The 72,089-nt window shown below is 36.0% G+C and overlaps 2 protein-coding genes, 2 non-coding genes and 1 pseudogene across 4 annotated transcripts; 3 read left to right on the forward strand and 2 right to left on the reverse strand.

The window, feature by feature from the left end:
* Positions 1 to 2,502: 2,502 nt before the first annotated feature.
* Positions 2,503 to 2,609, reverse strand: LOC125581139. Its single transcript, XR_007318850.1, has one exon. It is a non-coding gene; the product is annotated as a small nucleolar RNA R71 (small nucleolar RNA).
* A 1,159-nt stretch (positions 2,610 to 3,768) lies between these two features.
* LOC125579861 lies at positions 3,769 to 4,215 on the forward strand. Its single transcript, XM_048743745.1, has one exon. The coding sequence runs from the start codon at positions 3,769 to 3,771 to the stop codon at positions 4,213 to 4,215; it is 447 nt and encodes a 148-aa protein (XP_048599702.1).
* Positions 4,216 to 18,276: 14,061 nt separating this feature from the next.
* LOC125581071 lies at positions 18,277 to 18,383 on the forward strand. The gene has a single exon (XR_007318782.1). It is a non-coding gene; the product is annotated as a small nucleolar RNA R71 (small nucleolar RNA).
* A 17,265-nt stretch (positions 18,384 to 35,648) lies between these two features.
* Positions 35,649 to 37,181, forward strand: LOC106377117 (BAHD acyltransferase At5g47980). Its single transcript, XM_013817289.3, has one exon. The coding sequence runs from the start codon at positions 35,752 to 35,754 to the stop codon at positions 37,051 to 37,053; it is 1,302 nt and encodes a 433-aa protein (XP_013672743.1). The 5' UTR covers positions 35,649 to 35,751; the 3' UTR covers positions 37,054 to 37,181.
* A 23,298-nt stretch (positions 37,182 to 60,479) lies between these two features.
* Positions 60,480 to 64,955, reverse strand: LOC125580289 (annotated as a pseudogene).
* Positions 64,956 to 72,089: the final 7,134 nt, after the last annotated feature.

Consider the following 72,089-nt stretch of genomic DNA (forward strand, 5'->3'; position numbering starts at 1 on the left):
TACATATTTTCAATACAAATCAAAATCGTATATCCTACACCATATATCATATACATATTTGAATATCATTTTTCAGTGTATAATGTCATTTTATACATAATATTAATATGGCAATTACGAGTGTTCAAGAATATTTTAAAAACTATCTTAAAATAAATTTTTAAATCTAAAATACAAACACAAACTTATAATAGGTTATTAATAACGAAAATAAACTAATATTGTCATATCAATAAGCTATTTTATATTATCATTTTTTATTTGGATAACATGATAAAATTTTATCAAATTCTAAGGAATTACTAATTTATGTAATATTAATAAATATATGAGTAATTTAATCAATTTTTTAAAAAAGTACTATCAGATATTTTGTTATCGGATCAATAGTATCAGATCGTGGGTTAATAGTGAGCTTTTAGGTTTTTACCGGGTTATATCGGATTTTTAATTAACAAATTTTTCATTAAATCCGAACAGGATTATATACAATGTATCGGGTCTATAGGTTCAAACATGAATCTAGGTCAGATATGAAAACACATTTTAAAACTCAAACATTATTATAGAACAGCTACCATATTTCGAACAAATACCATATTTTGAAGAGAAAAAAAAAACAAATGATAAAAACCTAAAAACTCAATTGTTATGGTTCGAAATGAAAAATAATGGTAATTTGTAAATCAGTTTTCGATTAATAAATGAAAAACAAACAAACCCGCGCTTTCTAAACACGGGTCAAAATCTAGTTTATGTTTAAATAGATTTCTTTGTTTGATTATAACAGATGATTCACCTCAGCATAGCGACTAAACTACTACTCTTACTAAACCTGAAAGTCACACATGCCCTCCGCGTTCGATTACCGACGGAGTCCGCATCTTATGCTTTTTTAGTTGAATAAAATTTTTTTGGTTATATTGTTTTAATTACATCGACAAAGAGGTATAATTCCATTGGCCTAGTGGCTGCACACTATGATGCATTTTCCTAGAGTTCTCGAGTTCGACTAGTGGGAGATGCAAATTTTTTATTTTATCTTTTTCTTCTTCAAAAATTCTACATCACAATTCAAATCTTTAGTTTTTGATACCATTTCATTTCTAGTTTAAATTTTGCTAGATAGAAACACAATTATATATTATTTCTGGAAGCCCATCAAGAAATTACCAAATGCTTTCCAAATTTAATATATAATTTAGGTTTAAATAAATTTCTGTGTTTGATTATAATATATGATTCTCCTCAGCCTAGAGGTTAAACCACTACTCTTACTAAAACTGAAAGTCACATGCCCCCGCGTTCGATTCACCGTAGAATACTATCGTTTTATGTTTTTTCTAAAATTGAATAAAAAGTTGTTGGTTATTTTTTTTACGTACATCAACAAAATTTTTTAATTCCCTTGGCCTAGTGGCTACACACTTTAATGCCCTTTTCTAGAGTTCTCGGGTCCGAGCGATCCGAGTTCTATACTGCATATCATCGCATTTGAATAGTCGTTTGGTTTAAGCTCTGACACCCGATGAATAACCCTAAGCTTGCTTTCATTAAATCGAATTCTATATCTAAGTGTTCTTGTTACTCGTGTCACCATTAATCTTTAAAACTCACTTGTTCTCAGCTTAACGTTGAACTCAAAAGAGTAAAGAGTAAATTGGTCCTCTGGATTGAATCTAAAATTACTACAATTACCACTGTTAACTTGACAGTAGCAAGGATTCATTTTTAGTATATCAAGTTTTGGCGCCGTTGCCGGGGGCCAAGCTTTTACCTTTATTTTTCAGTTTAACATTAAGTCTGAGATATCTAACTTGCTTTTAATTCTTTGTAGGAACAGATGATCCAAGTGTATGACCAGTAGACATACTCGAAGCAACACACAAGGACCACTACATCAACTGACCAACGACGAACTCGCAAGATTAGAAAGACAGAACCGTCAACAGCCGAGACCAGCCGACACCAACATGGGTGATCACGACAATCAAGATGACCTCACTGCTGCAATGGCAATCATTCAACAACAAATGCACAATCAGCAACAACAGATGTTGCAGATGCAGCAGACCATCCAAAATCAGCAACAAGCTGCTCAAGAAGCAGCTGAGAACGCCGCGAGAGGAACAAGGTGCTCCTATTGGAGAGCAGAACCTTCCGCGGAACTTCGCTACTAACCGTTCCCCCATCAACCCTCCTTCTTGCACGCGGAAAGATTATGAGATCAAACCAGCACTGATAAGTCTGGTACAGAAGAGCACGTTCAGCGGTCTCACTACTGATATCCCGATGGACCACATCGAATCCTTTGAGAGAATCTGCAATTTCTCTCGATCTAATGGAGTGCCACCCGACTATGTGAAATGCACACTGGTCCCATTCTCTCTTGAGGGGAAAGCTTCTCGCTGGCTCCAATCTTTACTGACTGGTTCTCTCACTACATGGGATCAGGTCCGATCAGCATTCCTGAGCCACTTCTATACGAAGTCTAAAACCGCGGCTCTACGGCATAGGATCTCCAATTTCAAGCAGGAATCTGATGAGCCTTTTCATGAGGCCTGGGAGAGATATAAGGAATTACAGAGAGAGTGCCCGCACCATGGGTTTGACGATGACTATATATTGGAAGTGTTCTATGATGGAGTGAGCTACGAGTTTCGGAACACCCTAGATTCTTCGAGTAATGGGGATTTCATGACTCAGACCACGCCTGGCGCATTCGCCCTCACTGAGAACATGGCTTCAAGTTCACTCAACAAGAACAAGGAGCACGATCGCTGCAAAAGTGTGAACAGTATAGATGATCTCGCGGCAAAGGTGGGCCAACCGCTAAAGGGAAACCAGAGCCAAGTTTTCATAATGGAGGACACAACTCCCGAGAAGAGTGCATGCGACAAAGCTTTTGAAGCTGAACTAGCAGGAGATGATCAGCAGGAAGTGAGCTACGTAAATGGGCAAGGGTGGCAGCTAAAGAACTACCACCCAAACCCTAACGTAAGGAACAATCCACAGCTTTTCTGGACTAAGCAGGACAAACCAGTTGATCCGGCACAGAGCAACCAAGGTCAGTATGCGGGGTATCAGAATAACTACCAACCCCGAACCTATGTTCTAAGCCAACCACAGAACAATCAACCTCAGATGCAGAACCACCAGAACACTTAGCCTGCTACTTCCGCCCCTGTCGCTGTTCCGCAAGATGAAACAAAAACTAAATTGCAGCAGCTACTCCAAGGACAACAACTACAAGGGAAGGCTCTAAACCAGGTCACCACCGAGATCAATACCAGAAGGAACCATATGTTCAGCGATTTGAGCACCAAATACGAAAATGTTGCAAGCCATATGAGACAAATGGACATTCAAATTGCTCAGACTGCCGAGAGTGTCAAGAGGCAACAAGGTACTCTACCTGGAAAAACTGGTAAAAACCCTAAGGAGTGCAACACGGTTGAGTTGAGGAGTGGAAAGCAATTGTCGGAGCAGGTTAAGAAAAGGTTTACTGCGGCTGAGAAAGGGAAGCAGAAAGAGTTGGAACAACCCACTGAGACCCCGGTAGCTGCTGAAAAGGAACCAACAGAGAGGATCAATCAACCAGATCCAGAACGACTAACTGAGGTCGTTCGCCCTATTCCAGAGCATGTTCCTGCTCGCGAATTTACCCCTAAAGTTCCTTACCCTGTTCCAGCAAAGGTTACTCGCAAGGACCGAGAAGAGATGAAGTGTAGGAAGATGCAGGAAGACCTAACCGTCTGACTTCCCTTGATGGATGCGATCCAGATGATGCCCTCTATGCGCAGCTTTATGAAAGGATTGATCTCAGGAAAAATATCAGAGGAGAACGAATTCATGACAGTCTCTAAGGAGTGCAGTGCAGTCCTTCAAAACAGGCAGATTAAGAAGTGCGGAGACCCTGGCAAGTTCGTTCTCTCTATCCAGATTGGGAAGACAGTTTTCTCATGTTCCTTGGTTGATCTGGGATCCAGCGTAAACCTCATGCCCTACTCTGTAGCACGACGTCTGGGATACACGCATTTCAAACTGACAAGGATGTCCTTGGTATTCGCGGATAGATCAGTTAAGTCCCTTGTTGGCATTCTAGAGGATCTTCAAGTACGAGTCGGGAACACTTTTGTCCCAGCAGACTTCGTAGTTCTAGAACTGGAAGAAGAATCCAAAGATCCTCTTATCTTAGGAAGTCCGTTTCTTTGAACTGTTGGAGCAATCATTGACGTGCGACAAGGGAAGATTGATCTCCCTCTGGGAGACATAGTCATGCAGTTTGAGATGGATGAGCTGCTGAAGAAGCCGATGCTGGATGGACAGACATTAGAAGTGGATGAAGGGATTGATCCGTTACAACCTAGCGAAGGGATGATTGAGGAGATTCTTAAGGAAGATCCCCTCGAGATCGCACTTGTAAGAGCTGAGGCCGAGCAGAGTGTCGAAAACATTGACGCAGATGGGTATGCTAAGATGATGGACTCCGCAAGGAGTATGGGAAGAATGGCGGCGAGTCTAAGTCTGGGGGAAGAGAGCAGCAAAGACGAGAACACTCCAACTGGAGCAACCTCTTCACGGAACTCACCTGTTCCGCCGAACCTACCTGATGACCCCTGGAGCGAGCTAAGGGCTCCTGAGGTTGAGCTAAAACCCCTTCCCAAGGGGCTCATGTACGCTTTCTTAGGCCCAAATTCCACTTATCCTGTCATTGTGAACGCTGAACTCAATAATGTAGAAACTGCATTGCTCTTGTGTGAACTTAGGAAGTATCGTAAGGCAATAGGATATTCACTAGCTGACATACCTGGCATCTCAGCTGACTTATGCATGCATAGAATACACCTAGAAGACAAATCAATGACTTCTGTTGAACATCAGAGGAGGTTAAACCCGAATCTAAAAGATGTTGTTAAGAAAGAGATAATGAAACTTCTAGAAGCAGGTGTAATCTATGTCATCTCTGATAGTAAATGGGTTAGCCCTGTTCATTTAGTACCTAAGAAAGGTGGAATCACTGTTATCACAAATGAAAAAAATGAATTGATCCCTACTAGAACAGTGACAGGGCATCGTATGTGCATTGATTTCAGGAAATTAAATGCGCCCACTAGAAAGGATCACTTTCCGCTTCCTTTCATTGATCAAATGCTTGAAAGATTAGCTAACCACCCATATTACTGTTTTTTAGATGGTTATTCAGGTTGCTTTCAGATTCCCATCCACCCAGACGATCAGGAGAAGACGACGTTCACATGCCCATACGGAACATACGCGTACAGGAGAATGCCATTCGGCCTGTGCAACGCGCCATCAACATTTCAGCGCTGCGTGATGTCGATCTTTACTGACTTGATTAAAGACATTATGGAGGTTTTCATGGACAATTTCAGCGTCTATGGAAGCTCTTTTAATGTCTGTTTATCAAACTTATGCAGGGTACTAAAAAGGTGTGAGGATAAGCATCTGGTCCTCAATTGGGAGAAGTGCCACTTCATGGTCAGAGATGTGATTGTTCTAGGACATAAGATCTCCGAGAAAGGCATTGAGGTTGATAAGGCAAAGATCGAGGTGATGATGAGCTTGCAGCCCCCAACAACTGTGAAAGCAATCCGGAGCTTCTTGGGTCACGCAGGATTCTACAGGAGGTTCATCCAGGATTTCTCAAAGATCGCGAGACCACTCACCAGACTGCTCTGCATGGAGATCAAGTTTAATTTTGACAGCGAATGCTTAACTGCGTTCCACACGATCAAGGGAGCTCTAGTCAGCGCGCCTGTTGTGCAACCGCCAGATTGGGATCTTCCCTTTGAAATCATGACCGATGCAAGCGATTTTGAAGTTGGAGCAGTCCTTGGGCAGCGCAAAGAAAAGAAGCTTCATGTGATATATTACGCAAGCAAAACCATAGACAAAGCTCAATGCAGATACGTTACTACTGAGAAGGAACTTCTGGCAATTGTTTTCGCATTCGAGAAGTTCAGATCCTACCTGGTGGGCTCGAAGGTGATTGTGCACACAGACCATGCTGCTCTTAAATATTTGCTTACAAAGAAGGATGCAAAACCAAGGTTGCTGAGGTGGATCCTTCTTCTCCAAGAGTTTGATCTGGAGATTAAAGACAAAAAAGGAGTCGAGAATGGGGTTACAGACCACTTGTCCAGAATGAAGATTGAGGATGATACAGCTCTCGATTCAGAACACACGGTGGAACACGTCAACGTAATTGGTCTGCGCTTCGCGGAACAACGCAGAAGTATCATATCTGATTGTTCTCGCGTACCGGAACAACCCCTGAGCATAATATCCGATTGTTCTCGCGTATCGGAACAACCACTAGCAGCGATCCAGAAGCAATATTCTCACCTTCCCTAGTTTGCTGAGATTGCGAATTTCCTAGCTGCTGAAAAGGAACCACTGAAATTCACTGGAAACGAGAAGAGAAAAATTTTAAGAGAGGCTAGACAGTATGTTTGGGATGAACCGTACTTGTACAAACATTGCAGGGATGGCATATTCAGAAGGTGTGTTCCAGAGGCAGACATTCCAGGAATTCTACATCACTGCCATGGTTCCTCTTATGCAGGGCACTTCGCTACATTCAAAACAGTTTCCAAAATTCTCCAAGCAGGCTTCTGGTGGCCGACTATGTTCAGGGATGCTCACGCCTATATAGCCCGATGCGATTCATGTCAGCGACTTGGGAACATCAGCAAGAGGAATGAAATGCCTCAGAGTTATATTTTAGAGGTTGAGGTGTTCGACTGTTGGGGAGTTGACTTCATGGGACCATTCCCTCCCTCTTTCAAGAACGAATACATCTTGGTGGCCGTTGACTATGTCTCCAAGCGGGTAGAAGCAGTAGAAAGTCCTACCAATGATGCAAGAGTGATGACTAAGATGTTCAGCTCCATCATCTTTCCGGGATTTGGAGTACCTAGAGTGGTCATTAGCGATGGCGGAACACACTTCATCAACAAGGCATTTCAGGGTCTGCTAAAGAAGAATGGGGTGAAACACAAGGTAGCTACTGCTTATCATCCCCAGACGAGTGGTCAGGTTGAAGTTTCCAACAGGGAGGTCAAGAACATTCTCCAGAAAACTGTCAATACCTCGCGCAAAGACTGGTCCCTTAAACTGGACGATGCTCTCTGGGCCTACAGAACAGCCTACAAAATGCCGCTGGGAACAACCCCTTATCACCTGGTCTACAGTAAGGCCTGCCATCTCTCAGTGGAGCTCGAATACAAGGCTGCATGGGTGGTTAAGTTGCTCAATTTCGACATCAAGCCAGCAACTGTGAGGCGCATGATCCAAGTCCACGAGCTTGAAGAGATACGACACCTTGCCTATGAGAGTTCTAAAATTTATAAGGAGAAGACCAAGGCCTACCATGACAAGCGATCATTGCTAGTTTCGAACCAAACGACAAGGTCCTGCTTTTCAACTCCAGACTTAGGCAGTTCCCAGGCAAACTGAAATCTAGATGGTCCGGACCATTCACCGTTAAGGAAGTCCGACCTTACCGAGCTGTTGTCTTGTTGCACAGAAAGGGAGACGAGTTCGTCGTCAATGGTCAGCGCATCAAGCATTACCTTGCTGACTCCACAATCGTAGAGGGTGAAGAGATTCCCCTAAGCGATCCCACATCAGCCTGATCAGCTGAACCAAGTCAAGCTAATGACTTTAACTAAGTGCTTGGTGGGAGGCAACCCACTGGTGAGTGTATATATTGTTTTCTATGATCTATTGTGTTTTTATTTAAATTAGATTGCAGGTTAAAACCGAACGCTTCTACGGAACAACCGAAGGCCTGTTCTCCTGGTGGAGCAACCTCTGGCCTGTTCCAAGTAAGTGTTCTGGACCCAAAAAAAAATCCCATTGAATGGGGGTAGTTAGGGTTTTGCCTATTTAAGGCTCCACCCTTCCACTTTTCCCTTTCACTCCGCCGTACACTGTTCCCCAACCCTTGCGATTTTTAAGCAACCACCAAAGTTTAGAACTTCTTCCATTTTAAGTGATTTTTGCTTCTCATTCGCTTGGATTTTCGAGTTCTCTCTGTTTTTGCAGTCCATTTCACCATTTTCATCAGGTAAGAGGCTCGACAATCCCCATCCAAACCGTAAAACTCGGTTTGCAAAGTTCATCATTCTAACCGCTTGAAAGATCGATTCTTGTTGAGAGCTACTTGATTTTGATTTTCCCTTCTGCTGTTAGGGTCGATTTAGAAGATGAACTCATGATTCATTTCACATTTGTGATTTGCGATTGATAGGACTGTTCGGATTCGATTTGTGAATAGTAGAATGGAGTTATTGGGTTGAGTTTTCGATATGTTGATTGTCGTTTCAAGACATTTGCGGTTTACATAAGGAGAGATGGAAATTATTCAATTCCATTTCTTCTATGCGACATAATAGATCTAAAGCTTTATTTTGTTTGCCTTGCAGATGGCACGAACTAGACAATCAACTAAGAGAACGAGAGAGACCTTCACAAGCAGTACGATACCCCCGCAGGCACAACAACAAACCTCTGCGACCTACCCATGGCCCCGTGAAGAAGAAGGTGAACCGATTGATCTCAAGAGCCCATTGCTCTTGGACTTCAACTGCGAGGGATGGGATAAGGAAACAGCAGCGCGTTACAATACCCTCCTCCGGGTTGACATGTTACCCACTCGTTTCTGCCACGCGGAGACTCTGGCTGATCTTGGGATCGACGAGGATGTGTTCGAGACGCTACATGCCATAGGGATAGTTCCTCTATGCTATTCAGCACATGAGCTCTACCCAGACCTTGCTCGCCAAGTGCTCGCCACCGCCACGATCACGTAGGAGGATTCCAATGCACCCTCCTACGCCAACTGCTCATTCTCTTTCATGGCCGATGGAGAGTATTGGTCCTTATCCCTCGACAAGCTCAACGAGATCTATGAGATAGCCAATGAACCGAAAGGAGTAGCGGTGGCGAAAAAGTTCTCTCCTTCTAACGCCTTTTGGGATTGCATTGCGAATGGGAACTTCACACTCGGAAAGGCTTACCAGTCGCAGATCAGGAACTCAGCGCTTCGGGTCATTGCAAAGATCATCTCAAACCTCTTGTTCGCTAAGGATCTGACCTCAAAGGTCACCAACGGGGAGCTGCAAACCCTGTAGACTGGTATTGAGGATGAAATCCGAGCTTCTGGGTCCGGCATTCCAATTCAGAAGGTCAAGACAAACCCCAGTTTCAACTTCATAACCATGATCTGCGAGAGGCGGCAGTGTCTTATGCACAGTTCGAACAAGAAGGACAGAAGTGGTAGCTTGCTCACACCGCTCTTCAAGCATTTCGGCATTGATCTCAGCAAGTACAGCGTCAACAAAGAGGTTCAGTACCTTGACATCAAGTACCTTATGGCATGCCACATCATGCGTGATGAAGAGACCTACAGTTTCTTTGACAAGGAGGGTACCCAGCTGTTCACCAAGTTGCCAAACCACGACATCACCAAGCTCAGCGAGTTCGACAACATACGGTTCCTTCCATCACCAGTGCTCCTATGCACTGATCCTCGCGCCGCTGCGCCTGACGCGGACATGGACGATGTCGAGGACATCACCCCGGATGCTGACCCATCTTATGACCTCGGGGAGCTTGCAGATGTGACGGATGATCAAGCTTACCGCCGCTGGATGGTTGACTCACAGCGCAAGAACAACATTCTCATGCGACGGATCCTACACCTCATCACCGGTGGCTGCATCGGCAAACGCAACCAGCGAAGATCACCGGAAGCGCAAACCCCAGGAACACACCGTCCCGGCAAGGAGCCAATGGGAACAGAAACCTCAACTGAAGCGGTCCATCGCTCGCGCAACAGGCGTTCGTTTGATCCGGCCGAGAGCGGAGAATCCGACTAAGTCCGCAAGGATCTTTCTATTCCATTGTTCTATCCACCTGAACTCTTTATTTTCTTATGTTTCTGATTTGTGTTGTTCTTTGGCCGACCTCGATTTGGTTTCACACCAAGGATGGTGTGAACTAAGTTTGGGGGAAGCACTTGTGTGCTGATACTTTTCTCTATGTTTTTATTTCCATGTTTGTTTTATTGTGTCAGTTTAGGATCGAGTCAGCTAAAACTCTTGTGGGAATTAGGACCTTGTGATATATTCTTTTAACCACCTCGTGCTCTAATATTCTTGTCCAGTGACCTTAGCAGTGATGAAAGACCCACACTTGGACCTGGAACACCCTCTGACTTATCTCATTTGATTCTCTAGAAGCTCTTATCCGATCAGGTTACACTGGGTAGACTCAACTCCACCTAACTTGAACCTAATCTTGACTGAAATTCTTCTTGTTATGGGCATTAGATCAGGGAAACGAGACCAACGCTCAGGGCTTCTTACTCTTTTTTACCATTCTTGCTGATCCTGAGTGGCTAGCTCATTTTTAGCTAGTTCCAACCTTGCACATAAGCCTTTATTTTCACCCTCATGCACTCTGTTTTTCAATGTCATATGTTCAGATATGTGCAAAAAGGTCGGAGAGGATAGGATTGACGCAGCCCCTTACTCGTTAATGTCTTACATTCAGAGAAGAGAGAGCTAGCATAATGAGAACAGATGACAAGATCAAGCCCCAATAAGAAGAACAGTCAAGGGTGCATGATCTAACCAGAGGAACAATGGCGAACCGTGAGAAACAAAAGGATAGATCACCAGTGGCCGTAAATATTCACCCCAATACCTTTCCCTCGAAACCCCATCCATTTTGTCAGCCAAAAAAAAAATTATATATATATATATATATATACAGTATCTTTTATTTATTTTATGATGGAGATGGGGAAGGTAACTTCGGAAGATACACGCCACTGGGAAGGGTTGAGCAAGGAGTTGGTACCGATTTTTGAGGAATAAGAAAAGAAGTCAAGAGCTGGAGAACAGTCATATGATTGACCCGAAGTGGAGAACAACCACATCCGTGAAGCAGAAACGAGTAAGGGTTGTGGACATCAATAGATCCGTCCTCTCTTGCTATTTTGCGCGATACCCTGCATACACTCAAATACGGTAGCCCCTAAACACTCTCAGCTCCACCATAAAACAGCATGTTCCTTATTAACCCGTCTACCCTGAATAGTGCCTGTAATGAGAAGCTCACGCTGTTCTTAATTGATATTTAAGGAGTTTTGTCTCGATAGTGTGACCTTTTCAGGTATGAGATAGAGAGTATGGAGCTGATTCTCGAACAGCGATTGTGGGTGTTCTGGTAAGGGTGTGCGGTCTAAGTCTACAGCTTGTATGGTTCAGAGATGTGTGGTAAGAGTATGGTTATTGAGAACAAGCGAGTTCCCACTCCTTCAAACCTTTCTCCCTAATCTTGAGGCTTGACCTTGTTCGAAGACAAACAAGGATCTAAGTCTGGGGGAATTGATATATGATGTTTCTAACACCATTATATGTGTGCTTTGAGCTAAATCTCGGTCCTAATTCGTGCCTATTTGATATCATTCCAGGTTTGGTACAGCTGAAAGATCAAAGGAGAGAGATCCATGAAGAAGGATGCTATTTTGGGATACCCGATGCGGAACAGCCGATCAGACCAATCCGAAGGGCGTTCCCAAAGAGAACAAGCGGCTGACTGTTCCCGATCATTAAGGAAACTTCCAATTTCGGGAGTTTGCCCTAAATTCTATATCTCCTCACTTCTCCACCAGCGCCTCCATATAAAAAGCCTACCCTATCACTTCTATGAGACACACTAGTTTTTCGGCAAACGAAACCTAGAACTACTTTGGCGATTTAGCAACTTGTAAGGGAGAAGGCTTCATCTCTCATTTTCACGAAAAGATCATCCTGAACCCTTGTTCTTCCTACTCTATTTTATATGCAATATTATTCAGCCATCATGTATGTGTCATCCTGCATTATGATTGAGTAGTCAGCTAGCTTGCTTAGGGTTTTAGGGTGTCTATCGCATTGAACTAAACGCAAATAAGTGATATTAACTATTCTTCATTCATATTGATCTTATTGCTTGCATTGAATTGATCACTTAATGTTCGATCTTAAGTTTAATCACCTAGCTATCCGCTTAGGAGATGAATTGACATATATTGAATGAGCTTCATATCCCTAATCAGCGAGAGTAGATATTAGGGTATTAAGTGAACTAATCGGACCTATCCTCTAAGGCTCGCGATCGGATCTTGTCCAAGCGATAGCCTAGGAATCGAGACTAATCAGCGAAGGGGCCAGTTCCACGATAGTGGACTGTCCTAGCCGAGCGATCCGAGTTTTAGACTGCATATCATCGCATTTGAATAGTCGTTTGGATTAAGCTCTGACACCCGATGAATAACCCTAAGCTGGCTTTCATTAAATCGAATTCTATATCTAACTGTTCTTGTTACTCGTGTCACCATTAATCTTTAAAACTCACTTGTTCTCAGCTTAACGTTGAACTCAAAAGAGTAAAGAGTAAATTGGTCCTCTGGATTGAATCTAAAATTACTACAATTACCACTGTTAACTTGACAGTAGCAAGGATTCATTTTTAGTATATCATCCTGTGTAACCAAGCCAAAAATAATTCAAATTTTCTAGTATCAGATTTTCTGGAAGCTATCCTGAAAGTTTGAAACACCTTCCTGAAACTAAAAAAAAAACCACAAATTTTCACAAACAAAATCATCTCATTCACACTCAGGAACACTGGGATTGCAGATAAAATACCACAAATAATCAACAGAATCAACATTGTCTAGAAAAGAACATAATACAAGGTACATTACCTGAAAACCTTGTGTTCCCAAAATTTAGTAGCCTCAAAACCTTGAGCTCCAACAACTTCCGGGGACCTTTCCAACGCTGAACAACAAACGTAACAGAACTTTGTCTTAAAAAAAACAAGTTCTCAGGTAATGGTGTTTCTCTTCAGCTACAAATAGTACAGAACAATCATATGAGGTACTGAAGCTCCCATCTTGTTTACTGTCCTGTGTAACCAAGCCAAAAAAAAATTCAAATTTGTTAGTATCAGACTTTCTGGAAAGCTATCCTGAAACTTAAAAAACTCTTCCAGAGATCAAAAAAAAAACTACAAAGTTTCAGAAGCACAAGCAATCGAGTAGAAATGTCATAAGCAAAATCATCTCAATCACACTCTAGAACAATGGGATTGCTGATAAAGTACCACACAGCTGGTTCTCGAGAATAGCAATGTCGTCCACACTTGATTCATTACTTGGAAGAGATACTGTGACAGCTGAAGTTTGAACTAAAGAAGTGCAGATTGGGCAGATTTCAGTAGTTTGTTGGTCTCGACGACCACAGTGCTACAATTGGAGGGATTTTCATAAACATCAGTGGCAACTGATGTTAGGAGTTTTCAAGCTCCTAAGACAAATGTTGTAGTATAGTGATTGTCGAACCTGTTCTGAGGGATATCAAAGCACTAAGAATGCAAGTACTCACTTAATCTAAGTGCAACCAATGATTTAGATGAGTTTTAAGCTATGACTAAAACTAGAAAGCAATAACAGAATGATACTTTTTTGACTAAAGGAAAAGAGAACTCATGGGCATAGGGATTAGACCTTGGGTGATCAAGTATCGAACTAAGGATGGAAAATGATCAATCAAACTATCAACCTTAATCCTAGACACAATTCTAAGCAAGCTCTATGTCTAGATGAATGCTCATTTGCTAACATATCTCAAACATCAAATGTCTTGGTTGAATAATATGAAAGCAATCATTACTAACAAGTCTATTAGCTATCTTAGCATCCTTAACAACAAATGTCTTTGGCAAAGTATACTAAAACCCTAGGAGAGTTGTCTCAGGCATTTCATCAAACACCTTTTGGGTGGGAAATGTCTATTGATCAACTTTTGAGTGGCCAACTCAGAAGATGCATTATCAATACTCTACTAGCAAGGGACAAGAATGATCTACACTAAAACATCCTAGAACTAACCTAATCACCCTTGATCTCCCTAACCCATGAATTCAAAAGGTGATTACTCACTAATCTCCATGATTCCTCTTAAACACATATTGGATTTCAGATTAATCATGTAGAGAAATAGATAAGAAATCAACAATAACACAAGAACATAACAATCAAAATCCAAGAGATGAACTTCTCAAGAGAGTTTTTTTTGTATTTCTCAATAGATCAAAAGATAATCTGCCTGGTGGCTCCTAAGAGTACTTAACTTAGGTTTTTGCAATCTAAAAACAATAAAACAAATGACCAAAAGGCCCCTGAAATAACATAAAAATCGTCCAATCAAACACGCGGAGCGACCTAGCATAGTCGCTCCCAGGAGGTCGCTCCCGACGCTTTCTTCGTGTCTCGCACCGTCAAAACGCGAGCGACTTGAGCTGGTCGCTCTGGCTGGGAGCGACCTTGGTAGGTCGCTCTGAGGGGTCGCTCCAGGATGCTCTACTTTGGTGTCTCCGGACGAGAGGACGCGAGCGACCTTGGTGTGTCGCTTCAACAAGTCGCTCCGGACTTCGGGAGCGACCTCAGTGGGTCGCTCTGAGAGGTCGCTCTGGGCTTCGTTTTGCGTCGTCTCACCATGGAAACGCGAGCGACCTCGAAGCGTCGCTCTGGCAAGTCGCTCTGAGAGGGGTGTCTCACGATAGAAACGCGAGCGACCTCTCCATGTCGCTCTGGCTGGATCGCTACGGGATGTGTGTCACAGCGACTTCACGGCGTCGCTCCGGTGAGGTCGCTCTGGTGCGCTGCTCGTCCGTTGATCGCTTTAAACACTTCTTTTGAGCTCCAAATGCACCCAAATGCCTCCAAGAACTCCATGTGGTACTCCAATACCTGATAAAGACTCATGTATGCAAAATGGAACCTAAACATGGCTAAATCCTAGTCTATATGATCAAAATGCACATGGGTGAATGGATAAAACAATGTAAATATGCAAGATATCAACTCCCCCAAAGTTATTCTTTTACTTGTCCTCAAGTGAACTTTCTAGAACTCATAGGGAGAGAGGTTTGAAGGTGGGAACTCATAGCCAAAAGAAACACACAAAGCACTCAAATCAACATCTAAATTCAGCATTAGTACACCCTCTCTTATTATACTCTAGCTTCTCTAGGCCTATCTCAACTCTTTTTGCCCTTACACTCATCATCAAGCTTCCACACGTTCAAATCAACCAACTCTCACATTCATTAAGCACAAAACATCAGGTGAATTCTTGCAAATGGTTAGTTGGTCCAAGTCATTTGGTTGAGTGAGGGAAGGCTTTTATTCAAGTGATTCAAGAGGTTCGAAACATAAAATCTTTAAGGTGGTTTACTCTCGAAACAAGTAGCCTTGACATTGCACATAATATATCTAAGAAAGGGATCAACTCATGCATACAATGCTCAATCTCCATTGTTCTACCCTTTTCCCAAACATACAATTACACAATCATTCCCAAATGTCAAACTCAACTCACATCTCTCACCAAAAGATCCTAAGAACATTAACTCCTTCTCTTTGAAATCTACAAGAGATTTTTCACAACCTCAAAACATTACTTAGCTCCTAACAACTTTGCTAGCCCCCTTTTTCTTTCTTTTTCTTTTCTTTTCATATAATTTTTTTTTATTTTTTATTTTTAAATGGGGGCCAAAACTTTTCATAACTTGAGCTAGATGGTTTTCTACTTATCCCAGTAAGACAATTCACTTAAACACAAAGAGTTATTTCTTTTCCTTTTTCATTGCTCCCAAATCATAATCACAACTCTCACCCCCCACCTATAGCTAGACAATAGAGTGCCCAATCTAGCAAGAATGAAGATCAAGCATTGTCGTTCCCGATATTCTCAACATTATGCACATGTAAGACTTTCCGAAGAAGGCCTCACTCATCAAACAATAAAAGCTTAAAAGGAGGGAAAAGTTTTGGGAGTGGTCTATCACTAGAGTTTGTCAGAATAAGATTGGCATAAAGGATGTGACAACTCAGGTGTGTATAGCCATGACTCAGTACACAAGGGACCATGAGCAAGAAGCATTAAGTTCGTTTAGTTCAAATAAGGTTGTAGTTGGCTTCAAAGACTGAGTTTCAGCAATCAACAAGTTTCAGGAAGAGTTTTCAAGGCTCGAAGCATACAAGTGTTTTTTGAGAGGTGCATATGCTATTCAGGTGCAAAGTAATGTTCTTTACAAGGCATTTCAAATCATTGCTCCCAATGCAACCTATATGCTCTAGACTCTCCTAGAAATGCCAATGATGCAAACTAAATGAATTTTTTTTTTTTATGCAAATATATATGTATAATGCAATGCATGAGACTCAAAATCATCAAAGCAAACGTGATCAAATACTTGGTACCTCCCCCAAACTTAAATGACACAGTCTCTGTGTTGTCAAGGAGAGAGAGATACCCAAAAAGAGAAAACTAATATGCAAAAAACGAAATGGTATATACAAGGGAAAGTAGTGGGTTACCTTCTATGGAGAATGAGTAGAGGGAGATGCTCCCTCCTCGTCGTCCTAAGGTGGTAACTATTCAAGGTGCTCATCAGTAAGAGTGCACATCTCTTCAATGTAGAAGGCTTGCCCGAACACAGTTGGTTTCTTCATTTTCTCCTTGATGTCAAAGTGGAGAACATGCCCTTTACCCAAATGGAGATCAATCGTGCCCTCTTTCACCTTAACAATTGCTCCTGCTGTAGCTAAGAATGGCCTTCCAAGAATCAATGGGTCCTGAGCCTCCTCACCCATCTGAAGCACCACAAAATCTGTAGGTATCTCATACCTTCCAATCTTCACAGGTAGGTCCTCTAAGATGCCCACAGGGTACTTTACTGAACGATCAGCTAACACCAGAGAGAGTTGACACTTCTTGTACTGAGTGAATCCAAGCTTCTTGGCAACAGACAAAGGCATCACGCTGACACTAGCTCCCAAATCGCAGAGACATTTCTCAAATATCATAGGTCCAAGAGCACAAGGTAGTGTGAAGCATCCTGGATCCTCTAACTTCTCTGGAACATCAAGCCTTTGGATGATGGCACTGCACTCATGGGTAAGATTCATCATGCTTTCCATTTCCTTCTTCTTTGCAGCTACAACATCTTTCTGAACTTGTTGTATTGAGGAATCAACATGAAAGCATCGATGATGGGCATTGCAACCTGAGCTTCACTCATTTGCTTGTCAAACAAAGCCTTGTACTTCTCTAGCAGCTGCCTCTTGAATCTACCAGGGAATGGTAGTTTGGGTTCATAGGGAGGAGGAACAAAAGAATTCTCACTTGCTGGAGCAAGAACTTCACCATCTTTCACTGTTTTCTTCTCTTCCCCAACCTTTCCTTTACCCTTGGCTTCCACAATCTTCTCCAAGATTTCATCATTGATTTTCTCATCAACAATCACCACTTCATCATCTAAGTTGATGGCCACCTCCTCACCTAATTTCTCAGCATCCTTGGTGAGGGTTGTAGGAGGTAACTGCTTACCACTCCTAAGGGTGATAGCTTTGGCCTCCTTGGGTTTTTGGTCAGATTTTCCAGGTAGGGGGATCCTTGCTGGCGAGTCTGGTGAGTGTTCATGGAAGCAAACTGATTCTCTAAATTCTTGACTTTAGAAGCAATATGTGAGAACTTGTTGTTGAGCTCATTGTAGCTCCCATCAATCTTGGAATGAAGGTTCTTCAACTCATAACCAACATGCTTCTCACTTATAGTCCGAGACTCCAAGATTTTTTTCAGCAGGGTGTCAGTGCTGCTCTCTTGAGGAGCAGAGGAACCAGATGAGGGGTTTTGCTGAGGTTGATAGCTGCCTTGCTGGTTGTGTCGAGGCGGATAACCACTCTATTGGTTGTTGGGATAGGATTTCTGTTGGTAGTTGTTGTACTGAAAGTTGGGCTCTTTTTTGTACCAGCTACCATTGTTGTTGATGAAACACAACTCTTCCTGACCTTCCAAACCCTCAACCTCATGGACAACAGGTGGATCGTCCTGCTTGGAGTTACCAACAAACTTCAGCTGCTCTTGTGTGGCTTTATCAGCAAGGAGGATGTCAATCTTATCCTGTAGAGCTTTCAACTCCTTCCTCGTCTGCTTATCATCTGTTCGACTGCTTCTGTCGTGGTCTCCACTGTAGACTGCATCACTCTTTACCATGTTGTCAACCAGCTCCTCTGCATCTTCCTCAGTTCTCCCCAAGAAGAACCCATTGCTAGCTGTATCCAGTCTGGCCCTGTACTTAGGAAGAGTGCCACGGTAGAATGTGCTCAGCAAGCTCTCCTTAGAGAAACCATGGTGCGGGCATTGAGCTTGGTAGCCCTTGAATCTCTACCAGGCTTCACTGAATCCTTCCAAGTTCTTCTGTTGGAAACTGGAGATCTCATTTCTCAGCTTAGCAGTTCTTGAGGATGAGAAGAATTTCTCCAAGAATGCGCTCTTGCAGTCATCCCAAGTGGTGATAGAATCGCTGGGTAGAGACTTCTCCCACTGACGTGCCTTATCCCCCAAAGAGAAAGGGAATAACTTCAGCTTTAAGGCATCCTCTGACACACCATTGGTTTTTGACAACCCACAGTAGCTGTCGAACCTGTCCAAGTGATCGAATGGGTCCTCTAAAGCCAAGCCATGATATTTGTTGTCCTCGATCACGTTGAGGAGTCCTGACTTGACCTCAAAGTTGTTGGCTGCGACAGCCGGTGCTCGGATTCCTAGTCTATGACCAAGAATGTTGGGCCGGTCATAAGTACCAATGGGTCGAGCTGCCCGCGGTTGGTGTTCTGCCCCTTGCGGTTGATCTTCCATATCAATATCAAATCTCTGCAAGTGGGTTTGTTGTTCTTCTTCTCTTCTAGCTCTAGCACACTCCCTCTCAAAAGCTCTGATGTCTGCTACTATTGGAACTAGGTTTGATGGACCCCTGCTCCTCAAGTTCATACACCTGAAAGTGAAAGGTAGGTGAAGAAGAAGAATCAGTAACAAAACAAAATTAAAATGACTTAGTCTCAAGCAAGTGCCTAAATCTCAATGTTTAAATCTACTCAGAATTTGGCAACGGCGCCAATTTGATGTTAGGAGTTTTCAAGATCCTAACACAAATGTTGTAGTATAGTGATTGTCGAACCAGTTCTGAGGGATATCAAAGCACTGAGAATGCAAGTACTCACTTAGTCTAAGTGCAACCAATGATTTAGATGGGTTTTAAGCTATGACTAAAACTAGAAAGCAATAACAGAATGATACTTTCTTGACTAAAGGAAAAGAGAACTCATGGGCGTAGGGATTAGACCTTGGGTGATCAAGTATCGAACTAAGGATGGCAAATGATCAATCAAACTATCAACCTTAAGCCTAGACACAATTCTAAGCAAGCTCTATGTCTAGATGAATGCTCATTTGCTAACATATCTCAAACATCAAATGTCTTTGGTTGAATAATATGAAAGCAATCATTACTAACAAGTCTATTAGCTATCTTAGCATCTTTAACAACAAATGTCTTTGGCAAAGTATACTAAAAGCCTAGGAGAGTTGTCTCAGGCATTTCATCAAACACCTTTTGGGTGGGAAATGTCTATTGATCAACTTTTGAGTGGCCAACTCAGAAGATGCATTATCAATACTCTACTAGCAAGGAACAAGAATGATCTACACTAAAACATCCTAGAACTAACCTAATCACCCTTGATCTCCCTAACCCATGAATTCAAAAGGTGATTACTCACTAATCTCCATGATTCCTCTTAAACCCATATTGGATTTCAGATTAATCATGTAGAGAAATAGATAAGAAATCAACAATAACACAAGAACATAACAATCAAAATCCAAGAGATGAACTTCTCAAGTGAGTTTTTTTGTATTTCTCAATAGATCAAAAGATAATCTGTCTGGTGGCTCCTAAGAGTACTTAACTTAGGTTTTTGCAATCTAAAAACAATAAAACAAATGAGCAAAAGGCCCCTAAAATAACATAAAAATCGTCCAATCAAACACGCGGAGCGACCTAGCATAGTCGCTCCCAGGAGGTCGCTCCCGACGCTTTCTTCGTGTCTCGCACCGTCAAAACGCGAGCGACTTGAGCTGGTCGCTCTGGCAGGGAGCGACCTTGGTAGGTCGCTCTGAGGGGTCGCTCCAGGATGCTCGACTTTGGTGTCTCTGGACGGGAGGACGCGAGCGACCTTGGTGTGTCGCTCCAACAAGTCGCTCCGGACTTCGGGAGCGACCTCAGTGGGTCGCTCTGAGAGGTCGCTCCGGGCTTCGTTTTGTGTCGTCTCGCCATGGAAACGCAAGCGACCTCGGAGCGTCGCTCTGGCAAGTCGCTCTGAGAGGGGTGTCTCATGATAGAAACGCGAGCGACCTCTCCATGTCGCTCTGGCTGGATCGCTACGGGATGTGTGTCACAGCGACTTCACGGCGTCACTCCGGTGAGGTTGCTCTGGTGCGCTGCTCGTCCGTTGATCGCTTTAAACACTTCTTTTGAGCTCCAAATGCACCCAAATGCCTCCAAGAACTCCATGTGGTACTCCAATACCTGATAAAGACTCATGTATGCAAAATGCAACCTAAACATGGCTAAATCCTAGTCTATATGATCAAAATGCACATGGGTGAATGGATAAAACAATGTAAATATGCAAGATATCAGCAACTATATGAGACTTAGTAACAGATTCCAAGCAGTGTTTAATTTTGTAACCGAGCTGGCCACATCTTTCACATTTAGAAGGCAACCAGGCATAATCAACATCAACCATAGAAATAAATCCATTTTCATCATTAGCAGCAATTCTTGAAGGGAAACCCTTACTCAACTCAACTTCAACCAAAATCTTAGCTGCCTGTTGTGGTTGAAATCCAGTGGCATGCAAGAACTCACCATAAGAAATAATAATGTTTCCTAAGCAGATCTCATGGATCTCAAGTATTCAAAAACAAAGATTTAGCTGCACACAAATAGACAAAAAAGGTTTTCGAACCAATCTATTCATAAAAGTAAAGAAAAAATGTGGAATAAAACGACACATAATAAAAGTAAAGTTGAGATGCTTTTCTCTACCGGATTCGATACTTCCTTTCACAAGCTCAACAATGTCACGAGACTGGTAGAAAAACACCGATTCACAACTCAAAGAAGAGAAAACCCCAAATTTTACATCAAAATCCGTAATTTCTATTTTCAATCTGAAAACTTACATCAGCCAGTTTTGATTTTGCCAGATCGAAACACACTAATATATTATTTCTGGAAGCCCATCCAGAAATTACCAAATGCTTTCCAACTTTAATATATAATTTAGGTTTAAGTAAATTTATGTGTTTGATTATAATATATGATTCTCCTCAGCCTAGAGGTTAAACCAGTACTCTTATTAAACCTGAAAGTCACATGCCCCCGCGTTCGATTTCCCACAGAATCCTATCGTTTTATGTTTTTAAAAAATTGAATAAAAAGTTGTCGGTTATTTTTTTTTTACTTACATCAACAAACAATTATAATTCCCTTGGCCTAGTGGCTGCACACTTTATTGCCCTTTTCTAGAGTTCTCGGGTTTGACTAGTGGTAGATGCAAATTATTTTCCTTATCTTTTTTTCTCTCAAAATTATACATCACAAATTGAAATCCTTAGTTTTTGATATCATTTCATTTATAGTTTAAACTTTTCTAGATAGAAACACACTAATATATTATTTTTGAAAGCCCATTCAGAAATTGCCAAATGTTTTCCAACTTTATAATATATAATTTAGATTTAACTAAATTTTTGTGTTTGATTATAACAGATGATTCTCGTCAGCCTAGCAGCTAAACTGCTACTCTTACTAAACTTGAAAGTCACATGTCTTCTGCGTTCGATTCCCCACGGAGTCCAATCATTTTATGTTTTTTTAGTTGAATAAAAAGCTTTTGGTTATATTGTTTTACTTACATCAACAGACAGTTATAATTCCATTGGCTTAGTAGCTGCACACTATGATGCCCTTTCCTAGAGTTCTCGTGGTCGATTAGTGGGAGTTTTTTTTTTCATTTCGAAAAAGTGGAATTACATTTCTAGCTTAAAATGTTTCACAATTTGTGTTTTCTTACAAACTTAGATAACATCTTCACAATTTTTTGAATATTTTTGAAATATTTAATTCAAATTTGTTTGATACATAGTTGGTTGATCTTTTTTGAGATTTGGTTTTGATCATTTTAATAGGCTTTCAAAATGTCGTTGATTTTTTTTTTGTGTTTGTGGAGAATGGACTAGTTAAGGTTTTTTTTTGTTTCAACTAAATTATTCAGGAAAACTTTCCTGATCATGTACTAAAGCTTCCAAACAAATTGAACCGTGTAAGTTATTACTGATTCAGCAAGCTGTACCAAGCAAACTACTAATACATTTGCTTCTTCTATTATATGATGAAGTTCCTTATTTATTTTTGTCCAATTCTTTTTCATTTCAATGGTTTGTTGATGATTTACATTTTTATTGATCATTTTCTTGATGTTGTTTATTTAATGGTTATGTGATATTCGCCAGACCACACACAGATATATATATATATATATATATATATATGTTTATAAATCATCAAGAGAATTTCTTATATTGCTTTTAAAAGCTTACTCATTTTGAGATATAACACCTTTGCTTAGTGGTTTTGTATCTTGGTAATCTCATTTTCATATTCGATTTTTGGAAACCCATCCTAAATATCACAAATGGTATCAAGATATATTTATCTTTGTGAATAAATAAGTTCACATTTCTATTTTCTGGAAACCCATCCTAAAAGTTCCATAAGTTATCCTAGATAGGATATGTGTTTTACAATGATTAACACATTTTAACATTTTCTTGATAGAATTACTGGCAATGCTTCAAGACTTCCTAAAATTTCTTTAATAACAACATAAATGAAATAAATGTCGTCATCATTCATTATAAACTTCTTACTTGTCCAAGTCAACATCAAAGTTAAAAAACATAGTCTTAGCATAACAGGTATTGAATCTCCCATCGCGTTGCTGTCCTGCGTAACCAAGCCAAAACAAATTTCAATTTTTTTAGTATCAGATTTTTCTGGAAAGCTATCCTGAAAGTTTGAAACACCTTCCTGAAAGTTTGAAACACCTTCCTGAAACTAAAATAAAAAACCCACAAATTTTCACAAACAAACTAATCTTATTCACACTCAGGAACACTGGGATTGCAGATAAAATATCACACATAATCAACAGAATCAACATTGTCTAGAAAAGAACAGAATACAAGGTACATTACCTCAAAACCTTGTGTTCCCAAATTTTAGCAGCCTCAAAACCTTGAACTCCAACAACTTCCGGGGACCTTTCCAACGCTGAACAACAAACGTAACAGAACTTTTTCTTTAAAAAAACAAGTTCTCAGGTAATGGTGTTTCTCTTCAGCTACAAATAGTACCAAACAATCATATGAGGTACTAAAACTCCCATCCTGTTTACTGCCTGCGTAACCAAGCCAAAAAAAAAAATCAAATTTGTTAGTATCAAATTTTATGGAAAGCAATCCTGAAACTTAAAAAAATCTTCCAGAAATCCAAAATAAAAAACTACAAAGTTTCAGAAGCACAAGGAATCGACTAGAAATGTCGTAAGCAAAATCATCTCAGTCACACTCTGGAACACTGGGATTGCTGATAAAGTACCACACAGCTGGTTCTCAAGAATAGCAATGTCGACCACACTTGATTCACTACTTGGAGGACATACCGTGACAGCTGAAGTTTGAACTAAAGAAGTGTCAGGTTGGGCAGATTTCGGTAGTTTGTTGGTCTCGACAACCTTTGGAGGAATTTTCAGAAACATCAGTGGCAACTATATGAGACTTGGTAACAGATTCCAAGCAGTGTTTAATCTTGTATCCGAGCTGGCCACATCTTTCACATTTAGAAGGCAACCAAGCATAATCAACATCAACCATAGAAATAAATCCATTTTCATCATTATCAGCAATTCTTGAAGGGAAACCTTTACTCAACTCAACTTCAACCAAAATCTTAGCTGCGCTGTTGTGGTTGAAATCCAGTGGCATGCAAAAACTCACCATAAGAAAGAACAATGTTTCCTAAGCAGATCTCATGGTTCTCAAGTCTTCAAAAGCAAAGATTTAGCTGCACACAAATAGACAAAAAAGGTTTTCGAACCAATCTATTCATAAAAGTAAAGAAGAAATGTGGAATAAAACGACACATAATTGAGATGCTTTTCTCTACTGGATTCGATACTTCCTTTCACAAGCTCAAGAATGTCACGAGACTGGTAGAAAAACACTGATTCGCAACTCAAGAAATGTGGAACCAATCGGAAAACTTACATCAGCCAGTTTTGATTTTGACTGTCAAGAGTTAAACGGTGGAGGATCGTCATGATATTGTCTATGGTGTCTTCGATGGCGGAGGATTGCCGTGATACTGTCTCCGGCGTCTTCGATAGCGGAGATGTCGTGATATATCTGTTCGTCGTTGAACTTTTTTCTGTTTGTTATTATTTTTTTAGCTTTATTAGTGAATGGGGGGTAATTTAGTATTTTGATCTATTAATGAAGGCTATTAATCTGATTTTCAACATGAGGAGCTAGTTTTAAGATAAAAACTTAAAAAAGTCTATTTAGGAGAATTTTCCTTACGTATATAATATTAATTATATAATTTACACATACTTATACTAGTATATTTTAATTAATCGATTTATTCGATTTGATTAGTTTATATACCAAATCATGTTCATATACCGTGGTTTCTTAAAAATAACATCCATTTGGTTTATTTGATATTATTAAATCTAAACCACTTTCTATGTTTTGGTTCGGTTCAGTTTATTAACTTAACTTACTGTTTTGGTTCGGTTTATTAACTTAACTTAAATCCAAAAGTGGTATGATATTCTACATACTATTAACTTAATATAGTTAATAATTATTTTATTACTAAAATAAAACATAAAAAAATCTATTTAAACTTTAGAGTACAAAAATATCTTTATCTTTATGTTCTAGTAAAACTGATATCCAATCATAAAAAGTGAAATTCACAAAATATTTTAAAACATAAATAATTTATGGGTTTTTTTTCTAAAACCGAATAAACTGAAGACCGACAGTATATAAACAGAACCAAACCAAAGTAAATATAGTTTAATATGGTAGCTATTTTTAATAAACCAAAATACCAAAAGCCAAAAATAAAATGAAATCAAACTGAAATCTGGATTGAAATCAACACAAGATATACTAAATCTAAACCACTTTCTATGTTTTGGTTCGGTTCAGTTTATTAACTTAACTTACTGTTCTGGTTCGGTTTATTAACTTAACTTAAATCCAAAAGTGGTATGATATTGTACATACTATTAACTTAATATAGTTAATAATTAATTTAATACTAAAATAAAACATAAAAAAATCTATTTAAACTTTAGAGTACAAAAATATCTTTATCTTTATGTTCTAGTAAAACTGATATCCAATCATAAAAAGTGAAATTCACAAAATATTTTAAAACATAAATAATTTATGGGTTTTTTTTCTAAAACCGAATAAACCGAAAACCGATAGTATATAAACAGAACCAAACCAAAGTAAATATAGTTTAATATGGTAGATATTTTTAATAAACCGAAATACCAAAAGCCAAAAATAAAATGAAATCAAACTGAAATCTGGATTGAAATCAACACAAGATAAACACAATATTTTATTTTGATTAATGCCGACAAGATCAGCACAAAATTTCTCTATAATTAATAATAATGCTAAATAATGAGGAAGAATATATTTTTGAAAGATAAATGTAAGTTTTTTATATAAGAGAACTTGTATCAAAGAAATTCTTCTACCTCCAATTTAAGGATTGACTCTTAAATACCACAATGACATGGTTGTTCTTCCAGCTAGGGTGTATTTAGTAAACTTTTAACGCATCAATTCTCGTGGAAAAAATTATTCAAAGGGGAGGATATAATAGGGGCATCAGAACCATGGTTGGACCATACCCACACCAGTCACATAGGAGCTAGTTGCAACAGAGGTTCACTCCAAGAGCATATCTAACCAACCAGGAGGACGTCATCCATGAAATGACTTCTTCTAGATACTCAACTCATAAGACCATCATGTCAAAATTGAATCAACAGAAAAACTTCACAGACCAAAGAGATATGGATTTTACAAGTCAGGTTCTTCACAAAACCTGATGGGACATATCTTGCATTTTCAAGTCTATGCCAGTCTAACCAAGAGTGTACTCCGATCAAAGCCACTTGACCCGTGTCTGCATCAGATTTCCAGCTCTTAAGTGCATTTACATAATGTTGAAAGTCGCACATTTCTCCGCTATCATTAATTTCTCTATCAAGTCGTAAGAGTGTACGTCTCAGAGGATCATTTAGGATTTGGCATTCTACATACGACAAAAGATGTGACATGAATCAAGGAACTCTTGTTTTTATTATACATCCAACTAGAGGATAACAACGAATAATACATTATACATATCAGCAAAATGAAAAAAATAGATTAACGCCGACAAGATCCGCAAAAAACTAATAATATTAAATAACTGACGCAAGAGTTTAATCGACATTTTACCCTCTAAATTGTCATTTTGTATGGCCAATATCTAACTAAATCTTTCTTTTCTTAGTGTCTCAGCTTTTTAACAGGACTGTACATCTTACTTTCTAAATTGTCATTTTGTATCGCCAGTATCTCACAAAATCTCTCTTTTCTTACTGTCTTAACTTTTTAATAGGACTGTACAAAATATCCATAAATTTCAATTCATTATTGTTCCGATTCAAACCAAAAAAATCTTAATATTTAACTCTCACTACAAGAAAACACCGGAATTCCGACGACAAATATCGTAGGTATGTCCTCGGAATAACGGTATTCCGAGGACATACCGACCAGAATGGTCGTCGGAAAGTAAAATTTCATCGGAATTTCTTCAGAAAATTCCGAGGGAATACCAAGAATTAAAGATTCTGAGGACATTCCGAAGAACCATTTCCTAGGACTGTTCGTCGGTATTTCCTCGGATCTTTCCGATGGAACGGTCCTCAGAAACATTCCGAGAGAAAAAAGGTATCAAAATATTCCGACGAACCTCGGCCGTTGGAATATTCCGAGAAACCTTAGCCGTCGGGATATTCCGAGGAAGTTGTCGTCGGAATATCCCGAGGGATACACTTTCTCGGAATATTCTCAAAAATAATTTTTTTTTAAAAATTAAAAATTTATTTTTTTAATTGAAATTCGAAAATATAAAATTAAAATTGAAATAGAAAACATATTAGATAATATTCAAAGTTGTACAAACCAAAATAAAACATTCAGAGTTTTTGAAAAAAAAACTACTCGTTCGGGTACATCCTCTTCATCATTTGCTCGTTCTGCTTCCTCGTTGCCTCCCATCCCGCCTATTGATCCGCCATCTTTTGCTCCAACGCAGCTATGCGGTCATCTTTGTCCTTCAAATGGTCCATAAGCCCTTCGGGATCAACATAGGGCTGTGGTGGAGAAGGAGGAACCTACCGGGCTCGACGACCCAAACCGACCAAACATCTCTTTTTCTTTGGAACCGACTGAAATAGAAAATAAACAAATTTAAATAATAGAAAAGATGATAAAATGAAAATAAAGAAATAAATGAATTGAACTTTTTTATAAAGAACATACCGATTCAACGATTTCGTTGATTCGAATCCGGGACAAGTTGGTCGAAGCCGTCGACGTGGCGTCCAGGTCGGTTTGAAGCTGAGATAGACGGGCATCTTTGTCTTCCTTCTGAGTTTCGATCAGGCTGAGCACATCCCTCACAACACCATCATCAATCTCCCCGGTGTGCTTGTTGGTATGCGCCGTCTTCATTAGGACGAAATCATCAACCGGCTCGCCATCATTTTTATCCGCCTTGAAAAAAACAAAAGTTAAACAAACATTAGAAATTAGAAGAAATGCATAAAAAATAAAATAAAAATACTTAAATAATTAAAAAAAAAGAGAGAGATTGAACTTACCAAGCGATCCCCCAGAGTGGCAATAGTCTGGGCATCCAAATTGTGCTTGTACATGTCCTTCCCGCCACGATCGCTCTTGCGGTTGGCGGAGTTGGTCACGGAGGTATGTTTCATCTCGTCCTTATCCCAATGCACACACAACTCCTCCCAGACCGTGTTGTTGATCGACTTCGGGACCTTTTAATAAAAAAAAAAAATAGTTTAATAAATCCAAAAATAGTTTAATAAATTCAAAAAATTGTTTAATAAATTTAAAAAAACCTTGTTGATGAGCCACTTCTTCTTCCACTCGTAGATCTGCTTCCCATAGTTGTCCATAACTTTATGGACGAAGGCGTCACGGATAAAGTTCGTGTGATCGGGATTCCAGGTGAACTCTTGCTGAAAAAAAAACACAATTAGTAGAAATTTTATATTAAAAATTAAAAATATAAGTAAAAAAATTAGAATACTTACCGCAAACTGACGAAACCACATCTCCTGGTCCTCGGTAGAGAAGTGAGTGAAAGTCTGATGTCCCTTGCTGAGGTTCGAGTACATCATACGGTTGATCCATGCGCTGATCCCGTTCCCGGATCGGTTGAACCTAATATAAGAAACAAATTATTAATAATGAATCAAATTTTAATGAAAGGAAAAAAAAAAGACTTTTAATTACCATGTTTGACGTCGTCCCTTTGGACACGGAGTGAGATAGAGAAGATGCTCACGACCGGGCTGTTGAACCAACTGGGCAACAGTCATCACTCCCGGAACGACTGGAGGAGCGGGAGGGGGTGCAGCAACGGGAGGGGGTGCAGCAGCGGGAGCAAGAACCGGAGCGGGAAATGAAAAATTCGGACAGTGGCTGCTAGACCCCCGAGAGTGGCTGGACGAACCCCGAGAGTGGCTGGACGAACCCTGAGAGTGGCTCTCCGTACCACTACGACCTCGTGGTGAGGCACGCGGAGGTCGAGACCGGGTCTGATCACCAGTAGACCTCTAAATTAAAAAAAACATATTTAAAAATAGTTTTAATAAATATTAATTGAAAAATTATTTAAAATTAGTTATAATAAATATATAAATTAAAAAAAAGCATTTTTAAAAATAGTTTTAATAAATATTAATTGAAAAACATATTTAAAAATAGTTTTTATAAATACAAAAAATAATAAAATAGTGTTTATAAATTAAAAAATGTTTTATAAATACAAAATTAGTTTTAATAAATATAAATATTTTTATAAATATGAAATCATCTTTTATAAATCAAAAAATCGAATTTATATACAAAAAACGTTTTGTAAAATCCAAAATCAATTTTATAAATACAAAAATAATAAAAAATTTATAAAAAAGTTTTAAATCAATTCAACACAACAAATTATCCAACCAAATCACAATTCTAAACCTATTATACAACCAAATCACAATCCTAACCAATCACCCTAACAAAAATCTATCAAAAAACTTCTAAAATCATCAAATCTACTTAAAAACCTAACAAATAGAACCTAAGAGAGTGGGATAGGGTCCTTACATGATTTGTGTAGGAACAGAGAGGATTCGCCGGAGAGATCGTCGCGAGAGAAGGGGGAGATCGCCGGAAGAAGAGAGAGATCGCTGGAGGAAGAAGAGAGAAATGGGGAAGAAGAAGTGTTTCGTGTTTATAAAACCTAGGGTCCGACGGAAACTATCAGTCGGAATTTCCTCGGTATTTTCAATTTCAATTTTCGCGAAATATTTGGCGTCTGGTTTGCCCGGTTAAATGAAAATATTCCGAGGAAATTCCGAAGACACTTAAATATCCGTCGGAATTTCCTCGGTATGTTCATTAATTCGAGGAAAAAGAATATCCTATGCATGTATTTCTATTGGTTTATATTGTTCCTCGGAATTTCCTCGGACTATTCCGAGAAAATTCCGAGGAACGCATGTTTGGGGTTTCAAAACATCAAATTTTTTTGCCCTATATCATTTCTTATACAAATGCAATGCATACCATTGAGGAATCTTTGTATAGATGATCATAAACTATGAAATAACAAAATTTCAAAACGAATTGTAAGTATTCCATGTATCGTTCATTAAAGTGTATAAGTGTTTCTCTTATGTTGTGGGGATTTCGTTCATACAATCGGAAAAGTGTTTATTATAGGGTAAGGAACAAATTTTTGACTTCATAATCAGTCTAAGACACTTAATAAGGGTTATATAAGTGTTATTCAAACCATAAAAAGTTGTTTTCGGTTTAAAAACCCTACTTCCTCGGAAAAGCCTCGGAATATTCCGAGGCTTTTCCGAGGAAACAGAAACCCTAAAAGAATAGCCCTAAATCATCGGAAAAGTCTCGGACTATTCCGAGGAAATTCCAAGGAAATCCCTAAATCCTATCATCCCTCGGAATTTCCTCGGTATTCTTATATTAAAAAAAAAAGGCGATGCTACTCTGTTTCCGAGTCATCATCACCAGATGAATCTGAATCTGGATCTTGGTGAAACTCTCCAATCTCTGGTTCATCCTCTACGTGAACGACGGCTTCCTCTCCAAAGTCGGTTAAATCGACTACAAGGCCAACTGCAGCTAAATCTTCTGCTGCACTTAAGTTACCGGATGTGCTTGGTTGTAGTGGATCTTCCAGCTCAGAACTTCCCTGAACTCGGCCTCTCGGGTTGAGTGATGTAACAGTGACCCATGGATCATCTCTGTTCCTAACCCGGGGGTACTTGATATAACAAACCTGTAATATTTAAAAAATTATTTAATTTGTAAATAAGTGTTATTAATGCACATGATGATGAATCATTATGAATAATTGATATATGTATATTTAATTACCTGATCGGCCTAAGAAGCAAGAATGAAAGGATCATAATATTGCAACTTTCGCCTCGAATGTACTGATGTAAGACCAAATGCATTTGTTCTCACACCTCGATCTGGAGTGTTGTCGTACCAATCACAATAGAAAACAGTACAGCGCATTCCAACCATGCCCGGATACTTGATTTCCATAATCTCCCGTATGTTTCTGTAGTATACATCATCTCCAGATGCAGAACAAATGCCAGCATCATAAGTCGTACTCGAACGTCTCCTCTTTTGAGTTGTGAATGCATATCCTCGAGTACAAAATCTCGGATATGACTTCACAACATACTCTGGTCCACGCACCATCTCGCGTATCCAATCGTCAAATGTTTCACCTCTGGTCATACCAGCAGACATCTATTAATAGCACATATATATGTTATATCAATATATGTGAATTAGTATAAATATATGATAAATAATATTTTAATTTGTTTAAAGCACTCACATAAGTAAGCATCCATCCAGAAAATTCTCTCTGCTTCAGTTCTTCAAGTTCCTCCTCTGTGGCGTATCTATATTCGAACCGCTTTTCTGCCATGAAAATCATGTACATATGTTGACAATAATGTAATTAATTAAGATTTAAATTTTAACTTGTTAAAATAAAATTTTGTAAGCTAATTTATTTACCTCTTATATTGAAGAACATCTTCGCAGTTGGTGAGCAAATATGTTTTCAAATGATTGCGCTCCTGCTCAGTAAGTCGATGGTCCTTTGGTTTTCCGCTAAGTCGTCCAACATCTGTGAAGATGTCTGGAACCGTGACATGATATGTTGTCCGTTCGCCTCTATCATCATGCCGAGCAGGTCTTCTGTTTTTGGTCTGCACTTCTGCTGGAAAGTAGAATTCGGCAAAGTTTGAAGTTTCTTAATTTATCATATGTGCGATTATAGAACCTTCCACCCTACTATAATTTTTCACCATCTTCTTCAAATGGTACATATACCGCTCATACAAATACATCCATCTATACTGCACAGGACCACCAAGTTCTAATTCTCTTGCCAGATGAATAACAAGATGCTCCATAACATCAAAAAATGATGGAGGAAATATCTTCTCAAGGTTGCACTGAATCACGGCTATGTTAGTCTTCAAATTTTCAATACCTTCAAGAGTCACTGATCTCGTGCATAAATCGCGGAAGAAAGCACTAATCCCTGCAATTGCTTCATGAACATGTCGTGGTAATAGTTCCTTGAAGGCAAACAGAAGGAGGTGCTGCATCATTACATGGCAATCGTGACTCTTCAAGCCGATAAACTTTCCTTCCTTTCTGTCGACACAGTTACGCAAATTAGATGCGTAACCATCTGGAAATTCCACATTGTTTGAAATCCAATCAAAGAACGCATCTTTTCCCTCTGCATCAACTCGGTATATGGAAAAAGGAGCCCTACCATTCTCATCAACATGAAGTTCTGAACGAGCACATATATCGACTAAATCCAGTCTTGATTTCAAATTATCCTTTGTTTTACCTTGAATGTTAAGGATCGTGTTCATGAGATTGTCAAAAAAGTTCTTCTCAATATGCATGACATCTAAATTATGCCTCAGCAGATGATCCTTCCAGTATGGCAGATCCCAGAAAATACTCTTTTTGTGTCAGTTATGTAGTTCTCCAACAGCATCTACCGGATAATGCACATGTCCACCTTGGTCTTGCGTCCTTTCTGCACCAAAATCTCTTAGTTGTGTCGACAAATCTGCCCCACAAATTTCCGGAGGTGGACTGTCAAACACCCTCTTGTTCTTCGTAAACAAATTCCTACTCCTACGATATGGATGATCAGGTGGTAGGAATCTCCTGTGACAGTCAAACCAACACGTTTTCCTTCCGTGTTTTAGTTGGAAAGCATCAGTGTTATCTTCACAATATGGACATGATAGCCTTCCATGCGTTGTCCATCCAGATAACATACCATATGCTGGAAAATCACTTATTGTCCACATAAGTACTGCCCGCATTTGAAAGTTTTCTTTACATGAAACATCGTATGTTTCAGCACCTTGAGCCCATAGTTGTTGCAACTCATATATTAGTGGCTGAAGAAACACATCAAGTGATCTCTTAGGATGCTCTGGTCCGGGAACGAGAATGGAGAGAAACAAAAACTCTCGTCGCAAGCACAAATTTGGCGGTAAGTTGTATGGTGTAAGAATGACTGGCCATAGAGAATATTGTCTTCCACTCTTGCCAAACGGGCTGAAACCATCAGTACATAATCCAAGGTAGACATTTCTTCTCTCATACGCAAAGTCGGGATATGTTGATTGGAAATGCTTCCACGCTTTTGCATCTGAAGGATGTCTAATCTCACCATTTGTTGAATGCTCTGCATGCCATCTCATTGGTTGCGCTGTGCGTTCAGACTGATACAACCTCTGCAACCTTTCCGTCAAAGGCAAATACCACATCCTTTTAAATGGCACTGGAACTCTTCCACTCGTATCTTTATAACGAGCCTTTCCACAAAATTTGCATGTAACCCGCTGTTCATCCGCCCTCCAATAAATCATGCAGTTATCGCTGCATACATCTATTACCTGATACGATAAACCAAGACCAGCTACCAGTTTCTGAACCTCGTAGTATGAACCAGGGGCTACATTATCCTCAGGTAGAATACCTTTTACAAAATCAGCAATCGCATTCACACAGTCTTCAGCCAAATTATAATCTGTTTTAATGCCCATCAGTCTTGTTGCAGATGATAAAGCTGAATGACCATCTCTGCAACCTTCGTACAAGGGTTGCTTTCCAGCATCCAACATATCATAAAATCTCATAGCTTCTGCATTGGGTAAATCTCCCCCTCTAAAGTGATCATTTACCATCTGCTCAGTACCTACACCATAGTCTACATCCATTCTAATTGGTTCTTCTAACTTAACCGCAGGCTGAGGTTCGCTAGTACTACCATATTCATAATCAGTTTCTCCATGATGATACCAAATTTTGTAACTTCGTGTAAACCCATGCAAATATAGATGAGTCCAAACATCACACTCTTTAATAATCTTTCTATTTTTACAATTAGAGCAAGGACATCTTAACATACCCGTTTCTGCTTCCGGTTGTCGTTGAACTAACCCCATGAATTCGGTTATACCTCGTTGGTATTCTTCCGTAAGCAATCTCGTGTTCGGATCCAAATGAGGTCGATCGATCCAAGAACGATAATAATTTGAAGAAGACATGCTTTTTTCAATCAAATTCGTGTGTAAATATAGTATGTGAGAGGATGAAGAAATGGAGTGAATGAAGAGGTTGGGGGTGCGGGTATTTATAGATGAAATGCTGCCGACAGTACCGAGGAAATTCCGATGGAATCCCGACGGCAACGGCTCTTTCCTCGGAATTTCCTCGGAATTTTTAAAATCCCCCAACGGCTCTCTAACGGCTATAATATATCATCGGATATCCGTCGGTGTTTTCCGAGGAATATGATTTCCTCGGTATTTCATCGGTATATTCCGAGGAAATTCCGAGGAAACCCAAATTTTGGATTTTCTCGGAATTTCCTCGGAAATTCGTCGGAATATTCCGAGGATCTCATTTTCCGTCAGAATGTCCGTCAGAATTACGCTGTTTTCTTGTAGTGTCTACGAAGAAAATCAAATACCAATATTTTAATAAACGGATATCCGATCTAATCCGATATATGCATGTATATACATTTTTTGTCGACATACATATATTTAAAGAATCTTATAAATAAGTTATATAAATATTATATTTTTATAAGTTTTACAATATTTTATTTATTAAATTTATCATATTATTTATTGGAGTTTTACAAAGTAAATGTTTTTTCTCATAAATATTATTATTTTATTTTAGTTATTTTTTAATTTATACGGATCAAATCTGATATTCGGTTAAAAACCTAAAATTTTCCGGATATCCAAGACATCGAATATCCGAATGGATACAGATTGAATCAGATCAGATAATTGATTATTTGGACGAACAGTCGAATCAAAATATTTCTAAAACCCTAGATATTGGATCCGTGTCTACCCTTACTTTTTAGCGGATGACCTAGAAGAGACTATTACAGTCTTAGCTAACAACTATTTTTACTGCTATGTTTTATCACACCTTATACATATTAATGTAAGATTATGTTTTAGTTAAGAACACTTCTGATAATGTCTTAACAAGTTCTCAATAAATAATGTATTAGTTAAGAATAAAAACAGTAGCAAAAAGGAAAAGAGAGTAAAGTTTTTACATTAAAAACTTTATGATATATTTTTATTAACTCTATTGATAGATACTAGGTATCCAAATGAATATGTATCAATATAAAATAAAAATTGAGAAAGGGAAAATTTTGAAATCATTTTTAAGATATATATATGTGTGTGTGTGTGAATATTTCATTTGAGACTTGTTCATCCACGAGTGGCTTAAAAAAAATTCGAAATCATTTTTAAGATATATATATATATATATATATATGTGTGAAGATTTCATTTGTGACTTGTTCATCCACGAGTGGCTTAAATTTTTTTCCAATATTAAAGTTTGAACAATTAAATAAATATCATTAAAATATTTTTATTATTAAATCTTGATATGAAGTTAAAATACTGTTAGCAATGAGGTTGCTCTTATTTCACATGTCTTCTTATTAAATGATTTTAGTTCTTAATAATTTAAAATTTAATAGCATAGCTAAAATAAATAAGTAAAATATAATAATGTGTATATGAGATAATATTTTTTCTTAGGGTCAAAATGTGATAATCTACGAGCACTTGTATAAAACGAATACTACTACTCTGCCTCCGAATAACACAGAGGATCAACAGAAAGAAAAAAAAAAGAGTAACACTATCAAGAGACGATGAAGGTTGAAACCATAAAACCATCTTCCACAACCCCAGATGATCTCCGAACTCTCCAACTCTCTATCTATGATCACTTCCTCCCTCCCATTTACACAGTCGCCTATCTCTTCTACACCAAAGATGAGTTGATGATCTCACCAGAACACACTTCCCACAAACTCAAAACTTCTCTGTCCGAAACCTTGACCAAATTCTACCCCCTTGCCGGAAGAATCAACGGAGTCACTGTCGACTGTAACGACGAAGGAGCTGTTTTCGTCGACGCTCGTGTCGATAACTGTTCCCTCTCTGGTTTTCTCGCATCTCCAGATCTCAATGCCCTCCAACAGTTGCTTCCTCTAGACGCCGTCCAGAACCCATACGAGGCTGCTTCCACATGGCCTCTGTTGCTCGTGAAGGCGACTTACTTCCAATGCGGAGGCATGGCCATCGGAGTCTGCATCACTCACAAAATCGCCGACGCAGCCTCCATGTCGACTTTCATTCGGACTTGGTCTGCTGAGGCTCGAGGAGAGGCCGGGAACACGGTGATGGATCCTAAGTTTTCCGCAGCGAATTTTTACCCACCAGCCAATGATACCTATAAGCTTCCGGTGGACGAAAAAGCCAACAAGAGAAGCAGCATCACGAAGAGATTCGTCTTCGGTGCATCTAAGTTGGAAGAGCTCAGGACCAAAGCCACTAGTCCAGAATCCGCAGACATACCTACGCGCGTAGAGAGCGTCACTGCCCTTCTCTGGAAGTGCTTCGTCTTTGCTTCATCCTTAGACACTTGTGGTCGCAAAGTTCTGATCCAGCTCGCTGACTTGCGCTCCAAGCTACCGTCCCTTCTCCCAGAAAGCCTGATCGGGAACGTCATGTTCTCCTCTGTGGTATTAAGTACTGCTCAAGGGGAGGAAGTGAAAATTGAAGAGGCCACTAGAGACTTACGAAAGAAGAGGGAGGACTTGCAAACTATGATCCAAGACGAGGATGGTTCATCTTCGATGATCGGTTCTAAACTGGCGAATCTTATGCTCACTAATTATGCCCGGATGAGCTACGAGACACACGAGCCCTACACAGTGAGTAGCTGGTGCAGATTACCACTTTACGAGGCTAGCTTTGGATGGGGATACCCTGTTTGGGTTGTTGGAAATGTGGCTCCCACGTTTGAAAACATTGCCATGCTGATCGATTCCAAGGACGGACATGGGATTGAAGCTTTTGTCACGCTGCCTGAAGAGAACATGTCCTCGCTCGAGCAAAACTCGGAACTTCTCGCCTTTGCTTCCTTGAATCCTTGTGTCTTGGTCTAAACTCTAAATTATGTACTCAAATCAAATCTGCTGTTTCGTTAATAAAGATTTGAAACGAGAACAATGTAAACCTGTTGGAATATCGTTTACGCTTTCATTTTATCTGAAATTACATTATTACGCACAAACAAACATGTTCTAGTCACCTTTTTGATATGCACATTAGTTTACAACAGTCACTACTGCCATTTCTAGCCAAATAAAATAATACAACCTTCCTCCTTCTAAATCTACATACATATTTCATCGAAGTTGGAAGGTTTGTCAAATTGGAGTATGTGAAGAGGTTAAAAAAGTTGTTGGAAGTTGAAAGAATCCCAAAAATATGGTTTCTTCACGTTTTTTATTGGCAGTCACCAGATTTATTGTTAGAGTGTAATAGTTCCCAATTCAGCTTATAGTATTATTTATGAGAAAATTACAGACACATTTTACTTTTCTAATATCGGTAAAAGACACATTTTATTTGCCACACACTTCTTGGTTGCTGATTGTCTATAATACCCTTGAATCACTCATTTTTTCTCTCGTTACCATTTTATCTTATCTCATTTCTCTCTTGTTAGATATAGTGCTAATGGCTTCCATTTGTATGGATGTTTGGCCAGACAAAAACTAGTGGAACTAAATTTCTTGTTGGTTTGTTAAATTTCTAAATATTTTTATTCCTCCACATATTTTTTTTTTTATTTTTTGTTGAAATGATCATGTTTAAAAACGCAGGAACATTGGTTCCAAAACTGAGTTTAACAAAGAATTTCTGATTCAATCCATCCTAACCACCATTACGCATATGTATTCACTTATTCAAATCCCACCCACAAATCATCTCATATTTAACTAAAATAATTGGATTAGTTTCTTTATAAAATAGTTGGATTAGATTTTTTGAAATCTGAAACTATTTCACATTTAACTAAAATTATTAATTTAATAAAGAATACTTTTTATCAAGAGCTATGAGTTGGAAAATATCAAAAACTTGTTTGGTATTACACTGTAGTTGAAAAAAACAAACTCATAAACCACAAATTCGTCTGAACAAGACAAAACAAAACATGAAAAAATATAAATTGCATATAAGATGTTTGACAAAATGTGCACAAGAGATATGTGTGTCCACGACTCTTTCATCCACAAATATGATATCTACAATTCGTTCGAATGCAGTTTTCCATCAATTAATATCCACACCTTTCTCATTTTAGGTACTAATTTGACTATTTGTAAAGAATTTACCAGGTACCAAGCATTTTACTTTCTAAATCGACATCTCGTTGTCCATATTTTTTTATATATGTCCACATTTTGTCCCTCCACACTTTTTCCGTCCTTGTCTATATACTTTTTAAAGATTTAAAATATATATATATATATATATATATATATATATATATAAATGGATGTCAAAATATAGAAAAAACCACGTTTATAATTTATTGTAACAACTATTTTTGTTTTATATATCAGAAAATTTGAGAAAAAACAAATATAAACACAAGGAGAATAAAGAATAATGACATACAAAATATAACTAACCAATATTTTTTTTCTCGTTGTAGCTCTATATATTTTTCTCAACACATACATTAGAAGATACTATTACTATATTACTAAAATATGAGTTACCATCTTTTAATGGGCTTTTTGCAAAAGTGACTCAAAACTTGGAGTCAAACAGAAAACTAACATTTTCTTTTGACTTTTTTTTTTTTGAGATTTTAACCCCACGCCTGCATTTTATCTACGAAAATGCCATTAACATTTTTTTTTTTTTTTCGAAAATGGCTTCTTTACTGTCTCAACCTCATCTTCTTCAAGTATTTACAATATTGCCACTGCAATAAATAGTGGCAACAACCTTGTACGAACTGTTTGGAGCTTTTAATGCCCTTTAATGCACGTAAATCTCTTTACACTCTCTCTGTTTCAATTGTTATGAACTAAAAACAACATTTCTTTCACTTTCTCTCTATATTCATCCAAAAAACTCAAGCTTTTGATTCAAAATATGGGCTATGGTTGACAGAGCCATATTTCTTTCGTTTAGACTTACGGTTGCTTTCGTTTGAGGTTCTGGGTGGTTGGAGAAGACCCTGTGTGCAAACGAAGTCATCTCACCTAGTTTAAGGTACGAATTTGAATTTTTTTTCAAGATCTGTTCGCGTAGAAGACTTACTAGTAAGTCATCTGTATGTAGAAGACTTACTGATGAGTCTTCTGGTCAAACGGACGACTTAAATTAAGTCGTCCAGCTTTGTTTGTTAAAAAAAAACACTCCAGACGACTTATATATACGTCGTCTACGAGAAACGGGCTAGTTTTGCATTTGACCGAATCGTGTCAGATCTTTGACTATTTCTGGACGACTTATAATTCAATCGTCTCTGGGAAAGTTAAAATTTCAATATTTTATGAAAACTTGACGACTTACGTGTAAGTCGTCCTAGGTTAGTTTTGTAATTGAAAAATAAAACTTCATAATTTAACTTTAACCAAACGACTTAATATAAAGTCGTCCCTCCAGAAGACTTAATTTAAAGTCGTCCGGGGAAAGCAAAGTCGTCCAGAATTTTTCCCAATTTTCTGGTCAAACCTTGCTTATCCCGGACGACCTTAAATTAAGTCGTTTAGCTGGACGACTTTCATCTAAGTCGTCTGGAGAAAGTTAAATTTCAAGTTTTATTTTTCAATTACAAAACTAACCTAGGACGACTTACACGTAAGTCGTCAAGTTTTCATAAAATATTGAAATTTTAACTTTCCCAGAGACGACTGAATTATAAGTCGTCCAGAAATAGTCAAAGATCTGACACGGACGACTTAGAATTAAGTCGTCCCTTTTAATTTTCAATTGCAAAAGTGACTTCTTTAGACGACTTACCTTTAAGTCTTCTGGACAACTTAATGCTAAGTCGTCTGCGGCAATGTTTATTGAACTTCTTCATTTTCTCTATGTTTACTAATGTGTTTTATTTTGAATATTTGCAGATGATTTTTCAGTTACATGCAGTGTATGGAGAATGGTTGTTGAGAGATTTCCGTTGGGATTTTGTGGTTGATGATCTCAAAGGAGCAAGATTGTTTTTATTGAATGAAGATTCAACACATGCTGAACTTGTTGCAATGGCTCAAGAAGATTATAACCTGGACATGAGAACAGTGAGTGTGGAGATTAGCTACTCATTACCAGCAGAAATGATGATGGCTCCAGGCAGTCTTCCCATTCATGTTACAAGTGATAGACAAGTTCGAAACTTGCTGGAGATACTCAAAACCCATAGAGTATGTCTTTGTGTATCAAGCCGCAGCAAGGTCGAAACGGTTTCAGAGAAAAGGGATATTGATGAAGCTGGTGAATGGGAAAAAGATGTTGGTGATAATGATGAAGCTGGTGAATGGGAAGAAGATGTTGGTGATGATGATGAAGCTGGTGAATGGGAAGAAGATGTTGGTGATGATGATGAACCTGATGAATGTTTTGAAGATGTTGGTGATAATGAGTTTGTTGAAGATGACGGTCGAACCAATTGATGGATGGCATTTCTTTGTCAAAGGTGGCAAAATGGACTGTGTTGTTGATTTGGAACATGCAAAGTGTGATTGTGGTGTCTATGAAGTGGAGAAAATACCTTGCTCTCATGCTATAGCTGCTGGAATACATGCTGGTTTGCATATCTCCACACTTGTATGTCCACTGTACTCAAAGAATTATCTGTATGCAGGATACTCAGAGAATATATATCCTATCGTGTCACAACATATTGAGGAACGAGAATGCTTTCCTCCAGAACTAAAGCGTGGTCGGGGGAGACCGAAGAAATCAAGATGGCAATCTTGGTTGGAGCTATCTAGGATGAGAGGACACAAACCCAGGAAGAAACACAGGGCACGGAGATGCTCAAACTGCAAGGAAACTGGTCATACGAAACCACAATGTACACAACCAGTTGACTAGTTGTCCAGACGACCTAAATTTAAGTCGTCCAGTCTTGATTACCCGTCCAGACGACCAAATTTTTAGTCGTCCAGTGTATTTTATTTTTAGACGACCTTCTACTAAGTCGTCCAGTGTATTTTATTTTTAGACGACCTTCTACTATCCCTTCAAGTGTATTTTATTTTTAGACTACCTTCTACTATCCCTTCAAGTCGTCCAAACCTTCTAGACGACTTATTTGTAAGTCGTCCAGTTGGAAAACCTTCCAGACGACTTATAATAAGTCGTCCAAACCTTCTAGACGACTTATTTGTAAGTCGTCCAGTTGGAAAACCTTCCAGACGACTTATTTGTAAGTCGTCCAGTTGGAAAACCTTCCAGACGACTTATTTCTTCCAGACAACTTATATATTTACAAATCTATACAAAGACAAGCTGAAATACAAATACTTCGCTTGTTAAAAAATCATGTTCAAATACAAAGACAAGTTCAAATACAAACACAAATCTAATCATACATGCCCACGAACTTATCACCATCCACATTTTCTTTCAGATGCTGATCAACAAGCTCCTTCCATATATCCACCGCCATATTATCCCTCATTTTCTTCGCGTTGCACCTAGCAAAGTCTTTAGGGTCAAAGGAGACCCCAAGAGCATGACATTCAATGTACTTTACAGCGTACACGCCACAATCACCATTGTTGGCCGTGGGTACACCTTTCAGCGGTCTATCATATGTGTATGGCTCCAACCCGTATTTGACCCGTATTTCGTCGGTGGCTGCGCACTCAACAAGCAGATAAGGGACCATCTGGAGAAAAGGCTCCATTATCGCATCCCATGCGTCTGGTACACTAGATGAAGGTATGCTGTCCCAGACGACTATGTGCCTCTTAGGGATCGATATCCAAATAGCAACCCAATGCTTGTCGTCCAAGTTCACTGGCGCATAGATATCATCAATGCCCTCCCCCCACTTCTTGTTTGATTGGCAAAATGAAGGTATTGATCCGTCATGAAAATTCGACGCCCCTCCAGGTAGAACTCTTCCTAAACCTTTGTGATCAGGTTCCGATGTTTTGAAGAGCTGATACTGCTCTCTCCAAGACTGGGAAAAGTTGTGATCCAGGAAGCACATTCGCTCGCTCCTGAAAGCTTGTGGGTTCTCCTGATACCTCTGCCTTAGCACATTAATCCAAACATCTATATGCTGCATATTAAATATAACAAGTTAGAAGTTACCAGACGACTTAAATATAAGTCGTCTACGTGGTCGTCCAAGTAGACGACTTTCCAGACGATTTATCTTTAAGTCGTCTGGAAAGTAGTCTACTTGGACGACTTTGTAGACGACTTAAATCGTGTGCAGAAGACTGACGCAGTCTTCCAGCCATCCTCTGGATGTCCGGAGGAAGTGGTACCACCTTGTTGGTGATGTACGTGGTTTGTCCTTGGTCTTAGTTAAATAATGACTGCAAACAAAAAAGCAATCAGTTTTGGACGACTAAATCAAGCTATTATGGGTAAAGCAATCACTTACGGATCAGTTTTCAACCAATCAGCGAGTTCCTTCAACTTATCTTTGTTTACTGGCGGAAATGGATTATAGGCTGCCACTTTATCTTTTTTTTTCTCTGCCGTATAAGGAGATCTCACAGTGGGAGCAGGTTTCTTCGCTCGTTTACTCTTTACACGCTTGTCCAATACAACCAGGCTCGGTTCTGAAACTGGATCGCTTGGCTCGGTGGAAGCGAGGCTCGGTTGTTGATCGGTGGAAGCGAGGCTCGGTTGGTGATCGGTGGAAGTGACAGCAACAATCTCTTTGGAGGTGACACCATCTGCTTTATCCTCCGGCAAGATCTTATTTACCGAGTTCGCCTCGGTTGCTGTATCCTCCGGCAACCATCTCTGCAATAAAAGAGCTTTCTTTTGAGGAGGAGGAGGCTGCTGCTGTTTCTTTTGAGGAGGAGGAGGCTGCTGTTTGGTTTGATGAGGAGGAGGCTGGTTACTAACCACGGTTTCATTGGCATGAGGGGTAGCCTGTTTGTTTCTACCCCCGGTTTCTTTGGCAAGAGGGGTAGGCTGTTTATCTTGAGGGGTAGCCTGATTGGTTAGAGGTGGAGGGGTAGCCTGATTGGTGACACCAACCTTCTTCTCCACAGCTTCCAATCTATCGGACAACTTCCTAAACTCCCTCATGCACTTATTAAACCCTTTTTTCATGCAGTCAGCTACGCCCTTGAATATAATTTCCAACTCCTCTCTGGTCACCCCTCTAGCCTCTTCTCTAGCCTCTTCACTAGCCACTTTAGGAGCCTCTTTACGAGCTTTCTTCCGAGGTCTTGGATTGTCTTCCTCCTCCTCCTCCTCCTCCTCCAACACAACCATCTCTTTGGCCTTCTTCGATGGAGTCACAACCTTAGGTTTTGTATTGACCTTAGTACCAGTGACTTCCCAGAAATCCATGGTCCACTTCCACGGTCTCCGCTCATACATGACTTTAATGATGTTCTCCGCGGGCAGGTCCTCAACCTCAGAGTCCCATTTTGGCCACATTTCACTAATGTCCTTCTCAAAAAAGTTGATCACGCGGGTCTGCAGTAAATAGAAGAATCGAGTTAGATATTTGAAAAAAAATACTAAATAGACGACTTAATTATAAGTCATCTACTAAGTCGTCCAGCTGGAAGACCTTCCAGACGACTTATAATAAGTCGTCTAATAAGTCGTCCAGATGGAAGACTTTCCAGACGACTTAATTAAGTCGTCCGATAAGTCGTCCAGCTGGGAAGACTTTCCAGACGACTTAATTAAGTCGTCCGATAAGTCGTCCAGCTGGAAAGACTTTCCAGACGACTTATTATAAGTCGTCCGATAAGTCGTCCAGCTGGACGACCTTCCAGACGACTTATAATAAGTCGTCTGCGCAGTCTTTTGGATTGAAGTAAATACCTGACTCAAGATAGCAGCTTTCATTGATCTGCGGCCTCTGCTGCCCTCGTAAGCCAGTATCGGTGGAGACGGACTGTCTGCTCTGGGACCACCAATACTAGCACCCAATTCCGGCATAGCTGTGTACGTCCAGACCTGAAGAACTTGTATAAACCCATCCACGGTGTAACAGCCAGCAATTTCTTTGTTCCACAAAGAGTCCATCAGCACCTTAAACGCGACTCTCCCCCATGGATAATTGTCAAACCGTTCTAAATCCATCACTAGCCTTGCCAGAGTAGATCGTGTAGCGGTTGAAAACTTTCTCCCTTCAATGAATCCAGTGAAGATGGAGAGGTACGCGAGCCGCTTGCGATCTTCCCTGGACCAATCCCCGCATCTCTTCAGTGCTGCTATTATCTGATCAGTAGTTGGCCCAGCTTCCAGATGAACTCCCAGCATCCCCCAGAAAGAAACCATCTCTGGGGTAACGTCACATTTTGGTGTCTCAAGGTCCTCGATGTACTCGCAGTTTAGACCAGTGAGGTTTTCAAACTCTAACAGTGAAAACCTCAAAGGTTCTGGACCAACGAGAGACCACATCTCATACTTCTTCTTAATGTCCAGCTTGAAACTGAGCATGTAGTGAACCAGCCTTGAAGCCCAACCAAATCCCTGCTCCTTGAACTTGATGAAAACTCCCAAACTCGACTCCTTGAGCTCTTCAAATTCGTCATCAGTAAGAGCTTTCCTAAGAGCAGTATGCAACTTGCTGTTATCCGTATGATACGAAATGCTATTGTGGGCTTCTGGCTCTTCCCCTGATGTGTATAACCTACGGGGGAGTTCTGGAATATCCATCCTTTTTGTCTGCAAAATAATCAAAGACAACAATATAAGTCCAGACGACTTAGTAGACGACTTATAATTAAGTCGTCTGGAAAGTCTTCCAAATGGACGACTTATATTTAAGTCATCTACTAAGTCGTCCAGTTGGAAGACTTTCCAGACGACTTAAATTACTTACAAGTCTTCCAGTCGCAGAAGGAGTTGGAGTACTCGTCATTGCGGTTATAGATCTGAAAAAATAAACGTGAAACGGTGAGAATGAGTAAATTGATAGAGACAACGTTTTATGTTCATCTTTTCCTCGAGATTGATGACTTAGCGGCGTTAGGGTTTACAGAGAAACGGCGCTAAGGTTTACAGAGAAGAAGCGGCGGCGCTAGGGTTTAGAAGAAGCGGCGGCGCTAGTGTTTAGAGGAAGCGGCGGTGAGAACGTTGGTGACCACGGTGGCGAGGGCGACGGTTTGTTCGGAAATAGTGGAAGCGGCGGCGCTAGGGTTTAGAGGAATCGGCGGCGCTAGGGTTAGAAGAAGCTGCGGCGACAACGGTGAGAATGAAGTGAGATAGATAGCCGACGTTGAGAACGATGGTTTGTTCGGAAATCGTGGGAATTCGAAATCGCCTTTGAGAGAGAACTGTTAGGGTTTCTGAATTTCGCGAAAAATGAAACAAAAAAAATAAAAATCACCTTATATATTGGGTAAATAATCCGGTTAGCTTTAAAAGTACATTGGTAAACTTTAAGGTTTGGTCCGGTTTAGACGACTTATTCTGGCTGATAATGTACAACAGACGACTTAATATTTAGTCGTCTGTTTTCAGACGACAAAATATTAAGTCGTCCTAGACCCTAAAATGAACCCCTAAACTAAAATGACTAGATTAACTAACTAACCACGTTATAAAATCAAATTATACTTAAATAGTGTTTACTATACACAGAAATGAACACGCATAAGTAATTTTAAAAATTTTCAAAAACGGTTTTAATGCTTTCCAAAATCTAACCCTACGAACACATACAATACTACAACATATGTTGATGAAACATAAACTTAAGAATATCATGACTCACTACTTTCACTCATCTATGCTGAAAACAATTGAAATTTGTTATATCTTAATTTATACCTCCTAAGACATATGTTAATTACATAATTCCCATTTTTCATTTATCAAAATATTTTTTACAAAATTTTTAAATTATGTTTAAGACTAACTGTCCAGACGACTTTCAGTTAAGTCGTCTGGACGACTTATTTTCAAGTCGTCTAAACAGACGACTTGCAAGGGGTAGAAACGTAAAAAAAATTCCGTTTTCTTGTTTGGTCACAAGGGGATAGTTGTAATTTCAATAGCCTTTTAGGTTACTTTTGCCTTTGACCCAAGTTGGAGTATTGTTTTGGGTTTGACTCCAAGTTTTGAGTCACACTTGGCAATTCTCCCTCTTTTAATTCTTCCAACCACAAACACAACTAGTTTCCTAAGGGACCAAGTGTAAAACAGACAAAAACTGCATTTGGAATATGAATTGTGCTCCTGAGGCAGAAAGTGTCTCGTGAAGTAAACAAAAAGACAAATGTGTCTAATAATGTAACTCACTCATTATTTATTCACCAAATTTGTTATTTATTCACCAAAATGTTTAATGAACTAATCATGTTGTTGGAGAACATTAAATTCAAAGATTTGAGTTAGATTTTAAACATTTCCATATACCCATTTAAGAGTTTTCAATAACTCATTTGCTATTTCAGAACATGAGTAAGCAATAAAAGTTAAAAATCTTAAAGAGAATTGGAGAACGAATAGGAATTATCATATGGTCTTCCTAAAACCGGATCATCTTCAATGCTTGTAATTTCACAATCAAACGATTTAAAGTATTCAAAGATAACGTTCATCAAACACACTTTTGCAATTTTCTTGGTTTTTAGTACAAGCATACTTTGGATGATAGTGATATTTGTCCTACTGACAGTCTGACACCATTAATTGCAAATAATAACTTTGGTGGTTCAGACTAAATAAATAGTTATTTACTGTCAAAATAATATGAAACTAGAATTTTGACCCGTACGTTCGTGCAGATAATTTTTCATTTTATAAATTTATGATTTTCATATTATCGCAAATATTTTAAATATATGATTTACATTGTATTGTTATATATTGTGTAACTTTATAATCTTATTAGTTAGTTTTCTTATTCAATATTATTAATATATAATTATTTTTTTATATTTTATTTTGTTATTAATTGTTATTACATACTAATATATTTTTGAGTTCAGTACAATAAATTCATACTATGAAATACAGTTTGCATACATTACAATTTAAATTTTTATTTAGTTAGACTATAGAAAGGATACTTGTTTAGGATAACTTATTGTTCCATGTTAGGTTTAAAAATATACTTTAGCATCTATTATTTTTGTATATTTTGGGATTTTATAAGTAATTTAATCCTATTATTTTAATAGATTTTATACATAGAGCATCTATTATATTATTTTAATTTATTTTATCAATATGATATTATGGATGTTATGATATTATTTTTTTGATTTTTTTTATTAACTTAAATTTTCAAAATATTATACCACTTCAATTTCTACAACATAGTTTTTTCACATGTTGCATTTCAAAAAGTTATACTTCAAAAAAATTATTTAGTTAGACTATAGAAAGGATATTTGTCTAGGATCATTTATATTTCCATGTTGTGTTTAAAAATATACTTTAGCATCTATTATTTTTATATAATGCGGGATTTATAAGAAAACACATTGTTAAGTTTAAGTAATTTAATCATATTATTTTAGTATATTTTATACATAGATAACCTATTTATTATTTTAATTAATCCTATTTAAATTTTTTTGTTAACTTCAATTTTCAAAATATTATACCACTTTGATTCTTACTACATATTTTTTATCATGTTGCATTTCAATAAAAATATACTTCAAAAAAATTATTGAGTTAGACTATAGAAAAGATATTTGTTTTGGATATTTTATATTTCCATGATGTGTTTAAAATTATACTTTAGCATCTATTATTTTGTATATTGCGAAATTATATAAGCAAATCCATTGCTCAGTTTAAGTAATTTTATCCTATTATTTTAGTAAATTTTATATATAGAGCATCTATTATATTATTTTAGTATATTTTATCGGTATGATATTTTGGATGTTAAGCTTTTTGATTTTTTTATTAACTTAAATATTCAAAATACTATACCACTTCGATTTTTACAACATATTTTTTTTCATGTTGCATTTCAAAACAATTATACTTCAAAATATTTATTTAGTTAGACTTTAAAAAGGATATTTGTTTAGGATAATTTATATTACCATGTTGTATTTAAAAATATAATTCAGCATCTATTATTTTTGTATATTGTGGAGTTTTATAATTAAGTACGTTGTTCTGTTTAAGTAATTTAATCCTATTATTTTAGTTGGTTTTATACATAGAGCACCTATTATATTATTTTGTATATTTTATCGATATGATATTTTGGATGTTATGATATTAAGCTTTTTTTATTTGTTATTAACTAAAATTTTCAAAATACTACCACTTTGATTTTTACAAACATTTCTTATCATGTTACATTTAAGAAACAAATTGTACTTCAAACAAATTATTTAGTTAGACCATAGAAATGATCTTTGTTTAGGATAATTTATATTTTCATGTTTTGTTTAAAAATATACTTTACCATTTATTATTATTTTTTATTATGTGATTTTATAAGTAAATACATTTTCAGTTTAAGTAAGTTAATCCTATTATTTTAGTATATTTTATATATAGAGCATCTATTATATTATTTTAGTATACTTTATCGATATGATATTTTGGTGTTATGATATTAAGTTTTTTTGTTTTTTTTATTTTTTACTTAAATTTTTAAAATATTATACCTATGATTTTTACAACCTATTTTTATCATGTTCAATTTCTATAAAATTATATTCTATAATATATGATTTTATATTTTGTAAAATTTGGAGTATTATCATTTGAGTTTGAAATATATATTTCAAAATTGTATATTTGGTCAATAGAAATTTGAAAAATTACAAAACTATTTTTTAGTTTGGAAAATTATATGACTACACTAATGTATTATTTTATTCAAAAAGCTGAAATTTTTGTAATATTTTTAATATTTTCTCAACAAATTTATTTATAATCAAAAGTAAACATTAAATGTATAGTAAAAATTAATTTTTATTAGTATTTTAAGTAATTATTAAAATTTTAAAGTTTTCAGACCGTATATTTTGTAAATAACACTTAAACTAAAGGTAAGTTATATGGGAGTTGCCTAAACTATCATATTCATAATACCAATTTTTATATTTATCTTAATCATTTATACCCTCGTTAAAAAAAAAAAAGTAAAAAGACACTTTCAACACTAGGAGGGGCGGTGCCACCAAGAGTATATGAGGAGGATCAGCTGACCCCAATTAAATATTGTAAAATTTTGTTTTCTGTAGAAAGCTGAAAAAGATTGTCAGCTCTAGTGGTCTTGGCTGCACTTATGACTCCACTAATCTCAGGTTCAAATCTCCTGTTAACCCTTAATCAATATTTTTTCCCCGTTTTCTGTAAAAATTACGGCCCTCAGAGTAATATTTGAGTAGACTTAAGGCCCGCGTATTACATTTATATATAACGAAAACAATGCATTTTTTTTCAAAAAACAAGGAAATAATATTTTAAATAAAATTTAGGTCCCATACTTTTCAAAGCTTTTTTACACTTTTATAGAATAAAATTTATATAAATTATTTGACCAAAAAATTATATAAATTACTTTTATATTTATTTATATTTCTTTGCTAGAATATTATTATATAATATATTATGACCCCGATAAAAATAAATTTTGAATCTGCTACTAAACTCTAAGGTTAACTAATCTAAACTTAAGGTTTAGAGCGAAAAGTGAAATATGGTTTTGAAATATGGAGATTAGGATTCTAATAACTATTTATATAAATATTTAAAAAAAAATTAAAAAAATTTGAAAAACAGTTTAAAAGGAATTACGAATTTCAAAAGAAATTTTTTTAAAACAATTTGAAAAAAAAAATCAAAAAAAATTCCCAATTATGGTTATACTAATGTCTTTGTCTCTTTTTGCGGCTTGTCTTTCTTTAAATTTTGATCTCTTATGGGTTATGGCTGAAGTAGAAGAACTATCTCTTAGACTTAACCTAATGCATCTGTTACGTAGCATTCGATCTAATGAACTTCATCGACTAAGCCCATAGTTTATTCGTAACATGTGCAAGCCGACCAAACATTGAATAAGTTTAGTGGGCTTGACCAGACCTCACAGATTTTCTAAAACCTACATACTTACATAGTTACATTGTTTTAAGGAGTACAAGCGTCCAACCAAACTGAATTAGGCCACATGGTGAACTTTCGTATAAATATTTGGCCCCAAAATCCTAATGGCGAACTACTCATAAATCCCAATTTTGTTTTGGCATAAACATGCACCAAAACCAACGGGTAAGTCGAATTTACTATGTTTTGTCTCTTACTATATAGCTTGATTAAGATCCGCGCTTTGCACAGGATGAACATCGTATATAAAAATTATTTTACGTATTATATGTTATTTTATATATTACAAAATAATATATATATATATATTGGATAATAAAAAAAATCAGTAAATATTACGTATATAATTAAATTGGTGTGAATACGTAAATAAATTTTATTAATCCAAACGATCACTTTTTCTATTTATTTTATATAATTAAATTTACATAATATATATATAGATAAATAGCATAATTTTAATATTGATATATTTTAAAATGATGTGTTCTACTTATTTGTATCTTTTTATAACAAAAAATTTAAATCGCTGATAACAAATTTTCATTGTGCAATGTTAAAGTTTAGTAATTTATAATTTTTATAAACATTCAATGCAAATTTTAAATTTTAAATATTAAGTCGTCAATATTTTTTCAAAAACTTTATCAAAACAAATTGTTCAAAGCAAATTTCAAAATTAAAATCTTTATGTATTTTCTTTGGTATATAGTTTAATTAAAAGATATTAATATATATATATATATGAGACTTTCTACGTACATGATTTTGTAATAATTTGTATATTGTCATAAAAATAATTTAAATCATGGATCATAAAAATTTCAATGTGAGACTTTTTAAAAAGTTCAAAATATAACATATACGGAAAATCTAAAAAAAATTATATGTTTAATGTGATTGTTTAATTTATTTTAATAACTTAAAGTTAAACAAAAATGATAGAGAATACATTAATTGTATCAAATCTTTAATTCAAAATAATTAATTGTAATATATACTTTAGCCACATTAGGCAATTCAGTAATTTTTTTTTTAAGGAAAGAATTGAGAGTATTAATAATTAATTTATGGTTAGTTTAATAAAAAGTTTATTATATATTTAGATGAACCAACTTATTTCTCTAAAGATTCTAAAAATCACTGTGGTGATGACACGTGGGTACCTCAAATGTTGTAGTGGTTCTCTTTTAATATATAGTGGATTTTTTTTCTAGTATGCCATTATTTCCAAAATGTCTAGCCAATCTTCAATGAATCTAATGCATGTCCACAAATTTGGTAAATTTAATATATAGGCTATATTTTTATCAAAATCTTATTTATCCTCTAGATTTATCAAAATCTTATCAAGTCCATAATTTTGATGAGTTTGCCACCCACCAAGCTGCAAGCGAAACCTAGTTTTGTAGTTGAGGTTTTAAAACGACGCTCTTTTGCTATGGATGTAGCATTAGGAATATGTGGCCTTCTTTTTTCTGTGGACAAGAATTGGTGGTCTTTCTACGATAAATACTCCCTCCGTTTAATATTAATTATCATTTTAAAGTTAAAATTTTGTTTTTTAAGTGTAAAATTTATTTTCATTTCTATTAGCAAAATTATATGTTTTATTAATCTATGTGCATAAACCTAAAACGACAACTAAAATGAAACGGATGGAGTATATCTTACTGATATCACTCTTTCCCAAAAACGTATCGTCTGTTATTCTTGAGATACTCTCTCCGTCTGTCTATACAAAACTTTTTGAACTTCTTTTTTCCTGTCAAAATACTTGACGTTTTCCTAAAATCAATGCATAATATAATGATACAGAATGAATAACTAAGACATTACTTTATTTACGATGTCAAAAAGACATTACTTTCTTTACAAATCAGGATCTTCTTCTTCGGTAAATTAGGTTATAACCCCTGTTCTAAAACGCGGCCGCCGTGACCGGATTTGCGGCGGTTAAACGCTCGGCGGTCCCTGACCGTGGCGATTGATCCCAACTCGGCGAACTAGGCGGCTGATACAAAAAAATCTTTGTTTTTCGTCATTCTGATACTTGAAATCGTTTAATAGATAGCTAATGTGTTGTTTTTAAGTGTAAATCGTGATTAAATAGCAACAATAGTTAAGATTAGAAGAATAAAATCAATGGCGGCGAGGAAGGAAAATTGCAGAACCTAGAAAACCCTAATGATTTAATGAGAAAGACGACAAGATATTTACAAAAATGCCACTCATTTATTTTTTGGTAAAAAAAACAAAAAATAAGGAGAAGGGGAGGTTTGAACACGGGTCTAAGGGACATTAGAGTAAAACCATTACCACTATGCCACCACAACTTTCTCAGATATGAATACATAAACTACATATTATATATATACGTATTTAAAAATATAAAATAGACTTAAAACTAGACCCCGCGTAATCCCCGATTAATCTCCGATTTTTTTTTTAGGCGCTAGGCTCAACCCGACCGTCCGACTAGCGCCTACCGCGTTCCGGAAAAGGGGTTATAACTAAGAGAAAGGCTTTAATTCATGGCCATATTTTAGGGTAAATAATGATGAATTTATTATTGTTCAAATTTTATACCAATTAAATTGGAAATTTTGTCAAATTATCGATACATGGATCCCACTCACTCCATTCTTCTCTTTCCCTATGTATTAATGAAATTCTTCAAATAAAAATATGTTCATCATTTTGTTAATTTTTTCTGTTCATTAAACGGACACCACTGGAACCCACAATTTTGGATGTCACAATACATCTCTTTTTATTTCTACTTGGTGTTTCCTTTTCCTAAAGGACACAGTTTGAAGACTACAAGTTAGACAACGAAAGAGATTATTGATGCCAGGTCAAGATTCTGTAGAAATAAAAGATTGGAGACAAACAAGTCAACATCAAAATTATAGTAATGCGGAGAGTAACATTTAACTAGTTGTTAATTCGCGCTTTAGCTGGAATGAAATTATTAATTTCGTTACTAGGTTAAGATCTGCGCCTTGCGCGGAATAAACATTATATATAAAAATTATTTTATGTATTATATATTCTTACATATTATGAAATAGTAAATATATATTGAATAATTAAAAGTCAATAACTATTACATATATAATTAAATTGGTGCGAACATATGAATCAACTTTATTAATCCAAACAATAATTTTATTTTATTTTATCGGATATGTAATTAAATTTAAATGATACTAACATATATAGTATATTTTTAATATCAATGTCTATTAAATGATGTCTTCTACTTATATAGGTTTTTGATCATTTGTATCTTTTATAAAAAAAAAATTAAAATACTGATAACAAAATTTTCATTGTAGGATTAATAGTTATAGTAATTTATAATTTTTAAAAAATTAATTTATCAATGTTCGTTCAAAACTTTTATCAAAAAATTGTTCAAAGTAAATTTTGAAGCTAAAATATTTATGTATTTTATATGGTTTATAGTTTAATTTAAAACAATATATATATATATATATATATATTAATCTTAATAATTAATTAAATTAGACTTTTTACTTATATAATTTTGAAATCGTTTGCATTTTGTCATAACAGAAATTTTAAACCATGGATCACAAAATTCGAATGTGAGACTTTTAACAGTTTTAGTAATTTATAGTCGTTTTTAAAAATTCAAAATATAACATATACAGAAAAATTTAAATTTTTATTATATGTCTATTGTGATTGTTTAATTTATTTAATAGTTTAAAATTAAACAAATGTGATAGAAGATACACTAATTTTTATCAAATCTTTATTATTCTAAATCATTAGTTGCCGTATATACTTTAGTCACATTAGGCAATTCCGTAAATTTTATTTAAGGAAATAATAAAGAACATTAATAATGAATTTATTGTTAGTTTAATAAAAATCTTATTATATAATTAGATGGACCAACATATTTCTCTAATGATTCTAAGAATCATCATAGTGATGACATATGGCTACAAAAATAAGTTGTAATGTTTCTCAAATAATATATAGGGAATTTATAAGATAAGAAAACATTAAGTCTGTTTAATGTGGACATCGATTTGGTTCTACGTTGGGAAAATCCAAGTTCAAAAGAGTGGAGGTCAATAATTTGCCTTAGTTGTGCATGGATTTTGTTTACCGATATACTCTGCTCATTGAGAGATTATGCTCAGCGGGGAACTCTTCCTCCAGCTTTCGTATTGGGAGTTGATGGGAGCTCCGTGAATAAGCTGGAGAGGAATACAGAGATGCAATTGGACCTCGCAACGTGTCGATGTAAAGAAACACTCCATTCTCGAACAAACAAATCCATAGAGTACCGTGTGGATGAGAACTGGTGGATGAGCTTTAGTATTTGAAAATGTATTATATTAATCTGTTAACATAATTTGAGAAAGTATTTTAAAAAAAAAAATTGATTATATTACTTATATATCATCACCATATTTATTCTCATAAAAAAACATGACATAAGGAAAAACATGACATGTTTTTTTTATTATGACATTTACCTTCTTAATGATAAATTTTTTTTTTGTTTTTGGTAAGCATTCTAGAATGAGATAATAACAATTGGGTATATACCATATATATAAATCATATATATTATTATGGAGAATTTCCTAACTCCTACATTCATAATATTACTTTTCATGTTTACCTTAACCATTTACCCTAATTTTGAAAGAAGTAAAAAAACATTTATAACCCAAAGGTTAACTAATCTAGATTTAAGTTTAGAATAAATAGTGAAGTAGGACTTTAAAAATTAATAATTTCATTCTGCGCAAAACGCGGATTATCACCTAGTTACTCTCCGCATTACTATAATTTTGATGTTGACTTGTTTGTCTCCAATCTTTTATTTCTACACAATATTGACCTGGCCTCAATAATCTCTTTCGTTGTCTAAACTTGTAGTCTTCAAACTGTGTCCTTTTGGAAAAGGAAATACCAAGTAGAAATAAAAGAGATGTATTGTGACATCCAAATTTGTGGGTTCCATTGGTGTCCGTTTAATGAACAGAAAAAATTAACAAAATGATGAACATATTTTTATTTGAAGAATTCCATTAATACATAGAGAAAGAGAAGAATGGATTGGGTAGGAAAGAGTGATATCAGTAAGATATACTCCATCCGTTTTATTTTAGTTGTCGTTTTAGGTTTATGCACACAGATTAATAAAATATTTAATTTTGCTAATAGAAATGAAAATAAATTTTACACTTAAAAAAACAAAATTTTAACTTTAAAATGACAATTAATATAAAACGGAGGAAGTATTTATCTTAAAAAAGGCCATCAATTCTTGTCCACGGAAGAAAAAAAGGCCACCTATTCCTAATGCTACATCCATAGCAAAATAGCGTAGTTTTAAAACCTCAACTACGAAAATAATAATTATAACCCTAAGGTTAACTAATATAAACTTAGGGTTTAAAGTTGAGGGGTGGCCAGATGGAATAAGTTTTTTGGAATATAGAATTTAGAATTTTAATAAATATATAAATACATATTTTATAAAATTAATTTAAAAAAAAAAATAGTTTCAAAAATAATGGATATAATATAGGAAAGTTCTTTCGAATCCGGATCATTTAGTTTTCTCTAAATTTCGTCGACCAGTAGACCATTCTCGTGTGATTAAGTATTCTAACTCCGAATAAAAATTTATCGTTAACCCCAAACACTGAATTTTGAACCCAACATATAAGTTTCTAAGCCAAACTATGAAACTTTAATTATCATGTAATTAGAAAGCATATATATTTGATATCGTTGGAACTTGGAAGGACATTCCCGTTGATACAAATGGTTATAGCGCACTCCTTATTTATTGTTTCTTGTGTGCTTGTTGTGTTCTCTTAGGTAAGTTGTATACTCCATATAGATGTGTTCATTTATTATATTAATAATATATATATATGAGAGAGAAAACACTGGACTCAATACTCGCAAGGATGCTATTCCAAACAACCGTGTACTATGTCTGGAAGGAAAGAAATTCAAGGCGTCACCAGCAACGACAGATACAGGGGGATCAACTAAGAAGATTCATAGACAAGGCGGTTCGTAATCGCATTTGCTCTCTGCGATACACTCATGGACACAAATTGGAAGGGTTATTAAGGAGATGGTTTACAGTTACTCTTTAGAATTCGATTAGTTTCAAGTTTGCACCTAAGACATTAAACTACTTTTAATCGTTTGTAAAAATTCCAATGTTTGATCAATAAATTTCAAATTTCATCAAAAAAAATAATATATATATATATGTGACTATGAAGGAAAATAAACCTATAATATAATGAGGCAGTTGTCTCATTTTTGAGCCGCCACGTCAGCAGGTAAGTGGGTTCTACTTTTTAAAAGTGTGAAAAAGTGCCAAGACTGTGGCTCGAACCCGGGTTATTGAGTTATAAACACCAACATTTATACCACTAAACTAAATGATACTTTGTACATTGATGGCCGAAACTAATATATATTTATGAAGATCGGAAACCTTTGCTTCTTCGGTTCTCTCTGTGGGACCCACATTTAATTTTTTTTATCTAATGATTTAATAAATACTTTATAACTCATGTTTTGAAATGGGCTTCGTTAAAAAAAAGGCCCAATAGACCTCTTTGGTCCGTAAGCGTTCTCTTCAATGGAAGTTTAGGGCTTTCAATTTTTAATCATCGGTTCATGACTCATCTAAGAAACACAGATTGGCTCTTTGAGTTCAATGAATCAGTTTAACTTCTTTAGTCTCTACATCTCCGCATCTTTAATAAATTCAACATCGGTTCTTTTATTTTGCCTGATAAATCATGATTGTGTGGTTTTAATTTTCTTTGGTCATCCTTAGCTTGCACCCTTTGATCAAACCAAGAAGAAGAAGAAGACATTTGTCGTTCAGGGTGCCATCGAGAACTCAGCTGAGTCACACGGGAGACATACTATCCGTTGTCTGATTGTTCAAGAAGAGTTTATGTGTTGTGAAACATATTTGTTTCTTTTCATCAGTTGCTTTGTTTAATCTTTTTTCCTGCAAATAATGATGGCTTTGACAGTTCATTTACGGGAGCCAAGAAGTAAAAAAAGAAGAAGTGTTTGACATTTTCTGTCTTCCTGAATTTTTTTTTCCATTCATTAAACTTGGATTTTGAAGATTATGTGTCTCGCATTCTTTTTATTTTGATGGTTGTTAGGTTGAATGAAGATCATTGAATAAAGAAAATGTCGATGCTCCAGAAGATTTGGAGGGTACTTTATATTTCTTTCTCTGATAATTCTAGCGACATAAATTTGAACCTTACAGAGGGTATATTGCATAGCATCCTAATGACGAGGAAGAGGTGGAGGGAATTGATCTGCACCAGCAACGTTACCCGTGGGAGGGAAGTGACATGGATTACTTATACGACGAGGTAAGCATATCATTAGATGGTTTGCGGTCCATCTTTGAGAGCCGTTGATTGTAAATGTCTATCGTTTTGAAGTTGCACTGCACTAAGATGTAAAGAATTACTAATCACGATTACCTTACTAGCAGAGTTCTTTTGCACAGCTATTGTCAATGGAATATGGTGTTATATTTCATGTTCCAAATGCTAACGCAAGCTCCAATGTTAATTCTCAGCTTTAACATGTCAAAATCACAATGCAGTGGGTGTTATAAGGTAATTCAGTAGGCACAAATGTTCAGTTGAAAAAAATTCTAAACTGTATTTATGCATCAAACTTATCATCCATAACATAATAATATGCTTTTTCTGTGCTAGGAACCGTTTGTAAATAAATGTCTCAGATGTATATGACTGCTGAGTTTGTTGCTTTTGACAGTGAAATCACTAAGCTTGCAATGTGTCAGGACAACAAAAGCATCTCAGCTGATGGTTAGCTTTACAATTTCGTTGGTTTCTTTTTCCTATTATGTTGGATGGATTATTTTAGCTAACAAATATCGCAACAGAGCGCTGACAATAACTCTAATAGATTTATATATACATTTAGAATTGGAAGTTTGGTGAGAACATGAACAAGTACTTCTGTCACGCTATTGGACAGTTATACGCCATTTCAAGAGATTTCTTATATTTCCCATAATCAGTAAGATTTTAACTATTTTGTCTACTTTGCATTCATACCTCATTCTCCATCTAACTTCTCGGTGCTACTATATAATGATCAAGTCATTTTCTGCACAAATAGGCAAGTGGGGATGTTACGTTGGGTGCTTGGTTTATTGGGCTTGACTATACAAAGTATGTTGTGACTCTAAAACTTTTACCTCATTTAACATTGATTCTGGTTCTTGGGAGAATTGCAGATTGTGAATGAAAGGCACAAGCAGGGAACATATGTGTACCTGCATTCGACTCGACATGTAGCGGTATCTGCAGATCCGCTGATCCCATTGTGGAGGTTAACATGCAATGTGTTGACCTGGAAATCATTATTTGGAAGCTACATTTCGAGGCATTTCTTCAACATATAAATAGATCATAGACAGAGTTTGATATTTATAATACTCAGTGATCATGGAGTCTGCAGAAAATAGTCCTTTTGCATGTTCTATATGGAACCAAGAGATATATCCTTTGTATGATGATTGTATTATGATAGCTACTAACATAGGAGATGACTAGGGAAAGAGAAATGAGTATGAATCTCTTATATGGGTAGCTTTTGTAAACACATTTGGGTTTATTAACAGTTGTGACAAGCAATTATGTTTATAGTAAAGGAAACCCGTCGCAGCGTCAATAACAAATGCGTCTGTTTTTTGGCTGTTTGGGATTGAAATAGCTTATGGGTTTTCTAAATCAATATAATTGATTTGACTAAAGCTATCTTGGATGACAAAAAGAAGGATTGCAAATTTAATAACTTCTACTTTAGACTTTAATTTCAACTAAATTATAATCAGTCTTTTATCCTATCATTTTAATTATAAACGTAAGGATTTATTAGAATAAATAAACAGTTTCAACAATATTTAATATGTGATTTAATAAACAAAAGAACACGTAGGATTTTTAGGATTTAAAGAGATTGGAGACAATAGTTAATGAGTATGAAAAGAATACGAAGCAGATGATGAAAAATGATTCGAGCAAATTAGTGGCAACACAGAGCTAAGCGAGATAAAAATATCAATCAATAAAGAATGAAAGAAGAATGAGCAGGGTTAAGTTATTACATAAGCCAAAACTAAGACAAATCAAACGACAAAACGTGAAAACAAATGTAAACAAGACAAGAGGAGAAGGTGAAGATAAAATGTATTGAAAAACTGAATGCTAGATTAGTAAGCAAGAGGCAAAAAGAGATTAAAATGCAAAAACTCTGCGCCTTGGCGCGGATAATGATCTTTAGTAATGACAAAGAGAGGGATGAGGCGTGAGAGAGATATGTGACTTTGATTATTAATTGTGACTTCTGTTACAAAGTGAAAGGGAATACCAGAATAGCAAAACCAAACCAACTCGGACAAAATGACAAAACTATAAGATTGACGTGTATGAAGTGATGATGCGATTTGAAATGATGATAAATGTCCATGGAGATGAATAATCATCAAATTTAACATTCTCCCTTGATTATTCATCTTTATTGCGTAATATCTTGTTAAAAATTTAATAATGAAATTTTTTTATGGGATAAAAACTATTACGACAAAGAAAAGTATGGTGACGTAATCTCTCCCTAATAATAATGGATATAACTTTTTCTTCACATGTAACATAAATGGCGCATTCCGTTACTATAGACGTATCTTCAGAATGCTCAATATTTTTGAGCCTTTTAGCTGAGTGCTTCGGCCCTTTCCCAGCAAAAATCCTAAGAGTCATATAAGTACGGAAAGGTAAGTTCGAGCTAGCCTTCTTTGAACGTATATACTCGACGTCCACTTCTTATTTTTTTCGAGCTCTCGTATGTAAGAGAGAAATATGCTTTGTATTGTCGTTTTTGATATAACCTTTTTGTATATGATTATTCACAGACCTAAGCCATACTCATGCTCGACATGCTTCGTAAAGTGTTATAATTTCCGGTTTACAACCAAGTTTTATGAGGATCTGGTAAATATCTTGCATCTGCAAAACAGACGATACCAAACTCGGAATTTCTAATATAAACCAACCCTAAATCTAAACATACCTTGTAGAGAAAGAATATATTCTCGACTATATTCTAATGTCCATTAATAGGAGATGAGATGTATCGTGCAAATAAATTAGTAGCTAAAACTATATTTAATCAAATATGACTTGCAAGATACATAAGCTTACATATGCTTGACTACCATTAGCATCTCCAAAGTACTTATTTATATGAGATCTTATAGTGATCTTTTGAAACCACATCTATTTCAATAGATCTTCAAATTTTAGGGATATCTTAATATTTTTGTATTACAAAATCTCAAAAAAATATTTCCTTATATACAACTTGTTTTAACTTTTTCAGATTTTTACACGGTTCTCAAGAACATAATTTTTGTTATCACTGATCCTTCGGCGATTATTAAGATGCAACTCAAGTCTTTATGTTCTGTCATTGATCTTGTAACAAGGTGTTTTTATTTCTCATGGTCATTTTTAATTTCATTCTTTAGAGAAATAATATACCTTTTAAATGTTTGGACTTCTGGTTCAAAAATTTCTTATTTTTCTTACGTGTTTTATATAGACTTGATTGGCTCATTTCACTTCTCTCAACCCTCCTACGCAGAGGTAGATTCATGATCCTCATTACATTGCGTGCTTTCTCATTCATTACTAGAATCTATTTTATATTTGGTTTCATATTTTTACCCGTAATGATATGGTTAATCAGTATCTCTTTATCATCATCAATGATTAACTCAGGTATTTAATTATAATATTAACCATATCATCTATTCATACATTTTTTTTTTTAAAGGATTCTTTGTAAACAAAGCGGTCTATCACGTTTTTACCTGCCATAGACTTATAAACCGTCATTTCATGGCATATATTTTTATTGGAATTTTTACAGCTAGAATATGAGATTTTATGATTTCATCAAAATTTCTAGCAATCATTTTGTAAATGAATTATCCTATGAACTTCAGGTTCATATTCTTTTATACGAGGATTCATAACTTTTCATAATAATCCATTTCACATCTCATTCATCGGTTGCTCATATGCTTGTAACATTTGATTTGCAACATATTCTGAATAGTGATAATTCAGTTCATATTTGATCCAAAATATTTAGAATTCTTCGTATAATTATGCAAATCTTTCAAGCATATATTTATTATTTCACATACTTTATTTTTTGGATTGTATATATCTTTATTACATACAGAACTGCACATTTGATATCCGATCATGAAGATATTATTTCATCATATTTAAATTTATTTTATCTAGTTCATTTTCGAGCATGAACATAATTTTCTGAATGTTCCACTCATTGGGATTCTTTTCATTCTCCCCTTGAGATGATTACATTTCATTTGAGAGAGAGAGAGAGAGAGAGAGAGAGGGAGAGAGAGAGAGAGAGAGAGAGAGAGAGAGAGAGAGAGAGAGAGAGAGAGAGAGAGAGAGAGAGAGAGAGAGAGAGTGAGTGAGAGAGAGAGAGAGAGAGAGAGATGTGACTTGTGATTATTATTTGTGCCTTATGTCAGAAGATGAGAGGGAATGGTTTAATCCCTGTTCTAAAACTCGGCTGCCTAGCCGTCTAGGCGATACGCGTCACTCTTCTGCCCCGATTTTTGGCAAATCGGTTTAAAAAATCGAATATCCGATTTTCTCTGCCTAGACCGCCTAAATCACCGCCTAGCCGCCTAATCTATTTTTTATTATTTATTTATTTTTATTTTATTTTTAATAATATTTTTATTTATTTATTTGATCTAAAATTTTATAAATATCATTTATATTTATAATTTTGAAGAAAATTACACTATATTAAGTTTATATATTCTATTTGTGTGTTTTATACAATCTTAAACATGAAAATATATTAATGTTATACACAATTAAAGATTAACATGTTTTATAACATAGTAAACAATCTAAAAATTCTGCCTCGCATAATTTTCGATTAATCTCCAATTTTCTCTTTAGGTGCTAGGTCCAACCCGACCGTCTGACTAGTGCCTAGCGCGTTTCGGAACAGGGGGATTTAATTACAAGAGGAGAAAGTCAGTCAAAACCAAACCAACTTATACAAATAGACAAAACTATGAGATTGACATGTGTGAAATGGTGATGTAATTGAAGATAAAAACAAGTGTCCATGGGGATGAATAGTCATCATCTTTAACATGCTAAAATACTATTTTTTTTATTCAATAGAAACGCGTAACTTTATGACCAGATAGTTCAATATATATTTGTACCACTACTTTATTATGGGTTTGAACCAATAACCTCCAATGGAATATAAGCATTAACCAGCAGAATTATCCACTTAAGTGTCTTCAGAGATTTGAATATCAGATCCACGTGGAAACATGAGTATAAACCTCCGAAGTACTGTAGTCTCTGTCTTCATTGACCACCTTCCAACCATAGGTACACGTATGTTAGTAAGTAAAAGCTTTTACTACAGTAAAATTTTATTTGAATCATGAGTTACTAGATGACAAAAATGAACCTGTATCTACACAAATGATGGATAAAAATGGACATCTGCAGCTTAGCAAATTCAGCTCCTAGACATAGTCTAGAACCAACACCAAAGGACATGTAAGTCCTGGAGAGAATCCCTCTCAAGTCTTTTCCCTGAAAATTTAGATTAAACTCTTAAAAATTTGATAAATAGAATGAAGTAAAGGATGAAAAACAAATGAATAATCACCTCCCAGCGCCATGGATTAAATGCTAGAGGGTCTTTCGTACATTTCTGGATTAAAATGGACACTAGGAAAGCCCATGAAGATCCAACCAGCTGGAATTGTGTAATCACCAACATGGAAATCATGTTCAACCATTCTAAGCATTGTCGGCACCGTGCTTGAGATTCTCAAAGACTCGTTTATCACCTAACACAAAATATCATTGGGGTTGAATGAACTGACACATGCATAATTTTGTAAACAACATATTTTTTAATCTGAGAAATGATACAAAACGATACTAGTATAAACCACTAGACTATTAGATGTGTAAGATGTTAATATCCTTTTCATAACATATTATTTTGGAACATACTCACCATCTGGGTGAAAGTCATTGATTTGTAGTCTTCCCCTGTTAGGTCGGTCTCGTCTTTCTCAGTCTTATCCCGGACAATTCGCTCATGCTCTCTCCGTAACTCCTGCTTCACTTTAGGGTTGTCGTTTATGAGCTTTACTGTAGCGGCAAGGACCGCTGGCGTAGTTTCGTTAGCAAGCACAAATAAAGTAAATATGTATTCAATCGCCTCCTCTATGCTCATAGTTTGGGATCCTCCTTCTATTTCCCCAAATATGATCTTGAAAAACTCCTCAAACTGCTCTCCTGATGCTCTCTTCTTCAACACAGTCTCTTTAAGTAAGTTCATCATCTGCTTTCTTGCCTGTCACAGAACTATATATTAATGTTATTTGAACTAAGAAAACACATACTTTCAGCATTCGATAGACACCATTCCCAGGAATGTTCCATGAGAATCGAAACCAACCCCTTGGAAAATATCTCCAACAATGTGTTAGTTCTTTCGCTGCATCTGCTTCCATATCGCCCATAACTTTCTTCGCAAGACATTCAATTAAGATCTGAGACATTTGATAATATATATTTGATGAGATGATCCATCTTGACTAAGCATCTAGTTGTTTTTTTTAACGTACAACACGAAAGGGATGAGTTTTTCTTTTAAATTACCTTGCTTGTTGTTTCCTTGATGTCAAGACCACCATTCTTAGCTCCTGTTTCCATGTGTGTGCGAGCCAAGGAATCAATATCTTGTATCATACTCAATCTCAGACCTTGTGAACCTAAAAACTGGGTTGTCAAGTTCCGGACATGTTTATGGGACTCCCTACTCTGTACAAACAAGTTGTTTTCCCCAAAAAGCCGCGCTAAGCTCTTCGGCGCACCAGGAGCATGATTAGTCTTTGTTACCTCCATGTTCAATCCCATATCAGCCGATATAATTACTTTGGCTCCAAATAAGCTGGTCCGAAAAACTGGTCCATATCTGATATTTTGTTTGCAAAAAAAAAAGAGCAGAAAACGTTTTGTATGTGGGAGTGTTAAAGTGAAGACAATAGTATTTTTATTGCCACAAACAAGAACGAATAATACATGACAAATGCATGCAAGATAAATCAAACTAGGTCACATAAATTAAATAACCTGAGTATTTTCTTCGTCAAGAATGTTGGCAACTGAAAAGCATCATGAGGCCTCATGACTCCAAAGTCTCTCCGATGATTGGGAAACCCATCGACCCTGGAGGAAGTTTTCCATTATTTGTTGGATTCTTCCACTTATAGACCCAGTGACATAGCTTTACCACAACGAGTGAAATTATAATAGTCCAGAATTCATAAACCTCTACCATATTGATTTATTCTCTTTTCTCGATTACTTTGGTTATATCGATTTAAGGTTGCATACATGAATCATCTCTTTATAATAGTGCTCTCTTCATACATATATTTGAAAAATGAAGATGGCAACTGTTAATGTAAGGAAAAACAGCTGTTTTATCTTTAAACGAAGGCATTATCAGAAAAACAGCCGTTTTATCTTTAAACGAAGGCATTATCAGAAAAACAGCTCTTTTTATTCTTTAAAAAAAGAGAAAACCACCAAAATAACCTCGAACTTTCAAAAAAATGCCAAAAAACTTCAAACTCCTATATAAGCAATTTTAATTGTCAACTTTTCAAATTTGGCCATTTTAATCTTACATTTATGTTGACACTGCCCATTTAAACTCAACGAAAGTCAACCGTTAAACGTTAAACGTTCTGTTAAGTGTTAATCTATGTCGTTGAACTTACACGAAACAGAATTAGAAGTAAAGCTTCTTGATCCCTAAAACTCTAAATTATCAAACCCCTAATCTTCGAGTTGACAACGAAGCTTCGCCAACAATTATAAGGATGGCTAAGACCAAGCGAGTTGGTCGTGTTCGTCTCACTTTTGGATCGGTGTTGTGATACGGTTCATCTGTATGTTGATAGACTCAAGAATCAATGTTCATGAAATACAGATTCTCATCTTAATTGAAGAAGAGATTCTAAAACAACAATGAGAACAAAGCTTTCCTGGAAAATTACAGAGAGAAAGAGATGAACTAGCAAACGTTTCTAACTATTCATTTTTTTGTTTTTTACTGAACTATTCTTGGTGTTCCCAAAATGAAGTGTACTCTGTTTTTTATATGCAACAAGTTTTACATACATGACGTGTCCAATAGCTTTACCTGTATCAAATACTCCCCCTTCAAAAAACCTTGACCTCAATGTTAACGTGAATCTCAGAGAAAGTTTGCTAGAAAGTTTGCGTCAACATAGTAGTACTTTCTCAGAGAAATCTCCACCTCATAGTAAGTTTTTGTCCCCTGTTTTGCTGCTTCTTGTGATCAAACCTCTGAACTTAAACCTCCAAGACTTTGGCATTTTCTTCTTCTTCTCGTTCTTCACACATTCTTGTACATGAGCTTCTGTTACTGTTTGGTGCTTCCTTGGTTCTTAGAATATACACATCCAGCTTGCTGTTAAGTGTTAACCATTTGCTTGTGGTCCTCTTTCTCTGAGAAAAAACAGAGATCCTTAATGTTTCTTCCTCTTTTTCTCCACTAGAAAGATCTCCTCGAAGCGAATGCTCTATCTTCTTAAACTCCTCAAGGATTAAAATTGTTACAGAACACTCTTCATTACTCATGATCATTAATGATCATTGTTTATGTTAATCACGTTTTGGAAAGACACAAGTAACTTCTACAGAATCTGTAACTTTTGATGTACCAGCAAAACTGTTTGATTCCCTCTCACTGTATCTCTCCATCTCAATGTCGTATGAGTCTTTAATATGGAGTCTTGAACTTATTAGTGTGTCCAAAACATGAGTTTGATGTATTCTTTTCTTCTTCAATTAAGGTGAATAATGTCATTAGGAATTTAGGTTTTCTTTTGCTTCTGGAGATATTCTCGATTTGGGGGTTTTTGATGAAGATGAGTGTTTTTCAAAACGGCATCATATTGAATTAAACGGATGTTAATGAAAAGTTAACTGTTGACTTTATTTGAGTTTAAATGGCTGAGTCAACATAAATGTAAGATTAAGTGGCCAAATTTGAAAAGTTGATAGTTTAAATTGCTTAAATACAAGTTTGAAGTTTTTTTGGCATTTTTGTGAAAGTTTGAGATTATTTTGGTGGTTTTCTCTTTTAAAAAATCAAAAACATGCAACACCAACCGGTATTAGCAGAATAATAATACTAGCGTCGATTATAAGAAAAATCAATACATGAGATGTCTTGGATGCGTGTGCGTCTATGTTACATGGAAACGGGAGCGGATACGTGGAAGCGGAAGCATATGGAAGCGCGGAAACAAGATTTTTTAAAAAAATTAGGAAGCTGAAACGTGTTGGAAACGTATATTTATAAATACATATATATATATATTAAAAGATAAAAATCTTTTCAAAAAATTAGGATAAAAAGTTATATGATTTAAATTTTAAATAAAATATTTATTCATTTATAATAATTTTGAAATGATTTCATATTAAAACTATGAAAATACACATAAATTAAATTTAAAAGAAATTATTATATTAATAATTTTTAATACTTCATAATTAATTGATACAAAATATTTGAATATATGATTTATCTTTAATACAAACCTCAATGTATAAAGATATTTTATAGTATTAGTTTTAATATTTGTATATTTCCATTCTTTCTATTCATTATTATTAAAATTGGATTTTATATAAATAATAAAATATGATTTTATATTTTTATTGATATATGACATAATGTTTTTTTTTAAAGAACGGAAGCGTGATTCCAAAACAGAATCGTAAGCTTCCAACGTGTTTTTAAAGAGGAATTTTGGAAGCAAGATTCCGTAAGCTTCCACAAGGTTCCGATTCCGATTCCGGTTCCGAAGCGGGAAGCGTACGTCCGATGAAGCTTCCGTGCAACGTATGTCTGCGTGATTTGAAGCGAGACTTTCCGGCATTTGAGCTTGAGGACAAGCTCAATTTGATTGATTGGGGGGGGGGTAATGATAAGCCTTGGAGAGTATACTATCGTAGGAAGAAGGAGATATTAAGAAGAGGTGAAGAGGAACTAGAAGAAGTGAATGCTGACGTGGACTGAAGGTTGTTACGAGGCAGTTACATTCCGTTGATTCATTCACATTATCATTGAGTATAAATAAGAGTTTGTGTGTAGAAGAAGTTAGCTTTTGAGTATTGTGTAAAGTGGATCCTTAGACTTGAGGTCTTGGATATTGGCTCTTGACGTGTGAGACGTCTTGAGATTTGTATTTGGTTACTTTTCATATCAATAATACACACAAACACTTATCACCTTGCCAACCAAAAATCTATGAATATAACTAAATTTTTGGATTAGCACCTTTCAGAAGAACGTGGCGCCTCAAGGGCATCATCATCAGTGCCTTTGGAGAATCTATTGTTATATTTGAAGGCTAAAAGAATGCTGCAATTTACCAGATACGGAAGTGATTCAGATAAGTAACAGAGCCCCCACCCTCTTTTTCTGTTCATAGGAGTATATGTATTGAATAAACATACACTCCATTATATATAATAGCACAACTAGCTTAAGATCCGCGCAATTGCGCGAGACGACTCTTATATATAAAACAAATTTTAATCTATTATTATATATTTGTATTTATTTACGTATTATGTATATAATTAATCATTAATTGTCATATATACGTTAATTATATTAGGCAATTACGTAGCTTTTATTTAAGAAAAGTGCGAGAATATTCTTTTGTACACTATTTATCAATTTAATAGTTAGTTTAATAAAAAGCATAATATAAGTTAAGATTGACCAACCGATTTTTCTAAGAAATCTGAATTTCATTCTCATGATGATACGTGGCTATAAAACAATGTTGTAATGTTTCTCAATTAATATATAACTAGGTGATTCATCCGCGCCTATGCGCGGACATGAATATTTAAAAAAAAAACAAAATATAATAATTTGGATAGTATTTTATTAGTTTAAGACTTGTAGTTTTATCTGTCTGTGTATTTTTAGGTTATTTAATTAAAGTTTTATTTTGTAAGTTATTTAACTGCAGTATTATAATTTTTTATTCAATATATTTAATTTGGCCATGATATTGATTTCTAAAGTTCTAAAATCATGAATGTAATATTTGATCTTGTGTGTGTTATTTATTTTTGATTCACCTTTACCAACCTTTTCTCAAAACTTTTAATCAAGTAATTACCTTTAGTTGTTGCATGAATATGGTTCCTCTTATTTAATTTTGATTTTTATAATTGTAGGATTATAAGAAGTTGAAAAATATGAGTTTTAAAAATTATCTCATCATCAATCAAAGCCATCTGAGTTGAAACAACTTTTTAAGATATTTTTTTCCAAAAACTCTTGATGTCTTATTTTGTTTTGCATATATCTAATGAAAAAATGAAATTTTCTGATGGAAGCCATGGGAGTTGTTATCCTACAAAGAAAATACATACTTTATGAATAAAAGAAGATTTTCTATAAAGGATGGATGATTGAGTGATAATGTATATTTATGTCGATAGTTTAAGTAGGGGTTATTGGTTGTTGTATTTTAATGGATTTGAAAATCTGAACTAAATCTAGTGTTATTGGTTTTATGATTTTCAAATCTGTATTAAAATCATGTGTTATTGGTTTAATGATTCATAAATTCTGTATCAAATCAAGTGTTATTCAATCGTACGGATTTACTAATATATTTGATTTTATAGTGGATTTGAATGGATTTGTTTGGATTTTTTAGTTAAAAATACAAAGACTCAAATCCGAGGGAAAACCTCCGGATTTGCATATTTTACTTGGATTTATAAATACTATATGGATTTCTAAATCAATCAAAATATATAAACCAATAACACCTCCTAATAGTTTAGATTAATGAGAATCAGTTGTTTATGTATACTTTTGGGGGCCTTCAAATAGTATTAGGTAGGGCTGGAAAAAATATAAACTCGAAAAACTGAACCGAATCTAATCTGGATAGTACCAAACTAGAACCGAAACTGGTTAAATATCCAAACGGGTTCAAAATATTGATATTTAAAAAACCGGAACCAAACCTGATCCAAACCAAAATATTTCAGGCATCCGAATATATCTGAATCAGATTTATATACTTGAATACATCATATATTTTCAGATTTAATATCCAAAGATTTTGAAGTTGTCCAAAATGTATAAGATATTTTGAAGTTGTTCAAAATATTTGAAAATATATATATAAATAGTCAAAAGTAAATGTATAAAATATCTAAATAGCACTTAAAACACCAAAAATATTTAAAATATCTATAGATTTTTATATTAAATTTAGATACTTTGGCATACATTACTCAAATTTATATGTTATATATTATTTATATTTTTAGATTTTAAGAAATTTAAAGCATAAATGAATTTTAAGACTTTAAAATAATTTAAACTGGTTATCCGAAATCGAACCGAACTCGCAAAGATCCAAACCGAACTCGAACCAAAATTTATAAATACCCGAATGGGGCTGAAATCTTAACCCCGAAAACCCGAAAAGACCGAACCGAACCCGAATAGATACCCAAATACTATTAGGATTAAGAATTTATAATGTAAAAAAAAGAAGAAGAAAATTGCATAAAATAATAGGGATATTTTTTTTATAAAAAAAGTGTTGTATAACTATCAAAAGGTATAATCATATAGTTTTCCTTTCTTAATATCCTAAGAATTTTTTATAAAATATGAATAAAAGGTTACAAAACCTTTTTTTATTGTGTTTCACGGATCTAAACTGGCCGAACACATATGACACAATTTCTCCAATCCGTCTGCTAGGTGTCTCCACTCGGATTACAAACTCACGTTATACTAAGCTCGACAAAAAAATTTACAAAATTTGAATTTCTATTAAAGGAAAATTCGTTTTTATTAAATCAGATGTGTCAATTATATTAAACTATTGTATTTTAATAGTAAAGTTATTGCCTTTTACATAATATTCTTTATTTATAATAATATGGTTTTAAAAAAGAAAATTGAAACAAAAATATTTATAAATATCGTCTTATATATGAAATTCCTTTTGATAACAATTTAGTTATAAAAGGAATGTATTAATAAAAAGAAAAGGAAAAAATAAAAAATTAATAATGGCAATTATACAATAAATTCAATTCATTAAGGATATCAATGTAATAAACCATCGTGAGATTTAACGTTAGCACGCCACATAGGAAAATGATTTCTCAAATAATATTATAGAGATAAGTGATATAGGCCCATTATTTATAGATCCATTTAGGTGTATATGTAGGCCCAAAACAGAAAAACTGAAATGCCATTAATGAATTTTATTAATCTCTTTTTTTGGTAGGAACCTGGGAGAAAGTACTCCCAGTATTTATTTAATAAAAAATTTCAGACTACAAACGAACTTGTCGAGGCCGTAGAGGTCCATCCACATCTTCTCTCAAAAGACTAAAAACAACCAAAGGTGCAGTATCTAATCTATGAAACCCAAACGGAAAAGAAAAAGCAAGGTGAGTCAAACCATCAGCCAAGTGATTTGCTTCCCTGTACACGTGAAGAATTCGGACTAACCAGTCCCTTGTTAAAAAGCCATGGCACAGCCGTACCAGGAAAGACAGCGGGTGAGTCTCACCAATTCCCATTGTAAGGAACTCCACCACCATCTTAGAATCCACCTCCACCTCCAGCCTACTAATACCTTTCTCCCATGCAATGACAAGTCCATAGTAAACGCCCCACAACTCTGCCAAAGGAGCAGATCACCTCCCTATGTTAAATACGAATCCACCACACCACTCACCGTCACCATTTCTCAAAACACCCCCTGCAGTTGCCAGTCCCGGGTTACCATGAGAGGCCTCATCTGTATTCAGCTTCATCCATCCCACACGGGGTGGCGTCCAACCTATCATAATTTCAGTTCGATCACCTCTGTCCCACTTCCTGCTCTCCGCATCCTTTGCTGCCATCACTTCTGTCGCCAAGTTCCGTAAGAACTTAACTCTGTCTTTCCAAAGTCTGAATTTTATTAATCTCTTGTAAAAATAAAAGTATTTTTGAGAAAACTGTAATATTCATTAAGGGTATAATTTAGGAATGATCATCTTTTAATGGTATTGATTACAAGTATACAAATACATCGTTTTATACAATAAATTTTTTTCCATATAAAAGTTAGAAGTGCTATGTGTTTGTGTAATATTGAGATTCTCATTATGGTGTGCGGTTTAGATGATGTGTAGAAAATAATATTCCAACACTTTTTAAGTTCAACTAAGATAAAAGAAAACTTTTATCAACTCCATGGACAAAGCAAGAGTTCTCGACCGAATATCATAGAGGAAGAAGAAGATGCATATAGAGGTTGAATATCATAGAGGAAGAAGAAGATGCATATTGGACAAGGTTATATGTGTTTTTCCTGCAGCTTACAAGGAAGAAAATTCAAGAGAGCCCTCCAAATCAGTCTTTCCTCACCCAATAGAGACTTTACAGAACATTTTTAATGTGTTTCGAATGATTTAGGAGAAGAGTCTCACAAGCACCATCCGACGATATCAACTTCCATTGCAAAAGTATATGGCCTTGACGCAATTCAGGTAATATCTTGTCTATTTAATATGCGACATTGTGTTAGAATATCGCATAACTAAGTCTCTTATTAGAATAAAAACAGGAAAGAAAG

Source organism: Brassica napus, chromosome C1, assembly GCF_020379485.1.
Source record: "Brassica napus cultivar Da-Ae chromosome C1, Da-Ae, whole genome shotgun sequence".
Taxonomy (NCBI): domain Eukaryota; kingdom Viridiplantae; phylum Streptophyta; class Magnoliopsida; order Brassicales; family Brassicaceae; genus Brassica; species Brassica napus.

Excerpts from the sequence above, each read along its gene's own strand:
- LOC125579861 (XM_048743745.1), top strand. The coding sequence starts at position 3,769 with ATGGATGCGATCCAGATGATGCCCTCTATGCGCAGCTTTATGAAAGGA.
- LOC106377117 (XM_013817289.3), top strand. The coding sequence starts at position 35,752 with ATGAAGGTTGAAACCATAAAACCATCTTCCACAACCCCAGATGATCTC.